At 37.1% G+C, this 72,089-nt stretch overlaps 1 protein-coding gene and 1 long non-coding RNA gene across 2 annotated transcripts; one reads left to right on the top strand and one right to left on the bottom strand.

The window, feature by feature from the left end:
• Positions 1–22,326: 22,326 nt before the first annotated feature.
• LOC149187728 (uncharacterized) lies at positions 22,327–23,469 on the bottom strand. Its single transcript, XR_016256211.1, has 2 exons — positions 23,369–23,469; positions 22,327–23,216 (listed from the first exon to the last, which is right to left on the bottom strand). It is a non-coding gene; the product is annotated as an uncharacterized LOC149187728 (long non-coding RNA).
• Positions 23,470–23,530: 61 nt separating this feature from the next.
• On the top strand, positions 23,531–38,026 carry LOC149187727 (uncharacterized). The gene is made up of 2 exons (XM_089409744.1): positions 23,531–23,657; positions 37,575–38,026. Exons 1-2 carry the CDS (start codon positions 23,531–23,533, stop codon positions 38,024–38,026), a joined length of 579 nt encoding a protein of 192 aa, XP_089265870.1.
• Positions 38,027–72,089: the final 34,063 nt, after the last annotated feature.

The raw sequence follows: 72,089 nt of genomic DNA, 5'->3' as shown, positions 1-72,089 counted from the left end.
AGACAAAAGAACAAGCTGAGAAGGTTCCCTCTCCTGATTCTGACTATGAGTACATACAAGGAGTAGCCGAATGGTACAGAACATATGGCCTTGCCTCAATTTCAATTTTGTATGGGGATGATGAGGAGGGCCAAGCAACAACTCCCCAAGAAACTTCACCACCAGAATTGACAACTACACCACCATAATTGACAATTGCACCACCAGAATTGAGAAATGCACCAAAGTCGACAACTGCACAACCAAAATTGACAACTACACCACCAAAATTGATAAAGAAGCATGTTGAAACAGTAAGTACCCCTTCAAATCTTCCTCTATATATTTCATTGTTAAGTATGAATAGGATTCTCTAGATCAAAAACGAACAACTACAAAACAAAGTGAAAACCCTAACAGATGAGCTCAGACAAAAAGAAAGTTTTGAAAGATTAAATTGCTTGTCCCAATTTACAGAGTATCTACCCATTGGTTTCATAGATATACCTTCTCTAGGGGTCCAAGAAAATATACCCCTTGGAAAAAAATAGATTGATGAAATTGTTGTGAAAATAGAGGACCAGAAACTAGAGATGAAATTGGCTAAAGGAATAGTTGTGCAAACAAAGGAACAAGAATAAGAGATGAAACTGAAAAAGAAACAACTGTACAAACAGAGGAACATGAACCAAAGATGAAACTGACAACAGAAACATTTTTCCAAACAGAGGATCAGGAACCATAGATGAAACTGACCATAGACATTGTTGTTCAAACAGAGAATTAGGATCTAGAGATCAAACTATCCAAAGACATTGTTGTCCAGACAAAGGACGAGGAACCAAAGGATAAATTAGCCATGTATACACCCTCTTACGAGGGAAAACTAATACCTTTCCATTTGCACGAAAACTTAATTCGTGACCTTTGCAAGACTTGGGAAGCATATATTAACAAAGTTGATGGAAAACATAAAAACACAGTGGATGAGCTCCAAAGCAAGTTGTCCAAGATGGAGAATGATAAGAAACAACTCGGACAGATAATGGATGGTGTGCTTAGTTGCAGGGATCCTTCAACTAATTATAACATGTACTTGGCAGAAAGATTGTTGATGTTTAAAAAGAATGTTATCATAAAAAATAAGCCTTTCCAGGTTGAATACATAAATGGTTTCATAAAAGCATACAGGGTCTGTATGAATCTAGAAAAAGACTTGCTATGTGAATTGTACCAACATAATTTTTTGTTGTCTTATGACAAAAAATGGAATCCCAACCCTTATGTAGGGGATGTCCAATTGAGAGCCTTTATATCATATTTGAGAAATCAGGCTAGTTGGGTGAAAGCTCTTAACATTTTTAAACATAATTCCGAGAGCATTCTGTTGGTTAGAGGAGAATATGAAATACTTGAAGAGGTGATAAAAGAACATAAAAAATTGGCCAGTTTGTCAGAGGAAGTAGAGAATATCATCAGGAAAAAGCAGCATACCATTACATATTGCGCAACCCAGGTTCAAATATTGGAGACTCCCGCATAAGAAGGATGTAAAGAAAGGTGGGATGCCTAAGGAAAACAAACCCGAAATAAAGATCCATTTAACTACGTAAACTTAAAGATAGACTTAACAAGGGATGATCAATATATTATTTCCATGGAACAATGTGGGAATAATTGGATCAGTCATAGATTTCACTATCCAATGATCTAGCTACCAACAAGGATATATAAAAAGTCCTCTACCCTGAGAAAAAAAGAAGAGTTTGAATGCTGAAATGTTATTATGGAAAGAAGAGGGTATCTTCATCCTGGTGAAGTAGGATATAATGATTATTGCATCAACAGTATTCATGAAAATCCCCCTTCATCCTCATATTCAGAGTGACCTCTGTCTTCTTGCTGATATTCACTCGCTCACTGTAGCTGACACTCTCCCACTCACCATCGCTGACACACTGACTCACTATTGCTGAAACATTGGATCACCATTGTTGACACAATGATTCACTATTGTTGACACATTGGGTCATTGTTGCTCACACACTGACTCACCGTTTCTGGCACTCATTGCCATTGGTGCGAGAAATCATAGTCAGCAAACACATAATCTTTGATGTTGTATCACTTGATAATGGGGACCCTTGCTTGGTTGAGAGAGGGGAATGCCAACCACTCTGGGTATGAGTGACACTGGGAAGGGAGAAGTGAGAAGCACACTAGGATAAGGAGATTGGCTTCATCTTCCGACCGGGTTGTCACCTAACCTACATCTTGCTCGGACAATAATTGGGCTAGGAAAAGGATTAAGGATAACCTCGACAATGAGATTCAAAGCCAGAGGTTAATACCTTGTTCCTGTGAACAGGTATTGTGCAAAATGGAGATGGCTCGTCCTACGAGAGGAAGAGGTCGCGACAGATGTGGGAGGGAGCCTGCGAGGACCAAAGATCCGAGCACTTCGGAATCGCATAGAAGACATAAGTCTATTGAACACCTCATTAGTGAAGATGCTGCGGCTTACAAGGAGGGAACGGATGCAGGCATCATAATCACCTGGAAGAATGTTAGGAAGAAATTAAGCAACACAACGAGACTGAGGAGATAGAGAACTAGAGGACCTTAATCCCGGATCCCGGGAATACCAGAGGTATAATAACTCAGTTTAAGCAGACCCTTTATCTTTATTGGATTATGAAAATCCTATTGGGGAAGGCCATGGAACAAATATCAGTGGGGATGACTCTGTCCCTCCAAGACATGCCCAATTACAAACATGATTTGCAATGAATCCAATTCCAGCTCCATAAGAAAGACATCTGTCTGGATAGAATCCAAAGGCACATCCCATGCATCATCGAATTAACTAAGATGCCCGGTGAAATTGTCAAGGATCCGACACCAGTCGAATTGGCATCGGAAGAGCAACAAGAATAGTTAGTTAATCTGTTCTCTTTTTATTTTATGCGGGTAGCAATTACTTTACATTATGCATGCTTATGATAGATAGGCATATAACGTCTTGCCATGAAACTGAGACATATTTAGCTTGGTTAAAAAGTCCGATACTTTACTGTTTTGGATGGCTTATAACGAGGATAGGTGGCCAACAGACTTGGTTTCCCATCGGGCAAGTTGAGGCCACCTATCTCACATAAGTGGTGTAAATTTGTTGTTTATAAATAGAAAATGAAGAATCCTGCCAAGCTTAACAAAAAAAACTTATATAACTAATATAAACTTTCCTCAATTACAATAATTTTTTGTAAACTATGGTAGTTAATAATTCATATCACTATGTGAATATTCTGTTATACTTTTTATATAATAAAAAGAAATATAATGCAAAAGAAAATTTAAGATAGATGTGTGGCATTATGGTTAATTATTTTTAACATTACCTTGTTTGTTTAAAATTATAGTTATAAACTTTGAATTAGAATTGAAATTTGTATTTAATTTTTTAAAAACGAATGCTCAAAAAATTTGGAAATATTTGTTTTCTATATATATATATATATATATATTTTCCGGGGAAAATAGAGTTCATAATTTCTATTAAGAGGTATAATAGAGATTACATGTTGTAGATGCCAATGGCATATGCGGAATCGTGGTATTACCACTGTTCAGTAGTTACAAAAGATCTGTCCCATAAGTGTCGCTATGGATACGATGGGGCTGTATCCATTTACAAAAATTTCAGATATACATAATGTACTGTAATATGCAAAAATTGAGGTTTTACCTCTGTTCAAAAATTATACAATATTGTCTGAAAGAGCCATGCCATTATATACAGAGCATAATCTAGTGAATCAAAAATTCAAAATCAGTAGGGGAGGTTGTCCCCTTGTAGCAGTCCATCTATGTAGGGGCGATGGTAGAAAACGTGCATCCCGTCTGGACTGTATTCCTCGATCATCCAGTCGCCTAGAGGCCGATCCGCCGCTTCTTTCGAGAGCCGGTCAGCAGTTGTATTTCTTTCCCTGTAGATATGAGAAACAGTGATCCGGTCAAAATGTGTTTTGAAAAAAACAATTTCTTCCAAGATATGTCTCAAAGAATATGTGTGACAAATGGAATTATTGTTTGCCCAATCAATCACTATCTTAGAATCACCAAAGATTTGTATTTGTCTGCAGTTTTTAGATAGAGCGAAATAAAGAAGATGTCTCAATGTGATGAGTTCGGCATGATTGTTGGTACCCAGACCAAGACCCAGTCTCAGATGAAAATAATGAGTTTCTGTTATGTGGAATAGGATACCCCCTCCACACCCTTGAGCTGATGCGGCCCCATCAAAATATGCCCACGGCATATTCCTGTTTATAATTTCGGGAGTGATATGCCTGGGAGTAATAGCTTTAATGTCAAAAGGAATTTCTGTGTAGGCAGCACATATGGTAGGCGGAAGAAGCTGCCAGTTACGCCTGCCTTCCGCAAAAATGATATCATTGCATTTGTACCAAATGTACATGGACACCACTAATGGCAAATTTCTTGCTTTCTCCGAGGACACAACAGTCCACCAATGATCCCAGGTAGTGGGAATGTCATCTGCATGCCAGGCGGATGTAATGTTGAGGGCTTGATTGACCTGCTGCCAAATTTCAATGGTAACTTCGCAAGAGAGAAATAGATGGAGTGTAGATTCCTCCGCCTTGTTGCATAGAACACACCAGGTAGGTCCAGCAAATGCTCGTCTTTTTAGATTTTCCCCAGTTGGAATTTTATTCGCCAGTATGCTCCACATTAAGAGTCTGGATCTGGGCTGAGCTTGTAGCTGCCAGATTTTCGACCACCAATTTATGAGTAATTCAGGCTTCTTGTCCTCAATGAGCTTTAAATATCCCAGCTTAGGTGTATATATGCCTGATTTAGCAGGTGCCCAAATGAGTTCATCATCCTGCTCATGTAGCTTAATATGAGTTTCAGTGAGTGCCTGTATGTATCGCTGCCATAGGTCCGCCCACTCATCTGTTAATTGCCACTGTTGATCTGTTATCCAAGCCTGCGAGAATATAGTAGATCGGATTGGGTCACCGACCTGTGCTAAGTGTTTGATGCCCTTATAATTGAGATGTCGGATCATGTCTGCAGGTAGGAGGTGAGCGTTCCCAGACCCAGGCCATGGATCCAGTCCAATGCGTACCTGAGTTCCATTACCAATTTTCCATAGAAGGTTTTCCTTGATGAGGGGCAGTGCTTTAAGGGTAGCTTTCCAGATTACAGATACACCTTGGTGATTCCAAGAAGGTCTACGAATCCAGTCAATGATATTTGTAGGCCAAATGTATTTTTTGTGAATAACTTCTGCCCATAAGCTGTCCATCTTGAGGAGTGACCATCCCTGCTTAGCTGTTAGGGCAAGTGCAAATTCTGAGAGGGATTTAAGTCCCCACCCACCCCAGTTCTTGGGCATAGATACCAGGGAACATCTTGTCCATGCAAAGGTCTTTCCCTTTTTGTTCCCATTCCACAGGAACCTGTTGCAGATCTGTTGAATTTTTTGTAGTATGCTCCTCGGAATCCAGGTGAGGGACATCCAGTACACTGGTGTGGCCTCAAGTACAAATTTGATTAGCTGTAATCTGCCCGCTTTTGATAGTAAGCGATGGTGCTAGCAAGTTATCCTCTTTTCAATTTTGTTAACGAGCCACCCCCAGTGTTCAGTTTTGTAACCATCCGGCCTTAATCTGAATCCCAAGTATTTGATTCCATCCAGTAGATTATTTTCCAGAAAGGGAAAGAACTGGGCAGCCAACTGAGTTTCTTGTTGAGTACATCTCGTCACTGATCTGGTGGATTTGTCCCTGTTTATTTCCATACCCGTGGCTTTGCAGAATAGTTGAAGGATACTATTGAGTGCAGTGCTATCTCTGACACTGCCATTGAGGAATATGAGTATATCATCCACGAACAAAAGGTGTGTAATGGAGAGCTGTTCGGTAATTTTGAGGCCACTTATCTCCCCATTCCTTTTTGCATCCGCGATAAGCCTACTCAACCCTTCCATAACAATGAGAAAGAGTAGTGGAGAGAGTGGGCATCCTTGCCTGATACCCCTGTTGATGTAAAAACGATCTGAGGCTGCACCATTGATGAGAATGGCAAAAGAGACAGATGTAACACATCCCATGATCCAGTTAATAAATGGCTGAGGAAAGCCCAGGTGTATAAGGATCATTTTAAGATATAGCCAATTCACCTTGTCAAAAGCCTTTGTAAGATCAATTTTCAAGGATACCCCTTTCAGTTTCTTCAGCTTGATGGAATGTAAGGTTTCCTGGGCAGTGCCAATAGCCTCTTGAATATGACGATTTCGGAGAAAAGCAAATTGTTCAGCAGATATATGGGAGGATAGAATCGGCTTAATACGGTTGGCTATAATCTTGGCAATGATTTTGTAGAGGCAGTTACAGAGAGATATGGGCCGAAAATCATTGAAGGAAGTGGGTTCATCGGCTTTGGGGATCAAGGCAATATAGGTCTGATTCATAGGAGGGTGGATGTGCCCCGAGATCCGGCTTTCCTCAACAACAGCTAATAGATCCTCTCCCATCTGTTCATAAAATGCCAGATAGAATTCCACCGGCCATCCATCTGGTCCCGGGCTCTTATCTTTCTTGAACCATTTTAGTGTACTTTCAAGCTCCAGAGATGTGACTGGTACTGTAAGATCTTCCAAGTCCTCCTGGCTAACAAACCGAGGGAACTTTTCTGCAGTTCTAATAATATCAGGAAGATTGACTTCAGGTGGTGCTGTGAAAAGACCCTTGAAATGAGACACCCCAAGTCTAGCCAATTGCTGATGAGTGGTAGCCCATCCGTCTGGCTCCCTTGGAAGTCTCCATATGGTGTTCGAAGCCTTCCTGCCGTTGGCTAAGTTATGAAAGAATTTAGTGTTACAGTCCCCCGCTTTGAGCCAAATGGCTCTACTTTTAAGCCTCCATTGCTCCTCCTTGTCATGTAGAATTTTTGCTTTTTGACCGTGCAGACGATTGAGTAGTTCTTTGGATTCGTCAGAGAGGTATCCAGATCCTTTGTCATCTGTCAATGAAGCAATCTGTGCTTCAGTATCCTTCAGAATCTGTTCATCTCTATTCCTTTTGGATGTCGCCCAATTCTCAGTCAATGCTTTGAGTTTATTGAGTCTTTCACAGAAATCATAGGCCTTCCTCTGCTCCCGCAGAGGAGGCTGTGTTGCCCAGAAATCCGTGACCAAATTGATATAATCCGGATCCTTAAGAAAGCCAGCAAAAAATTTGTATGGAGATCTCGGCTTGGGCTTGTTGTCACTAATCTGAAGAAAAATTGGATGATGATCAGATAGACCCCCTGTACCAACCCATTGTCTGTATAGTGGGCATAACTGGATTAGATCCTGGTGCATCATAAACCTGTCTAATCGCCTCCCCAGTGCAGCCTCCCCTGTGCGCTGATTGTGCCATGTAGGTAGTTTCTTATTCATAGGAATGTCCACCAGGTGATGAGAGTCTAGAAGTAATTGCATTTGATCCGCAATGGTATCCCACTGGGCATTATGTCCCTAGGATTCTCCAACTCCCATTGAGAAGTTGAAATCCCCTCCGATCACTGTATGCTGTGTGATATGGTTACCGGATAGAAATTCTTGCCAGAAGGGAAGTCGATGCTGGTTGGGACCATATATATTGATAATTCTGATCGGGAAACCCAGTTCACCAACCATAATATCCATTCCGAGGAAGCCTCTGCCCCCCCAGGCGGAGAAAGATCTACACTTCCTTGGATTGATGCCGATGAGTAAACCACCTGATCGCCCACATGCGTCCAGTCCATGCAGAGTCCATCCCGGGAGTAATCCTTGCAGGCATCCCACCGCCACCTCAGCTGTGCATAGAGTCTCTTGGAGAAAAATAATATCACACCTCGATACTAGAAGGAGTCTTTTCAGAGCCAGTCGTTTTTTGGGGTTGGCTAGTCCCCTGCAGTTGAAGGAGAGCCAGATCATGGGTCACCACAGTTCATGGGCTCGATAGCTCTAAGTGCCCTTTCAATGGTAGTCTGTCGCCCCATGGCGACGTCAGCCACAGCATTTAACTTAGCCGATGAGATATGTGAAGGTCTGCCGCGTTTCTGTTTATGGAGACGACCAGGGGATGAGCCCAGACCTAATATACGAGTCCGAGCTCTAGGTCTCAGGTGATAGTGATGTGAGCCGGACAAATCCGGAGAAGATGGGTGGTCCGCATCCCCCAAGATCAGGTTGTGCGTGGGAGGGGTGGTAGATATGGATGGCGGAGGAGGGGCAATGGTGCAGAGTATGGAGGGGATGGTAACAGGCTCAGAACGGGGTGCTTGAATAGATGAATGCACATTAGACAGCATATCAATAGAGCATGATTGTGAGAGAGGGGGGAGGGAGTCATTACCCGGTCGAGTAGGTACAGTCGCGGCCGGTTTAGCAGTCTTCCCAGCAGTCCTCGAGCGGGTCCGCGGCGGTCCAGGTGCATCCAAGTCCTTGCTGCGAGCAGATTTTGTAGCGCTGTCCCCCTTCTTCATGGTAGGGATCTCCTGTTGATTCTGTACCCCCTCCGATGGCAGGTGCTCGCCATCATTTTGATTCACCGTAGTCTGTTGACGAGGGCCCTTAGAGTCCTCAGAATTCCCCTTCGCTAGCAGTGGGCAGTCCTTGAAGAGGTGCCCAACTTTGTGGCATCTCCTGCATCGATATGGCACTCCCTCATAATCAAGGGGCTGTTTGCGCGAGACGTGATTATGGTGCAGGGTGATCTTTTCCACCAGCCCGGGCCTGATATCCATATTAACCAGTATTCGTGCCATAGTCCTGATGCCTGTTTTTTCATATGATCTATCATGCTCCAGATAGGTGCCTAAAGTGTCCCCAATTTTTTTGAAGGTGAATTGATTCCAGAATTGCCAAGGTAGCCCAGGAAGGCGTACCCAAATGGGGCCTTCCCCGAGTTGTTCGCGCTCTGGATCGAAAAGGGGATCCCACCGTTTGAGCAGGACCAGAGCGAGCTCTATATGCCAGTATTGGGTGAGAACCCACTGTGTGTATTCGGGCCTCTGAAAGTGTAGGGCAAACCAACCCCTTGTTAGCACCATAATCTCCGGGAGTTCTTTGAAGAAAGACCCCCAAATCTCGTTCACCCAAAGCTTGAGTCTCTCCGCAGAGTATGTTCGACCCCTGACTCTGCCCACCAGAACTTTTCGAGCCGCATCCATAACGTCCGGAAGTGGATCTTCAGGCCCCAAATTGATGTTGTAGTCAGGATCAATGGACCGGAGGCAGCGTCCCTTGGTCACCTTCTCAGAGCGTTTTCCAAATGGTATACCCTTCAGCAGGTTGCGGCACGGGTCAGATGAACTGTGCTGTGCTGATGCAGCGGAACGCACCGGAAGTGGCGGGGTGGTGAAACAGCCAGAGTGAATCGGTGTGCGAGGGGTTGAAAAGCTAGAACCAGGGAGACCGGATGCAGGGATGCTGGTGTATCTGAGGCATAAATGATACAGAGGGGGAGTGGGAGCTCGAAAGGGGCGGAGGCGGAGGAGGCGGGGGGAGCGCAGGGCGGTTGTGGTCCTGAAGTGAGGCATCCAGGAAAGGGGAACTAAGGAAGCATGTGCCCAGTAACTGTGCCGTAGCCGGGGAGAGAGGAGGGCAGTCAATAGGCAGGGTGTCCGCTGTAGAGATAGCCGGCCCTTTGTTTTTTCCAGCAGAAGACAAATGTGGATGTAGGTTCGGGGCACCTGTCGCAAAACCCAACGAAACGCTCCGCGGAAGCATAATAGGCCTGCTAGTATGTGCCCATATATCTTGATGCGGCATGGGGTCCGCCTCGTAATCAACCAAATCCTCGTCACCCATGATAATCTGTCGGTTATGAGGCGCGAACGGGGTTCGAACAGTGGTCCGTCTGCACCGTGATAGGGAAAGTCAGAGCGGCAGTGAGAGCAGCAGTGGGTGCCCAGGGGGACCGCAGGAAGACCCAAGAAACTTCGCGCAAAACAATTATATATATATATATATATATATATATATATATATATATATATATCTAGAGTAAAATTTAATATTATGAATTTTTTAATATTGATTTTTTGTTGTTGAAAATGTTATAGACTTTTCCTTTAAAAAATAATAAAAAACAAAATGTATCAAATTTATTAATATTACAAAAGGGGAAAAATGTGAAATAAACCTCAATAATTTTAATTTAATTATCAATAATTATTAAATAGTTAGTAGGGATTTAACTTCCATAGAATATTTTAGGATATTCTTAGTTATACAAAAAGTTGACATTTATTTCTATAGCAGTTATTTTACTAGATATGTAGTATTAATAAGCCATGATATTAGCCATTGGTATTGTAATAAACACTGACTACACATTAAAAAACTCCATAATAAAATAGAGGTGAATTTCCATTGTTACATTTTCAAATATATATATATATATATATATATATATATATATATATCTATATCTATCTATATATATATATATATATATATATATATATATATATATATATATATAACTTTTTCAAAGGAAAAAACCGACATGGATTATATTAAGGAAATATAAAAATCAAGATACATAGATCTGGATTGGTGCATCTGGAAAACCAGGCAACCGGAACAGTAACCGAATGCATCTAAAACAGACGCAGATAAATTTCAACCGAAACAGTAACCGAATGCACCTAAAACAGAAGCAGATAAAGTTCTAATGCGTCGCCATGGAAAACCAAAACGTGGAAGCTGGGACCATCCACCCGAAAAACATGGGCTCTACACAGCAGAGCAGACCTGTCCAATAAACAGAGCGCGATACCAGAGAAAAACATAAGAAACCACATATAAAGAGCGCTTCGTGGAAGAAGCGGTACCGCCGCGGAGAGAGTATGAAAAGAAACATATAGACAGAAAAGAGGGCCATATCCTGTAGAATATGACCGGAGAAAGAGCATGTTAATCCGAGAGAGGCAGGAGGCCCGTGATAGAGATCAGAATGGAGTGAATGGGCAACTTGGAATTCTGGAAAATGCACGCATTTCGCCATTTCCATAGGAACCAGCAAGTGAGAATAAACAGAGAGCGCCAGCACGAATTCTTTGTGCACCACCAGGAGAAAGCATCCTGAATAGAAGAGAAAGCCTGGTAAGGAAAACCATAAATCAATGATAAAGCATACCAGATTTTAGCTGATGAGGCGCAGGCGAAGAACATGTGAGAATTTGATTCTGCTTCCGAAAGGCACATTTGGCATCTACCCGGGCCCTGCCAGCCCTTCCTTTGAAGAACCTCCCATGTGAGGTTTCTGTCCGAGAAGAGTAGCCAGGAGAAGAGAATCGATTTGAGCGGGCAAGGAGCTTTCCACAGCTTGAGAGGAAAGATGGGGGATGGAGGCTGCAGGTCTGTAAGGACTGCTTCATAAATATCCCTGACGCAGATAGGCTGTGAAGAGTTCTGAGGAGACCATATAAGCGCATCTTTTGCTCCCGCTTGTGTGAAACCTTTGCTCGAGAACCAGAGAGTGGCCGCAGACCATAAAGGATGAAGAGGGGGGGGCATCGAAAGTTCCACCGCATCCTTCCAAAGGGGGTCTGTGAGGACCAGGATTTAATCACTTTATCCCATGTAAACAAGCCTCTCGAGAAGAGAAAAGAAATGAGAGCAGGGGATAGCCTCGATTCCAGATTGAAGACAGTGGGATCGATGCCTATAAAAATGCAAGCACCAGAACCAAATTTCCATCTTAAATGCCTGAAAAAAAGTGACTGAATCTTTCTGAACGATTTCCAAATAGGCGAACCCGATCTGATGCCCATAGCTCGCCTTCTGAACCAGAAAACAATGCTTTTTCCCTTGAGATATCTTTGGTTGATGAATGTGCTCCACTGACGTTTTCCATAGATGCCTCTGAGGAGGGATTTACATAGAAGCGCTTTTCCGAAAGAAGGCATATGCAGAAGACCCCATCCACCCAACTTCTTCGGCCTGGCAATGGACTCCCACTTTACCAGATGGATTTTTGACTGGTAAGATCTGCCACCCCATAGAAAGGTAGCAGCCAGAGAGGCCATTTTGCTCAAAATGGATGCAGGAAGAAGGAAAAGATGGCTCCAATAGACCGCTAGTTGGGAGAGAACTGACTGAACCAAAATGAATCTACCCGCCAAAGACAAAAAGCGCATCTCCCAGCAAGAAATTTTGTTATAAAAACGCTCGATCAGCCACTGCCAGTCCCGAGCACAGTAACCTTTTGCTTTTAGGTGAAAACCAAGGTATTTTAACCCATCTTTGATCAGAGCGATATTTATGCCAAAAAGATCAGCGATCCATCGGGCCAAGTCCAAATTTGATTCATTGTGATATAACGTGGACTTTTCTTTGTTGATAGAGAGGCCAGTAGCAGAATGAAATTTCTGAAAAATCTCATGAAGGCATAACCAAGAAGATTTGCATAACATGGCGAAGAGGAGAATATCATCTACAAAAAGGTTATGTGAAAGAGAAATGTCTTTGCATAACTTGATCGGCCTGCACCTGCCTTCCTGAACGGCCAGATTGATCTGAGAGCTGAGGGCGTCCATCACGAGAATAAAAAGAAGAGGAGAAAGAGGGCATCCCTGGCGGAGGCCTCTTTCTGCAGGGAAGAAGGGCGATGGGATGCCGTTAATAAGAACAGAGTAATTAACGTTTTCAACACACGCCATAATCCATTTAATAGCCTGTGCTCTTAATCCGATTTTGGCAAGAAGGATTCTGAGAAAGCCCCAGTCTACGCAATCGTAGGCTTTTTTGAGGTCGATCTTTAGGACAGCAGCATCAGTGTTTTTTGTTGAGATTGAAAAAAGGCATTCCTGCGTCATTGCAACAGCATCCATAATGAGCCTGTCTTTTAAAAAGGCATGTTGTTCCTTTGAAATGAAAGAATTTAATACAGCCTTCAGCCTTTCCGCAATAATCTTAGATGAGATTTTATATAGGGAATTGCATAGGGCAATCGGCCGATAGTCATAGAAGGAATCCGATTTGCTCTTCTTTGGAATAAGAGCGATAAAAGTGGCAGAGAGTGAACTGTGAATGTGCCCCGACATGCGGGAAGCGTCCACCATGCCCAAAAGACCCTCTTTGAACAGATCATAGAAGTGACTGAAGAACTCGATAGGCAGACCATCGGGCCCCGGAGATTTGTCCCTTTTGAGCTTTTTAATGGTGTCAAGGAGCTCGTCTTCCGTAATAGGCTTAATGAATTGTTCATTGGCGGCCTCATCAAACATTTCAGGCAGCTGCTCCACAGCCCAAAGAGAGTGAAGCGCATCGCTGTCCGACCTTTTATATAGATTTTGAAAAAATCTAGAGGCTTCTACAGAAATGTCCTGTTGAGAGTGGAAAAAACCCCCCGCGCCATCCTCAATCTTCCAAATGGAGTTCTTTGCCCGACGAGCATTTGCAAAGTTATGAAAAAACTTAGAGTTTCGATCACCCTCCCTGAGCCATGTTGCTCTGCTCTTTTGTCTCCAAAATGCTTCCTCCTTTAGAAGCAACTCTTGTTTCTTTTTTTCCAGGGACGAGATGCGGATTTTCTGCACGAAAGACAGACCATTGAAAAGGGCCGAATCCGTTAGAAAAACTAATTCTTTTTTGATGTCGATTAACTCACGTTTGTCGGCCATCCGCTTCTTTATCTACCAGTCTTTGGCTGCAGACCGCAGCATTTGGATTTTCTCTCGGAAAGTGTATAGAAAAGCCTCGTCCGAATGATGAATGTCCCGCCAAGAGCTAACCATGAGCTCGTTGAAAGATTTATCGCCAAGGAGGGAGCCGTTAAATTTGAACGGGTAGCCGAGCTTACAATTGATGTTCAACCATTCCAATATGATGGGCCTATGATCCGAGGCGGGCTCCAACCCCGTTCTTGCCGTGGGCATGCCCCATCTTTCAATGAGGCTGGCGCTTATAATGAAACGATCTAATCGTTTGGCAATATAAGCAGGGCCTGTCCTGCCATTATCCCAAGTAGGGACCATTTTCTCAGGAATGATGTCGATGAGATTTCTGTTTAGAAGCTCCCAACGCATTTTATCAGCCATGCGATCCTGCTTTCTGCAACAACCCCAACATTCAGCAGAGTTGAGGGTCAAGTTTAGATCACCAGCAATTAATAAAGATTTTATATCAAGAATCTCAGAGCCAAACAGCATGTCCCAGAATGGAGCTCTGTCCCTATAGGGTGCATATATATTTAATATATTGATGATCTGTGGCCTTCCTCTGATAGAGGCCGAGAGGAGGATCCCAGCACAACATTTATAAGGCTTTGCTCTGACGAAGACCGGGTTCCACAAAGCTACCAGACCACCTGACATGCCTTCCGCTCCAGTAGCAACCATATACCATGAGGGGAACATTCTTCTGAAGAAAGCCAACGAGTCTGAACAAGAGTGCATAGTTTCCTGTATAAAAATGATGAGAGGATGAACAGAAACAAGAGTCTCTTTGAGCGCCAGGAATTTTGGGGCGGCACCCAAACCCCGAATGTTAAAGGATACTAAAAATGTCATTTGGAAGGTTGACCAGCCTGACATGCTCTAAGAGGCTGCGAAACAGTGGGCTCCATGATTGGGACTTCCACTAGAGACAAATTAGTAACCCCCAGGTCAGAAGCGATAGTCCTGCCACGGAAATGGCGACTTCCTCCTTTTTGTTTTTTCCGGACGGTGATATTTTTTGCTGAGTTGGGACTAATAGATGGGAAAGACGGCTTATGAATAGTGAGGGGTTCAAGAATGGATGGATTCTGCTGAAGGAGAAAGTCAATGTCACTATCAAGATTGTTGACAGGAGACTGCGATGGGGAGTTAAAAGGGGTAGGGGATAACAACGGTTCCTTACCCTTTTGCGGTGCAGGGACATGCCTATTTGGAGAGGGCGATGAGGAAGAGATCGTGATTGGATGAGATCCCACCACAAAGTCCGCTTTGTTCTTTACCTGAGGAGAGGGCACGGGGAACTCGGGGAGCGGCTCAGGGATGGGCGGACATTGAAAATCCGCAAGATTTGGAGACTCTGATTGGAGTTGTGATTGAGCTGTGAACATCGCAGATCCGTTGACTGAAAAGAGAATCGATTTTCCGAGTTACACACATCTTCAGAAAGAGAGTCTGGCCCCGAAACCTCTTTCTTATCGGATGGATACCTGTTCGCCCTGAATATTGATCGGTGCCTGCAGTTCCTGACAAGGTGACCCGTTCGATGACATAATATTAATTATTATTTTAAATAAAATTATAATTTTTTTTAATGAATTTTGTAATTTTAATAATCTGAAAAATATGATAAATTACGTATTTTAATGATTATTATAAATTAATGATTATTTAAATTTAATTATTATTTTAAATAAGATTATAATTTTGTTTTTTTTTTTTTTATGATTTTTGTAATTTTAATAATTTAAAAAATATAATAAATTATGTGTTTGGATGATTATTATAAATTAGTGATTATTTAAGTTTACTGATTATTTAATTTATATGATTATCACTCTTGCCTAAAAACTTAAATCTTATAATTTTATATAATATTATTTTATATCTTTAATAATTTAAAATGTATCGTAAAGCTTATCATAAATTTTGCGTTTGATTTAATTAAAAAAAAAGAATTGAATTCTCACATTGGACATTTAAATGTTTGAATCACTAGTCAAAATTACAGTGTTTTACCATGCATAATCGCCCAGCTTAATTTTACTTCTATTTCATTTTTTGAACTTTTTAAAGAATTTTACTTCATTAAATATTTGATGAAATAATTAAGAATATTGTATTGAAATTTAAAATCTAAAATATTTACATTATTCGAAGTTCACATTTTAAATTTATAATTTTAACAAACTCAAATTAAATAAAGAATATTAAAAATAAAACCTCCTTCAAATATGCTGCGGCATCACGAGACAAGCTCTTAAAAGCACGTTCTTTGGTGCAGACTGACTGTCCATGAATAATGCTGCATATAATTTTGTTGAAGAATTGATGCCTCATTCTATATCGTACAACAACTTTCCCTGTTTTCATCTGACGCCGACCTCTCACAGACAGCAATTCCTATTTCCAACCCCATTGAAACATAAATGCAGCCTGACATGCAAGGGGATAACAGTTGCTTTCTTGCTAAAATGCCAAAGTCAACCCCATTGAAACATAAATACAAGAGAACTGCTATATGCCTTGCATGTCAGGCTGCATTTATGTTTCAATGGGGTTGGAAATAGGAATTGCCCTCACAGACCTTGCTGCGTTTAATGTAATTGTCCTTACTGCATTTAACACTAGCACAGGTATTTAATGTTCTTAAGTACATCTTCTGCATCTCTCCGTAAAGACCAAACACATGGATTCTTGCATGACTTCCATGAGCATACATGTGACTTCATTACCGTATTTCCCATCACTCAAACTTTCCGAGCAGTGGTGCCCTCGTTTTCCGGTGAGAGCTAACGACCCTGCCATAGGGCATTAAATGCCCGTATGGAGGCCCCACTTACCATGCATGCCCATGCCCTTCCATCCTGCATCATGCATTTCTCCGAGAGCCCTGACCCATCGCGTCAAACTTTCTCCGGTAGCGGGTGACCCACCCCCTCCGCGCTGGCACCCGTCATGCTGGCGCATTTTCAAACCAAGAGATCGCGCCAAAAACTCATTTTCGTTGCTCTATTGCTCCATTCGCGCTCCCGTTGCAGGTCCTCTGCAACCCTCGATTAGCTCTTGCCCTGAGGAATGCATCTGTTGGATTTCGCTCGAAGACTTTTTGGGAGGTTGCGGGATCGTAACGGTGAGAAGCCTTGCCATATAAGATTCCATTGTTGAACAACATTTTGATAAATTTATTTTGCGCTTGCTCCATCGCTTGCCCTGTTTGTTCGTCTGAACCAAAAGAATCAGTTTTCTGACTGCAAAATAGTGATTTTACTAGCGATTGTGCAGCAGCAGATTCGAGTTCGAAGCTCCGGAAGAGGTATCTGTTTGTAATTTTGGGGGAGGGGCGAGGGCTAGCTGAGAAAATTATGTGTGAATCGCAGCCTCGGGAAGTCTGGAGATCGTCCCGGGATTTGATCTCCATACCTTCTGACAAGGAGGATCCGAGCTCTAGAGTATCAAAGAAAATTAACAATACTGGCGCCCCGTAGTATTTGCATTCCCAAGATGCAGGGGAAGACGGGAGGGAGTGCATGAGGTGTTCATCGGTGGTTGTCCAGTGAGTCGAGGCGCCGGTGAGCATTGTCTGGTCGCTGGTTCGACGCTTCGATGAACCCCAAATTTACAAGCACTTTGTCCACAAGTGCTCCATATGAGGTGAGGGGGATCTGAAGGTAAAGGTTGGCTGCCTCAGAGAGGTTCAAGTCGTCTCTGGTCTCCCTGCGGCCACCAACACTGAGAGGCTCGACATTCTGGATGAGGAGCAGCATATTCTGAGCTTCAGCATCATTGGGGGAGATCACAGGACTGAGAAATTATCGATCCATTACCAATCTGCAAGAAATGGTCATAAATGGAAAACATGGAACCAGTGCCGCATGGGAATACCAATGAGAGGACATGTTTATTCGTGGACACCATCGTTAAATCCAATCTAGCTCACGTCTCCAAGCACTGGAGCGCACAGCGTTGCTGAGCGCAAAATCGAATCTCATGCCGCAATGATCAAGCTTCGTTTTTTCCCTTTTTTTGTGTTTATGCTTTTGTTGGCTATGCAGTTTGAGAATTTGTACAAAGGCAGTACCGATTGAAACTTGTAGAGGCATTCGTGATATTTATTAATATCTGATTCTTTTGACAGATTTTGGTGGGTTTTTCAAGCTTCGAGATTCAGTTTTTGTAAGGGTTTGGAAAAAAATAACTTCAATACTAACACTAGAAACTCTTATGAAATATATCAATAGCCTCATAAAAATGATGTGGAAATTTCAAATGGGGAGATTTTATGAAATTCTATATGGTATTGAAGCTTATTATGTTGAAATTCCCTTCTTACGAAAGAGGAAGTTCAATATTTCAATGACAAGGAGTTGTATTTGTTGCCTTATTTGCTCTAGAGATTGGAGTTATATTTTTCATTGGGGATACGTTCTAATTTACTCTGCTTGTTCCTTGACATGTTGATTGAGGTGTTCTTCAAGATTTGCAAGGATGATGTCTCAATCTTGGAGAGTGTAATAGGTAGAATATGCTTCCAACTTTTCTCCTTAAAAATATACACCGCAAATGCTAATTAAGGAGGTCGAGCTTTGGTTGTTTGTTAAAAAAAAGTTTAATGTCTCTACTAATCTTATTCAAATTGGTTGATTACAAGAATGAGGTGGCCAAGGAAAAGTGAACCATTCTTGATTCAATGAAAAACCTTTTTGTCCCTCACATTAGAAAGAATACGATTAAAGAGATATATGATGTTTTGATAGCTTTGTACAATAGTGTGAACATTTCTTATTAAATATGTTAAGAAATAAGGTCTATGTGATTTGCATGACTAACACAAACATTGTGGCAAGTTCCATGATGAACATCACAAAGTTGGGAGCTCAATTTGTTGCCATAAGGGTGAATGAAGATGGAGAGTTGGTGTTTGTTACACCAAATGGTTTATAGCATCACGGGAACTCTTTCTCTAGGGTATCCATGCTGATGATAATTTTCCCACCTTTGTAAGGCTTTGAGATTATGTTGTGTAATAAGAAACAAAGCCAAAGACTATTTCAATGAAGTAGATCAAATTAAAATATCTTTCCTCGTTAGGAGGATGTGTAATGGAGGCAACAAAGGAATGCTCAAGAAAGGGAAACATGAATTAATTTATTTGAACTAAGATAAGAAGGATTTAACTCATGTGAAATATTTCAAGTTCCAACATAAAGGAAATCATGCCAACAAATGTATAGAAAGAAAGGGAGGCAAAGAACCAACATAAACTAATTACCACTGAGTGTAGATGTTATATATGGAAATTAGACAAGTTTGAAAAGAATCAATTATCTGTGTGTGAAATCAATTCAAATTCATATTTACAATGGATCATGGTCACAAGATTAATACATGTAGAATTAAGAGTCATGACTCTTCATGAGTGTTGCTCCTCATAAAGATCGACTTGTTACAAAAGGATATAACATCTAACTATGTTAAATTAAATGCCAACATTAGCATGTATCCTAATCTAAGTATGGTGCAAGGCATCGCTTCTTAAGATGATCCAACCTCAAAGCATTAGTAAGGATGAGTGTCGCGTCGATCCAAACTCCCAAATAGCTTCATCTTCCAATAGGTTCCTCCACTTAACTTACATTTTTATTTCTTTTTACTTTTGTAAGTAAGGTTTGACTATTATTTTTTCTAATGATTGATTTCATTTTCTTTATCTAATAATATATTCGCAAAATGTTTCACTGCGTATATCTTTTCTTATGATTCTCTGCCACAATTTGTTACAGCGTCTTGTCAAGTCAGTTCCTAATCCCTCCCAAACTTATCAAGCAAGTTGCATTATTTATTGTCACTATTAGAATCACCTTCCTTGAATATGCTCTTTTTTTCTTCTTCTTTTTAGAGCTCTATTCTCTAGACATTTCTTTAAGTAATCCATGTGAACCACTCTCATAATTTCTAGTTATAAATCTTATTTGGACTTTCTTCTTTTTATGTTTGACCAATCCCATCTTCTCAATCCTTCAATCCAAATATATTAATGATGTCATGCCCCAAAGTTTGACCATGAGTATCTATGACTTTAGAAAAATATTTGACAATGGTTGGAGACGACCCTATAGCAATTCAACGTCAAGCTTTCGTTTCTATTCATACTAACAAATACATTTTGTTCACTTCTTTCCTCCAACATAGTCAAACTATTATCTGCAACATATTGTCTTGAATTACCTAGTCCACTCCTTTTCTCTACATTTTGTAGTCTTCTGTCATTTTCCATCAACTCTAGTTGATTATTTGAGTTATCACATTCTCAAGGTTCTTTTATGATAGCATTAAACTTTGCTAAACCGGAATGCATTTCCCTACATACATCTAGTATCTTTGATGCAAATAAATAATTTTGATTGCCTTCCTCCATATAGTTTTTCATCTTAGAAATATGTCATTTTGTAACTTCCACTTCTCCATACTTGATTTCATTATTTATGACCAAACAACCTTCTAAATCATAATATATGAAGAAGACCTCACAACTATTAGAGAATTTTGAGATCTAACATGGGCCTCTTAAAAAAAATAATAAAAGAGTTGTAAATTTTCAAAAAGAAAGAAGTACATATTATCATGCTTTCAACTTATGTCTGTGATATGTGAAAAAATCCCCCATGACCATCTAAAATAGATATATTAAAGAAAAATAATAAAATAGTAATAAATTTTTAGAAAGGAAAGAAACAAATCTACTTTTTATCACATTTTCAACCTATGTCCATCATAAGTGAAAAAAATCCTCACTATTATTGGAGAAATTTTGAGATCTAAAATAGCACTTTTAAAGAAAATAATAAAAAATATATAAATTTTAAAGAAAAAGAATAAAAACTACTTCTTATCATATTTTCAACTTATGTATAAAGTCTAAAATAATCCTCTTATGAAAATAATAAAAAAATTATAATATTAAAAAAAATGCAAATTATTTCAAATGTAAACATTTATCAAACATGTGAAAATTAAATTTTGCATTCATTAACTATTCACTTTACATTATTTTAATAAACCAATCAAATAAATTAAAAAAAAATTACCAACTCCCTACCACATACAACATTCATTTTCATAATGTCATGTTCATCAACCAAACATTGTCATTCAACAAACATCATCATTCTTCCCAACAATGTCACATTTGATGGTTAATCAAACAAAAATCACCCACATGAAATAATCATCACCATTCCACCCATTCATGTAATGTTAATCAAACAAGATCACCAACATTACTTGTGAATATGTTATATTCATTTTTCAGATCGCCAACATTACTTATGAATATGTTATGTTCTTTTTCCAGTGACTACTATCATAGACAACTCAAAATATCACATTAAAATAATCGTTGCAAAATGTTATTCCAATTTGTTCTTTTTAATTTTATATCTTGATATTTCTTACCCTTGTCCTCCAAAATACTTTGGAAGCACAACGACTGTGGATCCTGAATCTATTAAGTTTATTCATCCTATTTGGTGGTGAGATTGGGTATAATAGGTCCAATGTTTTGTTAGATCCAACTAACAATTGTTTCTGTTATTCTTTCACCAATAGCCTTCTTGTCTACTCCTCCGATGAAAAACAAGATGGTAGGAAACCCTTAAACTTTTTGTGTCATCTTCTTTATACTGATTGTCAATTTTGTCAGCTTGTTTTATTCAGTTATTTTTATTTTGATGGTTAATTTTAAAAATATTTTAACATTGAACTAATAAGAATGAGATGAATTTTAGAACTGTTAAATTGTAATTAATGAGATCTGATTTTAACGGGATTAAAAGACTTCTTACTTCAACTTAATCACAAGACTGACATAGTGCAAAACTAAGCACTTCTTACTTCAACTTAATCACAAGACTCACATAGTGCAAAACTAAGCATTGACAATCCCTGTATCATTACCCATAAAACTTGATCGGTGGAGACTAACACTGCAAAATTCATAATTAAACATTGACAATTACTACATCACTACCCATAAAACTTTACTGCAAAATTCATAATTAAACATTGACAATTCCTACATCACTACCCATAAAACTTAAACTTTACTGGCCGATAACGACTAATCTAATCCAATTTTAAAATAGTCTCAAAATCAACCATCCAATTTAATTCAATATCTACTACTAGTAATTTCTAAACCACCATTTGAGGCTTTTTTATATATTTACATTCAACATTTTTCTTTTACACAATTCAATTCTAAAAAATTCCTCTGTCACAAAGTTCTTATTAAATTTAAAAAACAAAAACATAAAGTTCTTATTAAATTTAAAATTTAAATAATCATTTAAAGACAAAATTTATTTCTCAACATCTAACCATATTCATACTTTGAATTTGAAAAAATTAACCAAAGAGATCAATCTCAATGAAATCAGATCCATCTGAATTCCCTTCACGCTGTTAAAAATTCAGATCCAACCTCAAACCCTTTTAACACTGAAATTCTTTAGCACAAGCCTACGCATCTTGAGCAAACACAATGACCCATTTGACCGCTGTAAATTTTGTAGCACAAAACTCAGATACCTGATTAAACACAATGAACCATTTGAAATGGAAAACCAAAATAAAATTGGAGGAATTGTATAAGAGTTGATAAAGTGTGCAACCACAACAGAGCAGCCATGAGATCGATTTCCATACAATAAAATTCCAAGAAGTGTCTGTTTGGGAAAATCACACTCAAAAAAGTTTCCATCCTGCAATATTGTCTAGAAAGAAAAGATTGCAAGCCCAATCCTACATATGACATATGGACATTGTGATGATGAAACTATGGTGTTTGCCGGCGAGCGGAGATAGTTGCATCCCTCTTTTGTCTTTCACAGCCTCAAAGCCTCGGGCACAGAAAAACCTGGTACTGCATCAATTCCTGAAGAAATTTAATCTCGAAGCTTGAAAAATCCGTCAAAAGAATCAGATATTAATAAACATCACGAATGCCTCTGCAAGTTTCAATCGGTACTGCCTTTGTACAAATTCTCAAACTGTATAGCCAACAAAAGCAGAAACACAAACAAGAGGGAAAAAACGAAGCTTGATCATTGCGGCATGAGATTCGATCCTGCGCTCAGCAACGCTGTGCGCTCAAGTGCTTGGAGACGTGAGCCAGGGACTGCAGATTGGATTTAACGATGGTGTCCACGAATAAACATGTCTCCTCATTGGTATTCCCATGCGGCACTGGTTCAAGGTTTTCCATTTATGACCGTTTCTTGCAGATTGGTAATGGATCGATAATTGCTTAGCCCTGTGATCTCCCCCAACGATGCTGAAGCTCAGAATATGCTGCTCCTGATCCAGAATGTCGAGCCTCTCAGTGCTCCCGGGACGATCTCCAGACTTCCCGAGGCTGCGATTCACACATAATTTCTCAGCTAGCCCTCGCCCCTCCCCCAAAATTACAGACAGATACCTCTTCCGGAGTTTCGAACTCGAATCTGCCGCTGCACAATCGCTAGTAAAATCACTATTTTGCAGTCAGAAAACTGATTCTTTTGGTTCAGACGAACAAACAGGGCAAGCGATGGAGCAAGCGCAGGATAAATTTATCAAAATGTTGTTCAACAATGGAATCTTATATGGCAAGGCTTCTCACCGTTACGATCCCGCAACCTCCCGAAAAGTCTCCGAGCGAAATCCAACAGATGTGTTCCTCAGGGCAAGAGCTAATCGAGGGTTGCAGAGGACCTGCGACGGAGCGCGAATGGAGCAATAGAGCAACGAAAATGAGTTTTTGGCGCGATCTCTTGGTTTGAAAATGCGCCAGCATGGCGGGTGCCAGCGCGGAGGGGGTGGGTCACCCGCTACCGGAGAAAGTTTGACGCGATGGGTCGGGGCTCCCGGAGAAATGCATGATGCGGGATGGAAGGGCATGGGCATGCATGGTAAGTGGGGCCTCCATACGGGCATTTAATACTCTATGGCAGGCTGGTTAGCTCTTGCCTCGTTTTCCAGCTGACGACGTCAGTGTCAGGTGCTGGCACAGCCATAACTAATAGTTAATAACTAGATATGCGCAATTATTGAAGGAGTTGTCTATAATGCGACTTTTTGGAGATTCCGGTGACGGAATCCGGCGGAAGAAATTGAGGTTAAATCTTGATTTGTTGCAGTTAAAATGGTTTTTTAACTGCATATTTGGATTCAACACCCTGAAAAACCCTTGGGACGCTTTCATTGTGCAGAAACTAGCTATCAAACTTGCGATTCCAATAAATTCTTGCCGGATTTAGACCGGAAAAACCCGTCGGAAAAGCTTTCAAAAAGTCGCGTTATAGACAACTGCATTATTGAAAGCGTGGGTGCAATTAATAAAAGCTCAAAAGGCGTGTGGAGATAATGGTTTAATAACTGGAACATGGTACACTTAATTATTTAGACTTAATTAAAACACGCAGTTGTCTATAATGAGACTTTTTGGAAGCTTTTCCGGTGGGTTTTTCCGGTCAAAATCCGGCAGCAATTTATTGGAATCGCAAGTTTGATAACTAGTTTATGCACAATCAAGGCGTCCCAGGGGTTTTTCAGGGTGCTGAATCCAAATATGCAGTTAAAAAACCATTTTAACTGCAACAAATCAAGATTTAACCTCAATTTCTTCCGCCGGATTCCGTCACCGAAATCTCCAAAAAGTCGCATTATAGACAACTCCTTAAAACACACCCCTTGACTTCAGAGATTACGTTAAAAATATAATATTTTTAAATATTTTATATTGAATATGAGAAAACTAATAAAATATAAATAACGAAAATATTAAATATTTGTTAATAACTTATGGGTGGGAAGGATATATTCAAGGGTTATGCTAAAATATAATTTTTTAAAATATTTTATACAGAAAAGTAGAAAACTAATAAAATATAAATACTGAAAATATTAGATATTAGTTAATAACTTATGTGTGGGAAGGATATATTGAAAGATATAAGTAAAGAAGAAATAGTTTAAAAGTTTTTTTTTTTTTTTTTTTTTTTTTTTTTTTTTAATTTCATAAAATTATATTAATGAAGTTTGCAAGGGGTAAAAATTGTGAGGATAAATTTATTTATAACACATGAGAGAAACAAATGTATTATAATTAATTTAGATTTTATTATTTATGTAAAATGAGAGTGTTTTTTTTTTTTTCATAACATAAATTTGAATTTCACATTTTTGAAAAAAATCAAGTTATATGGATATAAATAGTTCTCTAAATATCATTTTGTTTGTCTAATATTAATTTCTCCTTAAATATCCATTGTTTAAGATTTTTAATGAAAATAAGATTAATATATAAAAATGGTGGTGTATGGTTTAATCCCATGAAAATAACAACTAGATTCATAATAATTATTTGAGTAAATAAATATTAGGGGAATTTTGAGATCAACAATAAACCTCAAAACAAAAAAATGTATTAACAAAATAAAATTTAAAAGAACAAATAATATTCAAAATGATAATAGAGTCTTTAGGAAATAAGATTAATATATATAAAAAAATGTGTTGTATGGTCTAATCCCATGAAAATAGCAACTAAATTTATAATAATTATTTGAGTAAATAAATATTAGGGGAATTTTGAGATCAACAATAAACCTAAAAAAAAATGTATTAACAAAATGAAATTTAAAAGAACAAATAATATTCAAAATGATAATAGAGTCTTTCAAAAAATAAGATTAATATATACAAATTGTGTTGTATGGTTTAATCCTTGAAAATAACAACTAAATTTATAATAATTATTTGAGTAAATAAATATTAGGGGAATTTTGAGATCAACAATGGACCTTAAAACAAAAAAATGTATTAACAAAATGACTCAAATGGAGTTGGCACTTCTTGGATGCAAAATTCAATTCCTGATCTAGTGTGCCCACTTGATGTCTAAAAATTCAATTCCTCATCTACGAGGTGCCCACTTGATATTTGAGTAAACCTACACTTGATATTTGACTAAACATACATAAAAAAAAATACTATAAAAAAGTTTTCTTTCTTTTCATTTATAAATTCATAATTCTTATTTTATTGTTTTAACTATTATTTTGTTATTTTCCTTTTAAAAACCCATTTTAAACCTCAAATTTCTCTTAATAAAAAAATCGTGTTAGAGTATCATTAAATAATGATTTTTTTAGAAAAATATTGTGATAAACTGAATATGGATGATTACAATTGGATATTGTTTCCATTTCATATTACTTAGCAATCAATAATATGATTCTATATGTATTCTCAAAATAGAATAAAGAGCCACATTTTACAATAATACTCAAAAATACCAACATGATGATATCTAAAATCCTTTCATAAAGTGTCCTCCCATTTGCTACTAAATTTTTGGATAGAATGGGGTGAATCAAAGAACTGGTAATGATTTCATTCCAATCCTTTTATGCTCCACCAAGAGCCAAACAAAGAGTGTCCATCCATTTAACATGGCCCACATACTTATTGTATTTACACCAATTTGACATATATTAAGGCATCCTTATTCTTAGGCAAATAATTAATTGAATTTTTAACCCATTTTTTTTTTAATTTATCTATGAAACAATCAAATATTTTAAGCATCAACTTTATTGGGAGAAGAAAAAAAATACAAAATTTATATCCATTTTTTTATGAGAAGAAGAAATATTTAGAAATACATTCAATGATATTGTTTAGATAAGCCTCCATTATCTCTTGATCATAAAATTTAACTAATGTGAGTAGTCATTGTCCTTTCTCAAATAGAATCCTTCAAAGGTTATTTATGTGTTTTATTTCCTATGTTCCCTTCTATGGTTATTTATGTGTTTGATTTCTTATGTTCCAATTATCTACGGATCAAGGCCTATTTGATTTTCTTTCAATTCATAATTATTCATCTTACAATACCATAAACCTAAGGGTAGCAAGCATTCTAAAGTTTATAAAATATTGATAAGTTAATCTATTGTTCATTCTTTTAAATATATATCAGTTATTCATATTTATTCTATGACCTTTCTCTAATAATCATCATTAGTTATTGGCCTCCATAGGCTCTTGGTTGTAAGATATTTTCCAAATAAGAAAGAGTTCTTGAACCATGAAGCTCTACTAAACCACCAATGTCATCCATTTACCAATATTTTCTCTTTAAAAAAAGCTAAAATCCTCATCATATTACTTATTGACTTTGGAACAAATGCATATAAACATAGCATACAAGAATGCACCCAAGAACAACTTTGAATTATCTTTTCTCTCATAACAAAAACTAAAAAATATCCTCATTGTATTAATTATTGTCTTTGAAACAAATGCTAGAAAAATATAGTATACAATATTGTAGTTAATGTGCAACAACCATGCATAACACCCATGCGCTGATTTTGAACACACTAAAAAGACTTCGCAAAATATATATGCTTTTTTGAACACATTGAAAAGACTTCGCAGAATATATATATGTTTTTCTGAACACACTAAAAAGACTTCGCAGAATATATACGCTTTTCTGAACACACTGAAAAGACTTTGCAAAATATATACGCTTTTCTGAACACACTAAAAAGACTTCGTAGAATATATATACATTTTTCTAAACACACTAAAAAGACTTCGTAGAATATATACACTTTTCAGTGTGTTCAGAATTTGTACATGGGTGTTATGCATGGTTGTTTCATACATACATTGATATGTTTTATGGAAGTCGCGTATGTCTTCTAGGGTTTTGCAATATGGCTTGTTGATGACATTTCATCTGTTATGCTATGTTTGTTGTTGTCTATCAATGATGTCTCTATCATGATAATCTGTGTTTGACCATACTAGTTGAGTTGAGTTGGTTATGGAATGAAATGTTGATTAGTAAATATGTTACTGTGTTGTGATATGTAATTAGATTAATGATCTATGATTGATGTAGTAATTGGTTCAGTGGTTATTTCAGTATTACAGTGATTCATATTCAGCTGTCAATATATTGATATTTGTACGCAGGTCATCTTTAGAGGAATCGTGTACATACACAGGTGTGCTTCATAGAAGTAGCATATACATTCTGACATGTGTTTGATCAGGGTTTACAGTGACAACATTTGGTTTCTATGATGAATAGTACATGGTCTAGTATACTTATGAGTGGTTATGCATTGATATGAATTTCTTTGATCTAGTTGCATTGGTTGACAAAGATTTAGTGATTGATTTGATGATTCAGCTGGTTCAATGGTTGGGTGATTTGATTCGGTGATTGATTTGATGATTCAGTCATTTCAATGATTGGGTGATTTCCATCAGTGATTGTTTTTACAATTGTTACTTGGTTTGAGCTTAATGATAGAAGTGGGTCCAATATGAAAATATGATGAAAGGTGGCCTACATTTTTGATGTGTTGAGTCAAGTGGATCTAGTATGAAACATTATGAAACATGGTAAGCAAGAGGTGTTGATGGTTGGAGCCTTCATTGAGGGAGTCGAAGCTTCCTTCGAGTAGTAGTTGGAGAATTTGTGCAGGGGGTAGGAGCTCCCTTCTGTAGGAGTCGATAAACTCGATCAAGGGGTTGGAGCTCCCTTCCATTGCTTGCTGGAGAATGAGAGAAGGTTGTAGCCTTCTACAGGTGGGTCCCTGTATACTGGTATGAGTCTGCGCCAATACAAGATTGTAATATGTTTTCCTTTGTAATAAAAGAAGAAGACAAAGACGACGACAATGATGGTTTTGTCCCACATTGGGTTTCCACATAAAACCTCAGTGTTCTATGTGTGTTGCTTATGTTTTGTGTTAGCTTCTCTTTACTTCTCATGGTTTCTTCTTAATAAATGAATAATGACATAATGATGCACTAGTTAAAGATGAATATTTGATGGAACATACGAAAAGTTAGTTAATTGAATATATGTGGCTTTACTTCATAGAAGTCGCGTATATACGTGGTTTGCATAAATGACAGTAGCGTACAAATTGAAGAATATTAAATGAAAAGTTTAAAGTGAGTTTAAAATAGTAACTCACCAAACCCCACCCGCCCAACCCCCCCCCCCCCCCCCCAAGTATTTTCCCAACACTAAGAGATCTGAGGGAGGTCAAATTGCTTGGGGAAAGAGGTGCCTTGCTTGTCCAAGGAAGGAAAATTAGAATTTGTATGACAACCATTAAAGTGTGGTCGGTGTGCCTTTAATAGGTAGGTCTGTTGAAGAGTCATTGGGCTGAAGAGTCTAGTGAATGTGATTGTTTTGCATGCATGTTAGTTTTTAATGTGTTGGTTGTGCATGCATTGTGATTATTATGTTTATCATGCATAGTAGGTTAGACATGCATTGTGGTGGTCATTATTGCAATTGTTTCATCATGATGCTGTTGGTGTCATTATGTATATTATGCTAATACCAATTGATGTTGCATACAGGATAGCCTCCCATGAAACACACTAAGGTATGATTTGATTATGTCTATATTTGGTTTATCTAACATGGCATGTTTGCAGGCGATAAAAGATTAGATATGACGAGCAGAATGGTGGATTACAATTCATGTGACTCTCCTTACAGATCATCCAAGTAGAAAGGAGATGAGTATTCTCCTGATTTAGCAGATACACTGAGAAGTTTGAAGCAAAAGATCAGAAGTTGCAAGGCAGACAATAACAAGTTGATTGAGTCACAGGAAAGACTTGTCAAAGCTCAGGAAAATCAAGTAGAAGGTAATGCAGTAATCCTTCATATCCTATCAAATTTGCATTGACAAGAACAATTGAGGATCATCCATGGGCAAGAGGAAAGGACTAATGAGGAATATGATATCAGGTCTCAATCATGATACATGTTGGACATGGATGATACGTTGAGAGGTGGTAGATGGTTGGATACACCTGACAGGATGCATTAGAGGCCCTCCATCAATCCAAATAGTGACACCAACACTCCTTGCTACTCCGATAGTGGATGAGATGCCTCAAGCCATTTACTATGTATTTGAGTAAGAAGCACCATGAGAAGTTCACCCATGTGCTTTTTGTCACCATACCTCTCACCCTACGTCAGTCTCTAGCAAGAAAGAGAAACAAATGAAAAAAACTACCCCAAACTCAACCCATTTCAATGTTAGAAGCTATATGTATATGCAAGTACTTTTGTAAATGCATATAGATATGCAATAAAATATAGAGAAATCCACTTTCATAAATGTGCTTTCATTCCTGCATATGAAACTGTCAATATATTTAAACTCTTTTTGATATTTAAGCATAGTTTCATTTCTAAGTTAAGGTCCCACCTACAATGGTCATGTCGGCTCCCAATTTTTATATACACACATATATTAAAGTGCACGTATATGAAAGAAATATTTTGTATATGTGTGAATTTTGTAATTGCACACAAATATAACAACATCCATATCTAACAACCACACATGTATATGCGAAAGTGCATATAGGAAAATATTTATAAAATAGTATTGTCATATTTGTTCTTCTCCTAATACTTCAAATTTTTATAGGTACTCGATAAATGGGATCTCATGAAAAATGATGCCATGCATGTCCGCCACTTGTCATTGGTGAATGATTTAGTTAAATGATGTGTCAAAAACATTAACATCTTTTCATAAAATAAAAAAACAAATTCTTTTTCAAAAATTTGAATTTCCTATATGCACTTTCATATAACACTTCATTTCTAAGGGCTTTAATGGAATCCATATGACCAAGTGCGGACAAGAAATTTAATAGGTATTTCACCTATTCATTTATGTTCATATCTAAGCTTAAAATTTTATACACTATATTTCTTTATACTCGAAGGCCCAAATAACCAAATAACCTGTTACGTGAGAAATAAAGACCATTTTTGGAACCTCAACCAAATTATTTTGCTTTTGATGAATTCAGATCATGACTTCAATCTCATGTCCATGCTGCCTACAACCCTAGACAATAGGATTCTTGCATGGCATGGTATGGTTCTACTTGAGAAAATTAAATAAAAAGAAAAAGTCTACCAAACAAATTCCAATGCAAGTCTTGAGACTTCGAGAGTTCTCATGTGAAAATTTTGAGAACCAATCAAAACTTTCCACTAGGTTCTCTTGCCATGTCATATATTCCATGTCACTGCCACATCATCTCTTCCATGTCACTACCATGTCATCACTTTGATGTCACTAAAACATGATTTTCAAGAAAAAACTCTTTGACCATGAAAAATTCTAGAAAGGGGTTGCACCTTCATACAAAGAAGAGAAGGAGGTATATCTAGTGTTACCATAAGGGGAGTCATGGAAGGGAATTGTGAACTGGCCACCTTCAAGGTTTGAGGTTCCCGAGGGAAGAACTGGTCCAACAACATGCTCAATTAGGTCTTTTGAGTTTGTTCTTGTCACAAAATGACCATCCAAAATGCTACCTTGGAGAGGAAAGTGTTCCATCAGTGAATCCATTGTTTCCTAGCCAATAAGGGAGTTGTTTCTCACCTCGAGGACTGGTTGTCAATGAGATGAAAATGGTTTTACCCTCTAGTGGGTCCTCTGAGTAATCGACTAGTGTTTCTTCCATAGTAAAAATATTTACCATAACATGCATGTAACATTGACACATGTATTGTGTGGCCATTACGGGGGAGCTTGAACTTTGTTTATTAATCATACAATGTGTTTAGCTCTAGTGAATTCTTCATTGATTGGTAGGGTTATACTTAACCCATTCTTCCCTCAAAACAAAAACCAAAACGTGGATGTATGTCAAGTAGGGGCTTACATTGAAACATGGAAGAAAGTGGCAATATTGAGACCTATCAGATCAAGTTAGTGGGTGCCATCAGAGGTCGTTGTTGGAGTAGAAGCCACCTACTAGGCCTCCACTCCTATTGTTCTTCATTTATATAATAAATTATTTACTGAATAAAGGCATAACTTAATTATTTGTTAAATGAAGTTAGTGTTCTTCGTCAAAATCCTATGAGATAGCTCACTAGCTAAAAATATTAACATGGTAAATAATAAAAAATTGCAAAACTCATCAATTATATCAGTGAAAAGAGCTCGTAAAATCTAACTATAAGTTGAAACACTTAATTTTTAGTTTTTTAAGAATTCATTTTCTACATTTAACCTCCATGCCTCAAATGATATTTTATTTTAAAAGTTATTACAAATTTTTCTCTTATGTGTTGGCTTCATCAATTTGATATGAATTATATTAGTAGACTTGTTTATTTTGGAATAGGGATTCCATAATTTCATTTTAATTATCAATAATTGCTAGGTAAATGATAATTATTTAACCTCCATGAAACATTCTAGAATATTCTTAATGATATTCACAAATCAAAAGTTGAAATTGATCTTCATAGTAGTTATTCCATTTTTGTCATTTTAATTGAATTGATTAATTAAATAAAAATGTCATTGGAACAAGTGTCATGAAATGAGTTATGGTTTTTGGGATATGATATTGATGAACCATGGTATTGGTCCATAGTATTCTAACAAAATCTATTTACAAATTAAAAATCTTCATGATAAAGTGACGTTTAATCCTTGAAAATTTTTGTTACATGTTTATTTAAATGCATACATATTTAAGTTATATGTTAATTCCTTTTATGGTTAATAATAATAATAATAAAAATAATTTAATTTTTTTCTCATAAAATAAAATATACAACTAATCATTGTAACTTTAGTTGAGAATTTTTTAGACGTTTTTTGTTTTTTTTTGCGATTGAGCTCGAAGTAGCCATGGAACCCTAGCTACGTCTCGGCGCCTTCACGCCCTTGCTGCTCTGCGGCTCGTGGCTTTGGGCCCTCTTCCCTCCTCCTCTGCACTCCTCTTTGATTTTCTGCAGATTTAGAGCGCACATCTTCTGCTGGGAGGGACGATTAAGCCTAGCTCACCCTCATGGAGGCCCCGAGCTCGCCCTAGGCAGGCCTGCCTTCATCTGCCGAATCTTTCTCTCGGCTCTTGGCCGGCTTGCCACAAAAGAAGAAGAGCGAAGCAGCCAAGTTTTTCAAGAGGTTGGAAGACATTCCTAAAATCTCCCTATCGCCAGAGACCTCGATTCAAGTTTCCCTTTCCTTAGCTGAGCGGGCTCTCGTGGGCCAATTCATAGGTCTTTGGCCTTCTCCTAAGACCACAGAGTCTTGGGTGAATAGGAACTGGGCTCCTCTAATCAAGTATAGCGTCACTTCTTACTTCTTAGGACGAGGGTTTTTCCTCTTCGAATTCACCTCAAAGGAAGACAAGGATCTAATCTTTCAGAATGACCCCTATTTCATGGGCCCTCAGGGATTGTACCTCAACAGATGGATGCTAGATTTCGACCCTGCAGTCGATGTCCCCTCGGCTGTCCTTATATGGGTCAAACTCCCTAATCTCCCAGTCCATTGCTGGAACTGGGACTCACTGAAACACATGGGAAACGCCCTTGGGAAATTCATAGACAGGGCAAACAACAAAGATCAATATGACTGTGCTCGTATCTGCGTAGAAGTAGACCTAGAGGTTGGTCTCTCGGAAGCCATCAAAGTCAAAGTAGGAAACTAGACCCATTTGCAGAAGCTATATTACAAGCAACTGCCTTTCAAATGCCGAAAATGTCATGTCTACGGCCACTTTGCTAGAGGACGCCCAACCAATGTGGAATCAGATAAGGGTAAAGAAGAAGGTTGGAACCAGATCAAGTGCACCAGGAAAATCCAAAAGCAGGTTGGTCCAAATGGAAGAGGTCCTCAAACCCCCCCCCCCCCCCTCAGCAACCCCCTCCCAGAATAGATCAAGAAAATAAATTCGCCCCTCTAAGCTCGCAAATAGAGGAATCTTAGGAACCAGAAAATAAAAAATAAACCCCTCCCTCTAAAGGTACTCCCAAAGGTCCTGGAAACGGAGTTGAGCAAGCTGGAAGTGGTGTTCCAGCAATAGATATGGCAATGGCTGAGAGCTCCAAAGGAAACACTGTCGAAGTAGAGGAAGATGAACATGAATCAGAGTGCTCAGAGGAAGAAGGGGAAATAGGAGAATCCCAAGCTTTGATAAGGAGATCCACAAGAGGCCGCAAATTAGATCGGGAAAAAAGAAAACAAGAAACGTTCAAGGATAAGCTTCAAGGCAGCCAGCCAATCATTGAGAAGCTATTAGCATCAAAAGCAAAGATGGCGAGAAACCAGTCCCAAGGCTCCAAAGGAGCCAATCAAAAATACAAATGATGAAGATAGTCTCCTGGAACTATAGAGGTATGGGGAGCAGAATCAAAGAAGAAGCCATCAGAAGTTTAATAAGAACAGAAACTCTTGACATACTTCTTATCCAGGAGACCAAACTGGAAGACACTGTCTTCCTTTAGGCAAGTAAGAAACTCTGGAACAAATGTGAGGCTAAAGCAATCTCAGCCCGAGGGGCTTCCGAAGGGTTGGGCACTCTTTGGAACGCTAGCAAATTTACATACGTCTTTGAAACCCTCAATACTCACTGGCTGCTCTTAAAATTGCAGCACATAGATTCAAAAGAGGTAATCAGTCTCTTCAACTTGTATACCCCCGTGAACGTTGTGGAAAACAAGGCCTGCTAGGACTCCATAAGAAACCAAGCAGATCTAGTTAATCTTGAGAATATCATCATAGCAGGAGATCTCAATCTCACTCTCTTATCATCAGACAAGAGAGGAGGCATCGTTGTTCGAGATCTAGCAAGGGAATGGGCAGAGGACCTTATGCAGGACTGGGACCTGCTGGCCAATCTCGGGTAAGTACACTTGGACTAATAAAAGAATTGTTCCTGGCCACATTGCTGCTAGATTGGATAGATTCTTAATTCAAAGCTCTTTTCTTCTGCTTGGATTAGAGGCTAGAATGCATATTCTGCCATGCAACACTTCGGATCATAAATCCATCAAGATGGAACTCATGTTTTAGCTTGACCTTGGACCTATACCTTTTAGATTTAGCACGCTCTGGGCTAAGGAATCGGACTTCATGCAATTAGTTAAGGACACTTGGTTGCAGCCGGTCAAAGGCTCCCCCTTTTTTGTTTGGGAAGAAAAGCTCAGAAGAGTGAAAAGGGCTTTGAGAAGTTGGGCCAAATCTCTGCCAAATCTAGCCAATGAAAGGAAAAAAATCCAACACATACTGGAAATCCATCAGCTCTAAGCCGAAACAGCTGACATAACAAAAGAGATTCTAGATAAAGAATCCCTGTTTTAGCAAAACTATCATAAGGCATATCTAGCTGAGGAAGAATATTGGAGACTTAAGTCTCACAGTCTTTGGCTTAAAGCAGGGGACAAGAACTCTTCCTTCTTTCACAAACAAGCTCAAGCAAGGAAATGTACCAATTCCATTTCCGAAATCAAATATGGTACCGTCATTCACAAGGATAATGCAAACATAAAAAAATCAGCTTCTCTTCATTTTAAAAGTCTATATAGCGAAGATATAAATCTGGATCAAAGTTCAGAGATGATGGACGGGATCCCCTCCCTGATTTCTGCTTAAATGAATCACCTCCTTGAAGCAAAAGTCACCAAGAATGAAGTCAAGGCTGCCTTATTTGCCATGAACCCAGACAAAGCCCCTGGGCCAGATGGATTCTCAGCCAGATTCCTCCAAATTTGCTAGTCCATTGTGGAAAAGGATCTTTACAAAATGGTTCTAAAATCCCAAGCTTGCCAGAAATTTGGAGGAAGCACGAACTATGCTTTTCTTGCTCTCATCCCCAAAGAGAAGGGAGCCAAATCCTTCAACAGGTTTCATCCTATTTCGCTTTGTAATATAGGTTACAAATTGATCACCAAAGTCATCGCTAACAGAATGAAGCCCATCCTCCCCAAAATCATTCTGGAAAGCCAAGGAGGTTTCATTCAAGGTAGAAAGATTGTGGACAACTTCATTTTGGTCCAGGAGGCAATCCATTCAAGCCTGAGTCGCAATGAAAAAGGTATGGTTGTCAAACTTGATTTAGCAAATGATTTTAATAGATTTAGGCATAGTTTTTTGCTGAAAGTCTTACATAAGCTTGGATTTGGTGAGAAATTTATAAACTGGATTCAAGCTTGCATCTCGGAGCCTTGGATTGCCCCATTAATAAATGGCAGAGCTACCGATTTTTTCAAAGCCTCAAGAGGGCTCAGGCAGGGGTGCCCTCTCTCACCTCTTTTATTTGTTCTTCAAGCCTCTGTTCTCAGTTTTTACCTAGACAAAAAAAGAGCAGATCAGGATATTGCTAGGCTCTGTATTGCAAGAGGTGTGAAAACCATTAATCATGCCCTATTCGTGGATGACTCACTGCTATTGCGAGTAGCTTCTGGGCTTATTGCCTCCAGATTTAAAAAAGCTTTGGATGAGTTTTGTATTTGGGCCTCCCGTTTTTTCTCAAAAAAGCTTACAACAGAGATTGGCTCCCCCAATTGAAGAAATTCAAGAACAAGCTGCTTGCCTGGGGTTATGCCTGGCTTAACATTGCTGGTAAGTCTGTCCTTATTAAATCTATTCTTTCCACCCTTCCCTTGTTTCAATTTTCTGTCCTTCTCGCTCCAACTGGCTTTCTCAGAAAAATGGAGGATACCATTCGAAAATTCTTTTGGAAGGGGGGCAAGCAGAATGAGAAAAAGATTCTGCTGGTCAACTCGGAATGTATCTCCAAACCACGGTTGGAAGGAGGCTTGAATTTCAAGAATCTTGGCTACCAAAATGTAGCAATGGGAGATAAATTAATCTGGAGAATTATTGCCCCTAAACCTGGTTGGGCGCAATTAGCTCTTTGGAAAAAATACTTCAAAGGCCAGAATTCTCGTTGGCTAGATCACCCTAAGATGCATCCAAATACACCCTTTCTAAAGCTTTGCAGCAAAGCCTGCTCTCTCATCAAAGATCATGCCTTCTGGATTCTTGGTAATGGAAAAAGGATCAACCTCTAGACAGATAAAATTTTGAATAACGAGCCATTGGGAGACTGTCGCTCACTCCAAACACTGCGTAGATGGATGAATGAGGTTGGAATGCGAACTCTGTGGGACATTTCAGCTTGGCAGAACTCACGCCGGGCTGGTTGGAATCTTCAAACACCCCCAAATCTATCTATGGAGCACTAAATTCTGATTTCCAAGCTCCACGACTTGTCTCCATCGCTGGCTCGAAAAAGGGACACAAGAGGATGGGGTATGCAAACTGGTGGATACACGGTTGCTCAAGGTTATGCCAAGCTGTGTGAGCGCCCCCATGTGGCCACAAACCCTGAGCCTTGGAAAGGGATATGGCATTATCCCACCTTGCCTAAAATTGACTTCTTCAACTGGCTACTATGTCACTCAAAAATCTTGACAGACGGTAATCTCCAGAAACGTGGCTTTCACGGTCCTTCAAGGTGAAGTCTTTGTAAGGTAAACCAGGAAAGCGTAATTCATCTGATGCTTGAATGCACCTTTACTTTGCAGATTTGGACAGAATTATTGGGAACTCTAAGTTCCAGCATCGTGTTTCCTTCCTCCATCCCCGATATTTTTACTAAATGGCTACAAAGGTATCCCGGGACTCCCCCAAAAAACAAAATTATCAAAGTTGCTTGGACTGCTCTCCCTAAAATAATCTATTGGCAGGTTTGGCTTGAGAGAAATACAAGGATTTTTAGAAGCTACGAATAGGAGGCCAAGCTTGTGGCAGTTAAGAATAAAAGTCAACTTAAAGAGAGTCTGAGAGATATTCAAGATGACTTAAATCTCAGCCAGCAAGATATAAATTGGGGCTCCTCTCTCAAACTCCAGTTTCAGAATAGTGAAAATAGTATCTCCCTCCCCAAATATTGGCAAATAAGACTTTCAACAAATGACTTCAATGATTGGGCCACAGATCAGCAGAGATTCTCCCTCTTTTTTGATGGGGCTGCAAAGGCCAATCCTAGAAGAGCTGGTGCTGGAGGAGTAATTTTGAATCCCGATGGTATAAGGATACACAGTTTCGCTTGGAGCCTGGGCATAGCTTCTAGCATTCAAGCTGAGGCTTTGGCTCTTTTCCAAGGACTCAAGATTATGAAAATGCTGAACATCAGGGAGGCAAATGTAATTGGGGACTCCCAGGTAATAATTAACATTATGGTGACTCATTCTAAGCCAACGGATCTAAGGCTTGCAAGGCTGATTTTCAGAGTAACAGATCTTAGAGACTCTTTCCAGAAGTTGAATTTCTATCATGTGTTGAGAGCTAATAATAAGGAGGCAGACATCGAAGCCAACAAAGCAGCCCTCCTTACGGCTAGAGCCTTACTCAGAGGAGGACAGGAATCATGGGAACCAATTCCTTAATTTAGATAGCTATCATGTTTTACTGCCTTTTGTTAAATCAGTTTGTATGTATCCATAAAGTTGGGAAAATCTCTGAAATAGATTACATAGTAGCAGGCAAAAAGAGATGTGAGCTAAGCATAAACGCCATGGCCTTGCATGGTTGTGCGGGACTTGTGGAATTAGACTCACCTTTTGTAATCCGTTTTTTGGCATTAAGGCCAAGTATCTAGTATATCCTCTATCCTTTTCTGTAAAAAAAAAATAAAAAATAAAAATAAAAATAAAAAATAATTATTTTTACAATTTTTGCACCAAGAACAACTGTATAATTCCCTTAGTGCTCAACAAGTTGACATGTATTCCTTTTTAAAAAAAAAAAAAAATATTCTCTAAATGAAAGAACATATAGAAAAAACAAAAATGAAAATACATATTTGATTAATTTTAATTAAAAGTATTATAAAACATCAATGTTGGGTTGATATTACAATGTAGTGTGAATTCCAACAAAGATTTATTGGAACTGCATGTTTAAATTGGGTACCCTAAAAGAAGTTTGAGCCTCATGAGATTTGATACTTCTAGCCTACTTACTAGATCTTTAGTTAAAATGAATTTATACCATGAGATGTATTATAAAATATTTAAATACTTATTATGGATTGATGTTTATTAATACTTATCAATCATTTAATTTATAAAACTATAATAGTATATGTTTTTAACAAAATTTGATAGTTTATCCAAATACACCGTAAAAACTACAATTTCATTTGGGCTAAATGTCATTTACGATCTTTCAGATTTAAATGGAATCGTCAAATACAATAATAGAGTCCTGTTCGACCCCAAACTTCAAATCTAAAATATATACATTTCATTTATATATTCCTTTCCTGATATATAAATATATTTCCACATTCTTATTTTCATTATTAAAATATGAGAATTTAATCTAAAATCACTAAGTAAAATAATAAATCTAAAAAATATGAAAGAATTTAATTAATGATATTTATTTTTTACTTTTAATTATAAATATATTTCTTTCTCTTTCTTTTTTCACATTTTTATTTACATTATTAAAAAATTAAATTTAATCTAAAATTACCACGTAAAATAATAAATTCCAAAAATAGAAAAGAATCCCATCAATAATATTTATAAGATAATAATTCATTTTGCAAAAAAACCAAGGAATATGAATATGAAGTGAAGTTAATGCCAAAAATCTCAAATTGCTTATTAACTCTAAGATACAAAAAGTCCAAAAGTCCAAATTGCGAGTTATCCTACATATTTCCAAAAATAGAAAAGAATCCCATCAATAATATTTATAAGATAATAATTCATTTTGCAAAAAAACCAAGGAATATGAATATGAAGTGAAGTTAATGCCAAAAATCTCAAATTGCTTATTAACTCTAAGATACAAAATGTCCAAAAGTCCAGATTGCGAGTTATCCTAAATATAGATTATGTTGCTAGTGGGTGTACTTCGATGGTGTTTGTTAAGAATATGCAATTTTTAAGCAAAATTCGTTTAATCCATATGAGAGATCTTCATGGCAAAGGAACTATCTTTGGTCATTACTGGAAGTAGTGAAAGAAAAAATATTAGGTAAATCTGGATTTTTGGTGACTCCCAACTAATAACCAAATGGACTATCTTTCAAATTAGTATTGAGAGCATTTGACTTAGACTTCTTTTACAAATCTTTAATCTATGCAGTGTTTTGATTGACCGTCCTTTAAATCCATTGTCAAAGAACACAACATACAACAATTAAACTATCAAATCTAAATTATATACATTTCATTTTTATTTCTTTCACTCTTAAATATAAATATCTTCCTTTCCTGATATATAAATATATTTCCATATTCTTATTTACATTATTAAAAGATGAAAATTTAATCTAAAATCACTAAGAAAAATAATAAATCTGAAAAATAGAAAAGAACCCGATTAATGATATTCTTTTTACTCTTAGTTATAAATAAATATCTTTCTTTTCTTATCTAAAATTTTAAACTATCAAAATTTAATCTAAAATTAGCACGTAAAATAATAAATTTGAAAAATAGAAAAGAATCCCATCAATAATATTTAACTGTAAGATAATAATTCCTTTTGAAAATTTCCAAGGAATATGAAGTAAAACACATTAGTTGGTTCGAAATGTCACCAAATAACATTGATGTGATTAATCCGAAAGACATGTTTATTACAATATGAAGTGAAGTTAAAGGCCAAAAAGATGAAATTGCTTATTAACTCTATGATATAGAAAGTCTAGATTGCGAGTTATCCTGAATATAGATTATGCTGTTCGATGGGTGTACTTCGATGGTGTTTGTTAATGAGATGTCATTTTTAAAGCAAAATTCGTTTAATCTAGATTAGAGATCTTCATGGCAAAAAAATTAACAACTAACTGTGAATTTTTTATTTATTAAGTCTAGATTTTTGGTGACTCTCAACTAGTAACCAAATAAACTATCTTTCAAATTAGTATTGAGAGAATTTGACTTAAACTATTTATACAAATCATTCAAAATCTATGCAGTGTTTTGATTTATTGTCCTTTAAATCCATTGTCAAAGAACTCAACCCACAATAATTAAACTATCCAAGGAAGTTTTGGAGTTCTCTTGAAACATTCATTTATTGAGAAATTTGTGATGGTTCCATAACGATGGAGTCCATTTGAATGCATGAGGATGAGCGCATTGAGAACATATTCAAACACACTAATGCATGCCTCCCTTGCCTGGTCTGATGCAAGTCATGCATTAATTCCTTCATTTTCATCCACCATCTGATGCCGGAAATTTTTTAACTTCCCTGCTGCCATGGCCATATTTAGTACGTTGTCGGGCATGGTGCTATGAATAGCCTCCATAAGTTTCTCACTAGAAGGAACGAAGCCTCTCAACATTGTGGATAGGAGGTATGCAACAAAAATGATGCACGAATCCAGAGCTTCTCTTCTCCCATTTTCATAACATGAGAGCTCTGGATGATCTCTTCTTTTGGGAAAGGCTTCGCAAATTTTGCCTGTTCCAAAAGATCTATATGGTTAAAAAATTGATGAGACATTCCTGCAATCAATTCATTTTCTATCATACAATTGTTCAACCCTTACTGTAACTATAGGGTCCAGATATTTCCTTAAAGAGTGCTCCAGAATGCATCTCTTACACTTGCCCTTAAAAGCCCAGTTCTTTCACTTGGCTTGGTGCTGTAACAAGAGAAGGAGGTATCAAAGTAAGAAATAGTGATCTCTTCTCTCTCGATGGGCTTGGAAACATGTATAAACATGGCATTTCCGACTACTAGCCAGCTCAAGTTCCGCACGCAAGAATCATTAATGAGGGACGGAAACAACTAGAGTCTCGTATATTTCAGTTTTCGCAAACCAAGTCTGGCTTCCTTTATTTTGGATTTTGAAACAAAAGTCTCTACGTCTTCACCCAATGAGTTCAGTCTTACAATTTCCCAAATACAATTAACATCCACTTGCAAAATTTCATTTTTTACTTCTTGGCCAGCAAGGATTTGGCAGGAACCTAACAGTTGGTGGGCGTAGAGGAATAGAATAAAGTATAAATTTGACGGAGCAATCTCTGCGATTTCCTGGCAGCATAGACTGCCACAGCCACAAGATCTTCCTGAGATGATTTGTTCATTTTACGCCTGTTGTCCACTTGAAACATGGCCATAGAAACACTCTTATAAGAAACTGCGATGGTGTTTCTTACTAGCAAGAGCTGCCTGGTCCTTATTTTTTGGGTGGCGTAGAGTCCTTGGTAGCGGCTGTCTTCGGTCGTCTTGATCTCCACAGAACCCAAAAAATCCACAGAACCCACAAAATCGGTCACTCTCGGAGGAGAAGATGCACGTCTGAGCAGGTAGTCTGAGATGTCATACTCGCCATTCAGCCTCTGGGCCTACAGATTCTTGGCCTGGTAAAGGGCATTTTTGTATTTCCTTCGTCTCGATTACTTTTCTCCACCAAATTATCTCAAATATAAACAACAACATGAGAATGAGAGAGAAAATGAACAGAAGTTAATCCACCAACTAGATGATGTAGACTATTTCAGCAAGACGCAGAAAATTCCACTGGGGGAGTTCCTGATGAAACTTCTAGGTATGGATTGGCTTAGCGCCTCGGACAGGTTGCTATATGAGCGGATACCAGAGGAGGGATAACAAAATATTTGCATGCCAATTTGAAATCGAAATAAATTAATTTCAAAAAAATTGGGCGCCATTGCCAATTTGAAATAGTGAACGGGGAGGTTTGAAATGGTAAACAATGGCATTGAGATTAAAACTGCATTAACCAACTAATGTGATTGAAGTACGAATTATGGAGCTATGTGGGTCAGAGCAATTAATCTAGCCACTGAAGTTGAAACCGTAAACGTTGCCGAAAAGACGATGGCCATGTATGGGTATGCATATTAAGAAGGCCATACACCAAGCATTAAATACCCTATACAAAGCATAAGGTACTGGCAACCAATAAATCCTATGCATTAATGGCCCAATAGCATAGGATTTATTGGTTGCCTTCAGTGACCCTCCGCAATGTGGGTCACATCTGTCCCCAAAGTAAACAAAACAGGGGTTACCATCTGCGGAGTTTTGTTTGCAAGCTCTTCGTCTGGGTCACCGTCGTCATCACTGTGTTGTTCACTTACATTTCCCAACCGCTCAAAGTGACAGCTCCCATCAATGGCCACTTGCTGGAAGGATACGGAGTAAGGGAGACGTCCATTTGAAATTTGAATACCAAATTTATGGAAAAATCTGCCCCGCGTATAGTCGAATTTTGGAAAAATCTGCCCCACATGGGAGGACATAGCTTCTCCGCTTTTGCCACTGAGTCCTTCCATTTTCATTTTGATTCTGTAAAAAAAAATTCAGTGACTCCTCTTCTCATTCTATCGAGCGCTATTCAGGAACTTCGCTTCTCATTCCGTCGAGCGCCATTTCCTGAATCCTTAATCCATTTTCCATTTATAGGGACTCCTAACTGCAACTTCACCCTGCTACCATCACCATTTTAGGACACACAATTCTTTGAGGCAAGATTTTCAGGAAATTGTCGAAGCTGCCATTTTGAGAGGGAGAGGAAACCACACCCCGGATGCCTCGAAAGCCACCGACTGCTTTTATCCTTTATGGAGCAAGACAAGGTTACCATTTTGCAAATAGGGTTACCGTTTGCATAGGTAAATTTTCTGTTTTTTTAAAGATTATCTGCAATTATATGAACTATTTCTACAAATTGTTTGCAATTATCTACATTATTTTTGCTCCAGAATGTTGTTCAAACAAGTTTCCACAACGGTGACAAGTGAGTTTCTGCAACAGTGACCAACGAGTTTCATAATGGTGACCAGTGAGTTTCCACAACGACACTTATCTAGGTAGCTATTGTGGCAACTCACTATTCACTGTTGCGGCAACTCGTTTGTCACCGTTGTTTGTAATTTGTTCGACACCGTTCGTTTGTCACTCATTTTATTTATGTTAATTGAGCCAAGTAAATGTTTGCAAACACACACTTACACCATTACAACATTGCCCCCTCAAAAAGGGGCATATTTTTAAATGGCTCATTCATCAAGCAAAAAATTATGTATACAGGGATAAAGAATGGTGGGCTTCATGAATTTTTTGGTATTGCTTCCAAGTTTGTTTCATCTAGTTTACTTTAACTTGGTTTATTCCTTTTCATTGTCTTGTCATTTAGTTTGGCTCAACATCAAACTTGGGTAGGAAAATTCAAACTACAATTAGGGAAATTCATGTGTCAATCTAGGAGGCATCTTTCAATTTTTTCTCTCTAATTGGGTAGCTATCATCTTGTCTCCACGCCATACCCCAAGCATTATGTTTGTCCCTCATTATCACCTCCCCTCTGTAGCTCCTATCTAATGTCCTCAAATTGAAATGTTGAACTCTAGCAAAGAACTATGATCCCAACAAATGCAAGCCCAAACAAGTGACTAAAAAAGCTCCCAATGATCCCCTACAGTAGAATATCCTTCATTGCATCATGTATGATTATGATGCCATGAATGGGACATGTAATTAATACTATTATTTCTATATTGCTATCAAGGAAGAAATTTCCCATACTGAAAATCCGGTTAGGTATAAAATGAGTAATTTCTCCAGTGAGTGTGTTGAAGTAGAATTGGGTGACTCGATTTTGAAAATCGGGTTCCCTCAATCCAAGGTTACTATTATTTCGATACCGCTATCAAGAAAGACATTTCCCATACTGAAAACTTGGTTAGGTATAAAATGAGTAATTTCTCCAGTTAGCTTGTTGAAGTAGAATTGAGGGACTTGATTTTGAACATCGAGTTCCCTCAATCCAAGTTTACCAAAATTTTCAATCTCACAAAGCTTTTTTGTTGAACAAATTGTTCATAACACATACTATGGAGGAAGTAGATCATCAATAACGAGAAATTCTTCATAAATTGTTTCTAATGAATAAAAAGTTTGAAATAGTTTGTACAATTTATATGTCAATTATATATATATATATATATATATATATATATATATATATTTATGTCAATCATATTTATGTTTCTTTTAAAAATATATATACACAATATTACTAATAAGATTATAGATGTAAATGACACTACCTGGTAAACATGCAAGATAAACATTACTTTTTTACTCTTTTTGGTCTTTGTTTCTCTCAAGGAAGGTCACACTTCATCTTCACTGTATTCAACTTTACCAATATAAATATCATCAAGCTTAGAATGAAAAAATGAGGTTGTTGTTTTTTTTTTAGCTTTGATTTATTGATAAAGTGATAATGGTGTTGTTCTATTACTCATTGTTACATTAGCTATTATCCTAATGTGCATGGGTAACAGGGAGACTCACTATTACAGTGGCTGCAACTCACTGTTACAGTGGTGACAACTAACTATTACAGTGAGTTGCAACCACCGTAACAGGGAGTTTCTATAACTATAACAGGGAGTTGCATCCACTGTTACATTGAGTTGCCACCACTGTAACAGTGAGTTGTTGCCATTGCAACAATGAGTTGTTGCAGCCTTGTTTTAACAATTTAACATTATTTTATTATTTTTTTTTCATTTAATTTATTTCTTCTTTTGCAGATGGTCCAAAAGTGGACATTGATCATCCAGTTTTGGTGCCATCCTAACCCAGGCCAGGCATGGACTAGATTTGTGCTTCAAAATGAAGCACTAAGCCAAGTGTATCCAAATAGTAGAGAAATTCCTAGGACAACCACAAACAACGAAGCCTATTATATTTCCCTGGTTGATGGGCTAAGAGCAACAAGGAATTATGGTGCAAGTGACATTGTCACTTACACCAATTCAAAATTGATAACCAATAAAATGATTGGAATATACCAAGTCAGATTTTTTTTTTGGAACCCCTACACAAGTAAGAAAATAACATTGCTGCACAATTTCAAAGCTTTAACATAGCTTACCGATCAGATGTCCAAAGGGTTGCTGATGATATGCTCATTCAAGAAACATCAAATGGACGCGGATGTGCAAGATATGTGGGGGAGCCAACATGTGCTCCACCAATTGTCATTAACAAGCATCGATATATGTGGCCTGTTAATGAATGGATTGTTCTTGTAATTGCTATTGGGGTTATTATGTTGGGAGTCCTATTATGGTGTTCTTATTTCTTGTGATATATTGTAGCAACATAAACAACCATTATGTCCATCATTTTTGACGTATTTATATGAGCTCTGTTTTTTGTAGATAGGATCACTTTATTTTTTGTACTTTTTCTATATCTCAACACAAAGTGTATGTAAAGAGTGTATTTTTCAATCAATTTTATCTGTTGGAAATATTGACAGTTCATCTCATTTCAATTCAATTGTGTCTAACAGTTCATTTCATTTCAATAAATTTGTGTCTAAGAGTTCATTTTAGTTCAGTTGTGTAATTTTCATTACATTTCAGTTTTATCTATTCGTTGGAAATACTGAAAAGGGTTGGGGGAGAATCAATATTTCCTTTTACAAATGTTATTTTGTCAGTTAAGATCATTTTAAACAAATCCCAAATATGAATAACAAAATAAATATTTTTATTATCAAATAGCAAAGACTCCAAAAGATGTTACAGAAAGAGACCTTAGAATGCCTTCAATAACTCTTCACATTTCCAACTTCAAGGAACATTCATTCATTCATTATCCACGAGCAGCACATGAAAAATGTATGCAAGTCTCTAATAAAAGTCTAATGAGTTCGAATTCTTAATGAAGCCCCTAACATAACAAATTATGTAAGATACCCTTGGTTACAAGCCAACAAAGATAGCTTATATATCAATCATTATTTTCCCTTTTTACATGGTTAGATACAAAATGAAATTGTGATATATTGCATTTTTCCCATTCATATATCCAACCTCATATAAGGGAAAAAATTGTATAAATATCCAAATAAATCATTCAATTGCTGTGAATTTCTCCATTATCAACATCTTCAGCCACACAATCATGTGATTTGAATTGAAGCACATTCTGACATGCATGACAACAACAACTAAGCCTGCGAAACAGTGAAAATAATATGAACAACCTATAAATAAATGAAGGATAACTAATAAACTGTAACCAATACGTTTTAAGGAAAGTAATTTAAGGAGTGGGTGTAATGGTGCATGGGCCCACAAAGTTGCACATAATCAAACTTTAAATTTTTATGATGGAAAATCAGGGCTGCCCCAAATCAATTGCATCTGTTGCGGAAACTCCTGACTACATACAAGGGGAATCTCCCCTGATAATGACAATAAGCAACGATGTATGCAAAATGGCTAACAACTCACCTTCCCATTCTAATGGTCACCGTTGCAACAACCTCTGACTGCGTATCGCCCGTGATCATGACAACAACCAATGATTGGTGCCAAATGGTTGTTAACTGTCCCTCCCATTCCAATGGTCAACATTGTGGCAACACATTACTATGTATAATGGGAATATACTGTGTTCACAGCAATAATGAATGGTTGATGCAAAATGGTTGCCGCAATAGACAATGCCACGTGATTACATCATTACTAGACTGATTATTACATGGTTACCCTTAACTCTTCCATTGTTTGTTGTTTTCTAACATTCAAAATGTTTCACTTTCCGAACAAAACCATAGCCACTTTGAAATCTGAATAAACATGGGAGGCCTAAGAGTTCGCAAAGAACCCACCGAAACATTGCTAAATGAATTTCGACGTGTTAGACCATTTTTTGAACATGTCAGCTCGGTGGAATATATTCGTAGGTTGCAGGGGTATGACGAAGACATAGCTCTAGAATTTTCCATGCATTACAGGGAGGGTAGATCTAAGGTAGCAAGGATAGTGGTGCGCACAACATAAGAAGATATTGTGGAAGTGAAAGGGTTACCCCAGACGAGAGAACAATGGTTTGTGTCCCAAAAACCCCAACCTGATGTTGTGCGCCAATCACTTGAGGCAGGTAAACAATTGTAGAAGATACGCACAAGGCTTGACAGGAGGGAATTACCACAACCCTGGAAAGTTGTTGCATTCCTTATCTGGAGATATTTCACATGTGAAGGAAGGTATGTCGTTAATTATTACTAGCACCTCCAGTTGTTATACCACTTGTGTCATGGCAGGTTGGTTAACATGCCTTTCTTTCTTGCAAAAACACTAGAGCGTATGGCCCGATTAGTGCAGAAATCAAAGCAGCCATTTGAAATCGATTCCCACCATTGCCTCATTAAAATTTTGGTAGTTAGTGCATTGCAAGGGGTAGGGAAAACTTGGGATGAACTAGTTGGAAGGCCACTGCATGCTGAAGTTGCTACCCTGCCAGAGGATGCCCTAGTAGCTGCTACCATGCCAGAGGATGTCCTAGCAGCTGCAACTCCTCCCCTTGACATCCTAGATGTAGAAATTCGCTAGAACCTTTCCCTATGGCAACTGAGCCATCAAGTGTTCAAACTACGAGGGTTTCTAAGGCTTTTGCTGGTAAACCCCCACAAAAAGGAGACAAATAAGATAATGATGATGGAGTAGAAATATTGGGTAGTAAACCTGCTACCGGAAGATTGAGAGGATACAAGAAGTGCCTGGTAGTGGTGCCAAAAGCCAAGTAAAAGAGGACAAAGCGATGTTTTCCTGCTCCAGTTCCTGAAACCCTCCCCATTGTTAGAGAAGAAACAACAGAAGAGAAAGACAAAGAGAAAGAGAATCCACATGATATATTTATGGAAGAAGGAGTCATGGAGAAAGGAAGCCTGCAACAAGGATTCTTGGAACAAGGATTAGGCCACCTTGCTGAGACAAAAGAACAAGCTGAGAAGGTTCCCTCTCCTGATTCCGACTATGAGTAGATACAAGGAGTAGCCTAATGGTACAAAACATATGGCCTTGCCTCAATTTCAATTTTGTATGGGGATGATGAGGAGGGCCAAGCAATAACTCCCTAAGAAACTTCACCACCAGAATTGACAACTACACCACCATAATTGACCACTGCACCAAAATTGACAATTGCACCACCAGAATTGAGAAATGCACCAAAGTCGAAAACTGCACAACTAGAATAGACAATTACACCACCAGAATTGATAAAGAAGCATGTTGAAATAGTAACTACCCCTTCAAATCTTCCTCTATATATTTCATTTGTTAAGTAAGAATAGGATTCTCTAGATTAGAAACAAACAACTACAAAACAAAGTGAAAACCCTAACAGATGAGCTCAGACAAAAATAAAGTTTTTAAAGATTAAATTGCTTGTCCCAAGTTACAGAATATCTACCCATTGGTTTCATAGATATACCTTCTCTAGGGGTCCAAGAAAATATACTTCTTGGAAAAAAACAAATTGATGAAATTGTTGTGAAAACGGAGGACCAGAAACTAGAGATGAAATTGGCAAAAGGAATAGTTGTGCAAACAAAGGAACAAGAATAAGAGATGAAACAGAAAAAGAAACAAGTGTACAAACAGAGGAACATGAACCAAAGATGAAACCAAAAAAAGAAACAATTGTCCATGTTATCACTGAAAATATTTCAAAGGAAAAGGAGAGCAGAAATCTTCATCAAATTCAAGCAAGGCAGCTCCTCAATTAAGCAAGGTATTTTCTTCCAAGTTGTTTTGTCTAAAGAAATTTCAAAGGAGAAAATGTCAAAAGAAAGGAAAATATCATCATCAGTACAACCATCACCAATGTACAAGAATGACAGAAACAAGGCAGCCAGCAGTCAAGAAGAAAGACAGAGCTTTGAGGAGGATAAGGAGAAATTTTGAAACTAGCTACGAATCCACGTTTTCGTAGCGCAGACAGTGTAAAAATCCTGTTTTGCGCTACGAAATCAGTGTTTTCGCAGCGCGCTGCGAAACCCCTGTAGCAGCCTGTTTCAGCTGAAGAAACTTTGTTTTCTGCTTTTACTAGTCAATTTCTAAAAGCTTTCCTGAGCAGCTGAGAACTTAATTTTGAAAACTGAAAGAGGCTTTTCTTCCTAACATGCTGCACTACAAAAACCTCTTTCCGTTTCTTCAAATTCGTTCTGAGGTGGGAGTAATTTATGGTTAAACTTGCGCTACGAAACTGCAGAAAGTCAAGCTTTGTCTACTGGTTTTAGTAGTGTTTTTCAAAATCAGTTTCTGGTCACATGAAAGGCTATCTTGGAATTCTGAAGGAGGTTTCTCTTCATAACATGTCCATCTACAATAACCTATCTCACTTTATTCGTATGTGTTTTCATTTGGGAGATAAGAAGCTTTCATTGAGACCCTAATTTCAGAAAACGGATTTTTCCCTGTTTGCCACGTGTTTTTCAAGGACAGGTTCTGGACAGCTGGAGAAATATTTTAAAAACCCAGGAGAGGTTTTTGTTCTAGACATCATGGGCTACAAAAACCTCCTTCAGTTTCGTAAAATGTGTCATGGATGAAGATATAAAGGCTCTGCAATTTTCAAGGATCTAACCCTAAAAACAGGGAAACATGTTCCCTAAATTCTAGGGTTTGTCATCAGCAGTTGGGTGACCACGTGGGAGGCTTCATCAAATTCGACTTCATGGAGTGTTAGGTGTCAAAGAATGCTTCAAATGTCTAGATAAGGTTGTTTTAGTCATAATAAGGAGTTACACTCCTAGTTGTATTAGGTCTCTAGGACTACTAGTTAGGTGTCAAATACATTTAATGGTTTGTTTTATGGTTAGAATAGGTGTCACTGATGGCAAATTCGAATTCTCTTGAGGAGGGATGATGGAATCCTAATTGTAAATGCTTTATATAGAGCAAGAGGTTGAATTAGCAAAGGGTTGGAGACTTTTTGGCTCAATTGCTGCTCTATGTGCAGACTGTGTATATTTTTAACCTAATGCAGAATTTCTACTTAGACAACTCAAGATTCATGAAGAGTTCTTGTATGTTCTTGTTTTGATGGCATCTTCCAATACTTACATTGCAGTGAGGTTTACTTATGATACTCAGAATTCATCAATGATGCTCTGACTTCCTTCATAGATAAACTAATTGTGTTTCACTGTTTTATATTTGCATTTCTGCACTTGAACTCTATAATGCCTTGACTTCCATGCTAGGTAGAATGTTTTGGCTTCATTACTCAGGATTCAAAGAGGGTTTTTAATGTCCTATTGTCTCATGGCTTTCCTCTTTCACTTAATTGCAGTGGTATGAATACATGTTACTTAGAATTCATCAATGGTGCTCTAACTTCCTTCATGTATTTATAAACTGTGTTTCCTTGCATTGTATCTTTGTTTTGTTGATGTATAAAAACTCTCTATGCCCTGACTTCATGTTAAAGCTGATCTTGCTGTGGTACTGAACATACTTTGACTCCATAGCCCAATGGTAGCCAACCTTCATCTTTCAACCTATAAACATATACAACCACAAACCATAGAGTTAGCCATCTATCTTATTCTTTAATCAAAATCTTTAACCCTTTGAGAGAGCCCTCTCAGGCTGAGGAGGCTAAGCCTCAGCCAAAAGTTTGGTTTGAAATAGTTACTCAAAGTCTTCCTGATCAGCAGCCTATCAGGGACATGATTTTGTGATAACATTTTGGTGCGTCTGCCGGGAGCCTGAAGTCTATTCATTCCCGAAATCAATGGTTGAACTTCTGAAGGTAGCAGGAGCTCAGACATCTTTGAGGCTGCAAAACTACCTTGGCAACTCCACACATTGAATAAGAAATTGTAAGGTGACTCCACTGCTAGAAGATTAGTAGCTTGATGAAGTTTCAAAATGAGTTCCACTACAAGAATGAATGCCAGGTATGCTCCTATGAATCGGTCTCATATCCCTGGTTTTCCAAATCCTATGCCAAAGGTTGATTGGTTAGAGGATCTTCCGATATTCAAAGATGAAAAGAAAGACAATGCTGCTCTTCATTTGGTTAGGTTTCATATGCATGTACGCAGTCTTAAGGTTCACTTTCCTGAGGATTGTCTCATGAGGATGTTTATGGCCACTTTAGAAGGAAAAGCATGGTCTTGGTATAAAAGTTTGGAAAATGGTTCATTATCTTCTCTTGCTGATTTCCATGATGTCTTCTATGACATGTATAAGGAGTGTCATCCTTCCTTATTGTTGCTCAAAGATTGTTGTAGACATTCTTTAAGTCTTATTCAGTACTTGGAGGATTGTTATGATGATGATGAATTTATGGATGAAGAAATTTTAGAGGCTCTTCATAACAATGCATTTCAGCACCAAGAAGAAAGTACAACATCTCATGAAATGCAGCATGAAGATCAGCAGGGGTTTACTTATGAAAATCATATTACATCCTCTGAGATTGATGTAGAGATGCAGCAGACTTCTCAGTCTTTGAATCATAATGAAGATGAAAATGATTACACACAGCAAGAAGAAATGTTGGAAGAAATTTTTTATGACCCTCAGGCAGAGGAAAAGGTTGTTCATTTTTGTGATTCCTTGCAGCAGCTTGCATCAAAGAATGATCTTTATAATGAGGAAAATTCCATTGTTTGTGGGCATCATGCAGAAAGGCAGTTGGATAGCACATCAAAGGAATTTTGTGTGGTTGAGGATAAGTTGTTAGAAGATATAAAATGTTATGAGAATCATCAAACTAACCATGTGTTTTTTGACCCTATAGCTGAATACATGGAAAAGATTTACTGTTCAGGCTTCCAATTATATGTTCATCTTGAAGAACAGTTTCACCTCATGCTTCCTTGGTTAGTTCAGTATCTGGTTTATTTATGCTTCAAGCACAGTAAGGAGATCCAAGTTTCAGATCAGATTGATGACTGGATTTATTGGAAGTTTCATGTTCCTTGAGCTACAAGTGGAGCTTGCAGCTGATAGGGTAGGTAGGTAGGAAAGTGAAAATAAGCTCAAGGTGACTGAGCATTTTTATTTTTCAGTAGATATAGACTTCTTTCTCCTACAGTGATCATCAAGCTTAAACCTGAGGTAAAGGCCCAAGGAACTTAAAGAAGATGTTTGTCAAATAAATTTTTGTTCATGATAAGAGGATAAGGCATTGGAACTGCAGGTTCTTAGTGTACCACAAGGGCACACTATCCCAAGTGGAGCCACTGTTATCACTGAAAATATTTCAAAGGAAAAGGAGAGTAGAAATCTTCATCAAATTCAAGCAAGGCAGCTCCTCAATTAAGCAAGGTATTTTCTTCCAAGTTGTTTTGTCTAAAGAAATTTCAAAGGAGAAAATGTCAAAAGAAAGGAAAATATCATCATCAGTACAACCATCACCAATGTACAAGAATGACAGAAACAAGGCAGCCAGCAGTCAAGAAGAAAGACAGAGCTTTGAGGAGGATAAGGAGAAATTTTGAAACTAGCTACGAATCCACATTTTCGTAGCGCAGACAGTGTAAAAATCCTGTTTTGCGCTACGAAATCAGTGTTTTCGCAGCGCGCTGCGAAACCCCTGTAGCAGCCTGTTTCAGCTGAAGAAACTCTGTTTTCTGCTTTTACTAGTCAATTTCTAAAAGCTTTCTTGAGCAGCTGAGAACTTAATTTTGTAAACTGAAAGAGGCTTTTCTTCCTAACATGCTGCACTACAAAAACCTCTTTCCGTTTCTTCAAATTCGTTCTGAGGTGGGAGTAATTTATGGTTAAACTTGCGCTACGAAACTGCAGAAAGTCAAGCTTTGTCTACTAGTTTTAGTAGTGTTTTTCAAAATCAGTTTCTGGTCACATGAAAGGCTATCTTGGAATTATGAAGGAGGTTTCTCTTCATAATATGTCCCGCTACAATAACCTATCTCACTTTATTCGTATGTGTTTTCAGTTGGGAGATAAGAAGCTTTCATTGAGACCCTAATTTCAGAAAACGGATTTTTCCCTGTTTGCCACGTGTTTTTCAAGGACAGGTTCTGGACAGCTGGAGAAATATTTTAAAAAACCAGGAGAGGTTTTTGTTCTAGACATCATGGGCTACAAAAACCTCCTTCAGTTTCGTAAAATGTGTCATGGATGAAGATATAAAGGCTCTGCAATTTTCAAGGATCTAACCCTAAAAACAGGGAAACATGTTCCCTAAATTCTAGGGTTTGTCATCAGCAGTTGGGTGACCACGTGGGAGGCTTCATCAAATTCGACTTCATGGAGTGTTAGGTGTCAAAGAATGCTTCAAATGTCTAGATAAGGTTGTTTTAGTCATAATAAGGAGTTACACTCCTAGTTGTATTAGGTCTCTAGGACTACTAGTTAGGTGTCAAATACATTTAATGGTTTGTTTTATGGTTAGAATAGGTGTCACTGATGGCAAATTCGAATTCTCTTGAGGAGGGATGATGGAATCCTAATTGTAAATGCTTTATATAGAGCAAGAGGTTGAATTAGCAAAGGGTTGGAGACTTTTTGGCTCAATTGCTGCTCTATGTGCAGACTGTGTATATTTTTAACCTAATGCAGAATTTCTACTTAGACAACTCAAGATTCATGAAGAGTTCTTGTATGTTCTTGTTTTGATGGCATCTTCCAATACTTACATTGCAGTGAGGTTTACTTATGATACTCAGAATTCATCAATGATGCTCTGACTTCCTTCATAGATAAACTAATTGTGTTTCACTGTTTTATATTTGCATTTCTGCACTTGAACTCTATAATGCCTTGACTTCCATGCTAGGTAGAATGTTTTGGCTTCATTACTCAGGATTCAAAGAGGGTTTTTAATGTCCTATTGTCTCATGGCTTTCCTCTTTCACTTACTTGCAGTGGTATGAATACATGTTACTTAGAATTCATCAATGATGCTCTAACTTCCTTCATGTATTTATAAACTGTGTTTCCTTGCATTGTATCTTTGTTTTGTTGATGTATAAAAACTCTCTATGCCCTGACTTCATGTTAAAGCTGATCTTGCTGTGGTACTGAACATACTTTGACTCCATAGCCCAATGGTAGCCAACCTTCATCTTTCAACCTATAAACATATACAACCACAAACCATAGAGTTAGCCATCTATCTTATTCTTTAATCAAAATCTTTAACCCTTTGAGAGAGCCCTCTCAGGCTGAGGAGGCTAAGCCTCAGCCAAAAGTTTAGTTTGAAATAGTTACTCAAAGTCTTCCTGATCAGCAGCCTATCAGGGACATGATTTTGTGATAACAGTCCAAACAGAGGATTAGGAACCATAGATGAAACTGACCATAAACATTGTTGTTCAAACAGAGAATTAGGATCTAGAGATCAAACTATCCAAAGACATTATTGTCCAGACAAAGGACGAGGAACCAAAGGATAAATTAGCCATGTGTACACCCTCTTACAAGGGAAAACTAATACCTTTCCATTTGCACAAAAACTTAATTCGTGACCTTTGTAAGACTTGGGAAGCATATATTAACAAAGTTGATGGAAAACATAAAAACATAGTGGATGAGCTCCAAAGCAAGTTGTCCAAGATGGAGAATGATAAGAAACAACTCGGATAGATAATGGATGGTGTGCTTAGTTGTAGGGATCCTTCAACCAATTACAACATGTACTTGGCAAAAAGATTGTTGATGTTTAAAAAGAATGTTATCATCAACAATAAGCCTTTCCAGGTTGAATACATAAATGGTTTCATAGAAGCATACAGGGCCTGTATGAATCTAGAAAAAGACTTGCTCTGTGAATTGTACCAACATAATTTTTTGTTGTCTTTTGACAAAAAATGGAATCCCAACCCTTATGTAGGGGATGTCCAATTGAGAGCCTTTATATCGTATTTGAGAAATTAGGCCAGTTGGGTGGAAGCTCTTAAAATTTTTAAACATAATTCCGAGAGCATTCTGTGGGTTAGAGGAGAATATGAAATACCTAAAGAGGTGATAAAAGAACATCAAAAATTGGCCAGTTTGTTAGAGGAAGCAGAGAATATCACCCGGAAAAAACAACATACCATTACATATTGCGCAACCCAGGTTCAAATATTGGAGACTACCGCATAAGAAGGATGTAAAGAAAGGTGGGATGCCTGAGGAAAACAAACCCGAAATAAAGTCTATCCATTTAACTACCTAAACTTAAAGATAGAAGGGATGATCAATATATTATTTCCATGGAACATTGTGGCAATAATTGGATCAGTCGTAGATTTCACTATCCAATGATCTAGCTACCAACAAGGATATATAAAAAGTCCTCTACCCTAAGAAAAAAAGAAGAGTTTGAATGCTGAAATGTTATTATGGAAACAAGAGGGTATCTTCATCCTGGTGAAGTAGGATATAATGATTATTGCATCAGCAATATTCATGAAAATTCCCCTTCATCTTCATATTCAGAGTACCTCTGTCTTCTTGCTGATATTCATTCCCTCACTGTAGCTGACACTCTCCTGCTCACCATTACTGACACATTGACTCACTGTTGCTGAAACATTGGATCACCATTGTTGACACAATGATTCACTATTGCTGACACATTGGGTCATTGTTGCTGACACATTGACTCACCGTTGCTGACATTCATTGCCATTGGCGTGAGAAATCATAGTCAACAAACACATAATCTTTGATGTTGTATCATATATTATTTTCAAATAATATATCACCAATAGCATTGAGAAGTTATAAAAAACTTGTAAAATTGTGTTTACATGTTTTGTTATAATTTCGTTGCATTTCCGTTACAAATTTTTTTACATTTCCGTTGATTTAATTCCAATTTATATATCAAATTCATGATTAGACACCAATGTATGCAAACATAATGCAAGTATGGAACAACCACATGAAAGCTATCTTCCATAACATACAAAATAATTGATGTATTAAAAGACTGAGTGTAAATGCATGGAGTTATTTACTAACCTTAAATGACAATTCAGACAAATTTCCCAAATCAATAAACTTATCCTCACAACCTATCAAACATACATGAACATATTCAACAAAACAAAAATACATTAAACACATGTAATACACTAATAAATATTAAAATCAAATTGAAAACAAATGTATCACAACAAACCTGGAATACGATGCATTGTTGGAGCGAGGACAACCTCGCTTGTTGAGTTGTTCAAACTCAAATGGTTTGTTAGCAGTATGGTACATGTGTTGTCCTTGATGGCAAGTGAAATGGTTTTTCATGAATACTTCTATCTGAAGTATATTTTGTGTTGTAAGGGCTATGGTTATGATATAGATCTGAAACGTCTTGTGCACCCTTAGGTACAATTTGGATCAGGATCATGAGACCTGAAATGACTTATCATTCTATGATCTAATAATGAATCGGCTAGATCTAAGTGCTAACACATGTTTTATCCTTTAAATGCTATGATCTAGGTGTATATGAAGTCTTGAAAAGATACAAAGTTATAAGTCATTATTTGCAGATTTATACGTCAGTTCACCTTGGTGAAGGCGCGTATACACGCGGATTTGACACGTCCAAGTAGCGTATGCAGAGGAAGGGCTTATTTTTCAAAAATGACTGATCTATTTGATCAATGCTGCTGTTTTACTATTGTTTTTCAATGATGTCTTCGTTAGATCTGACGTTAAACTGATTATATAAGGAGATTGGGTCTGGTTGACTGATTGATTGAGTAAGAAGGGTGATCTTTGCTGCTATGACAAAATGTATTTGGTTAGTATATTTTTTGGTTCAAAAGTCTTATGATTCAATATATTTAGAGGTATACGCAGGTTGGGTTACAGAAAGTAACGTATACACATAGGTTGTCCTCATTGAAGTAGTGTATAGATTTTGACATATGATTTTTGAGGTTGTAGTTGGTTTTGGTTGTTGATGCAGTGTTCTAGTTTCAGCACCGTGTTCTAGTGACAATGATCTTACTGTTCAAATTGATTAATTATATTTTGCTTCAAAGTTGATGGATTTTAGTGATTGGTTGATGCAATTGTATTTAATGGTTGTACTGCAGTGGTGATTGATTTTGAGCTTCAATGTTACTAATGGGTCTAGTCTGAAAATTTGATGAAACATGGCCTACATATTGTGTTGATGTGTACCATGAGTATCTAGTATGAAAATTTATGAAACGTGGTCCCTGGAGAAAAAGTGAAGGTGGTAGCCTTCTATAGGCTGGCACCAATGTACTAGTAAACATATCAACCCCCTGCAACCTGCGAATATACTCATGGTTCTCAAGCTAGACTAATGCACATTTCAATGCTCACATAACTCTCAATGCCTTGCAGTCGCTCCACAGGTTGTCAATATAGAAAACTTACACCTCCATGATACACAATTCCACTACACAAAGGCCTTCTCTCTATAGGCTCTTGCGCATGCACAAGCACTCTATAATATAATGTCAGGCTCTCTCCTCCTACACCCCAACTTTGGATCTCTAATGTTGGCCACATAACACATGCAAATGGGTATCTGTGTTGAAGAGATCAAGAAATCTACAAAGGCAATGAACAATTTGTGGCTCTTTTCTATGTAGATTCAAGACCTAAAATGAAAAGAAAATAGTGAGAAAATTTCTCACATGTTATCATCACACCGTAAATTACTCCTTTTGAAAGAAATTTTCCTAATCGAGAATACAACTTCTCTATTATGCACGAGATATCGAGCTCCTTTATGCCCTTGTCCTCCACGCGAGACAATTTCTGGATGGCCTCAACTGCTCACAATTCACAGCTTCACTATGCAACAGATTTATGCACCATATGCTCGACATGTAGCCAAGCCTAAGTAAAAACTTCTCCTTGCAAAGCAATGCATATGCAAACAAAACTATAGCTTTCTCTAGCATGATGAAATCAATATTATTGAGCACCACTTCCACACTTCCGAAGGCTTTGATACCAATTTAAAAACAAAATACATGATTTCTAGAAGCTTTGTGTCCACAACATTTGCCCAATTCAGCGCCAAGGAGTGTAGAACAATCTCAGATTCTTTAGGCAGGCTTCATGTATGCAGGCTTTGCCCATTAGATGTACAACATTCATGCATTCCATAAAATCCATGGGATTCGATCACGATAAAGGGAACATCCAATCTATATAATTAAAGATTAAATTCCACAAGAAAAAAATGTCATACAAAGATTATACAATTAAATATTAGATTCCACAAGCAAAAAAATATGAAAATGGTATACAACGATTATGAAACATAGAATAGGAAGAATGTTGCTGAGTGCTAAACGACTTCCCTGTTATTTTATGAGGAGCATGTTGGCAAGACAGATTAAAAATTTACTCAATTCCTGGAGGACACCATGATGGGCGGTTATAAATGAAAGGCAACATTGTTCTGCTAAGGCCAAATCCCCCGGAAGCAATGAAAGCGAAGAAGGAACAAAGGAAGGGTTGTATACAAATTTTTCTCTAACTGATTGTATACAATTTCTTGTCATAACTATTATTATTTTTAAGCACTTAATTATTAGCTTTTGTCTTAATTATTAATTATTAATCAGATGGTGTACATTATTTTTAAGCCCTTAACTATTAGTTTTTGTCTTAATTACTAATTATTAATATGATGATATACAAATTTTCAATCGTCTAACATTTGATCCAATGGTGCATACAGGTATAGAGTGGTAGCTGAAGAAGTTGTTTTTAAAGGGGAACACCTTACAACATAAAGATTCGAAGACAAAAAATTTATCCAAAACAAATACTAAAAAAGAAATGAAACCAACATACATAAAATTTCCTTATGTAGTTCCACTAGAATATATTAATTCAACAAACTTGTGTCCCTTTCCTCAACATGAAAATTTCCTTGTCCATTTTACCCTTGACACAAATGATAATTCACAAATAGTAAGGTCATTGACCTTTTTCTCCCTAAAAAAACCAATATCCTTATGAAACTTCCCTGATGTGCATTAGCCCAAATTAAATTAAATTTCCATTCGGAAGGAGTTCCATTGCTCCACATCCCAAGACTTTCACATCTCTAAATAGCTACTATCATATCTTAATAAATACTTGTCCCTTCATTAATAATAAATTAAAATAATGTTATTTTAAAAATTTTAATTTTAATTTTAATTTTTAATAAGTAAATAAGATTAGTTAATTAGTAAAAAGAATTGAAATAATAATAATTTATTATTGAACAAAAATTTATTGAAAAGAAATTCAATATTAAAATTTTCATCAACCCAATAAAACTATAATTTTAGTCCAATTTCTAAAATTTTGAGAAAATTTTCCACTATAGAGATTAAGTTCACTACTATCTAATCTAATCGAGATTGTACATCTAAATAACTTACTTTGGATGCAATAAAGGATACTTCATGTTATGATAACCGATTACGTTTTCACATAAGAGCAATGATGTTGGTAGTTAGTACATGAATATTAAGATGACTCTATCGTAATAATACTAGTATAAAGAAACGCTTCATTCAAAGTGGACTCCTTTTGCAGTGGCTTTACAATGAGAACATGTTGTGATTTTTGACGTTTTCATTTCATCGATAAACAATTTACCCAACGAATCATTACACATCTTCGATCGCCAATCTAATCTGATTTGGCTTGGCCATCCATTTTATTTATCATACATCCAAATGGAAAAAGGCTCGGAATGACAGAGCGGTTAGAGTGGTCCAAGATCAAATTCCTCCTCACCATCCCATGGTAATGTACCTCATCCGAATGAGCGTTCTTTGATAATCAAATGGAAGAAATTTATGGTGGGACAGAAGATACTGTAGTAGAGGATGCATTACCTTTGCCCCTGAGAATCAGGTGGCTAGAGTAGAAGCTACTGAGACAAGAAATTTTACACAATTACATTGCAGTTGAAAAAGAAAGTAACCGTGAGCTATGAGATTTAATTGGGAGACTTACAAGATTTGAATACGCAATTCAAACATTTTGATATTCACATGGCCGAGCGCCGATGGAGAGGAGGCTATTAACCTAGCGAATGATTATGAGATAGAAAATGATGATGATGGGATAAAAGTAGTCAATGACGCTGAGATATAGGTCGTCAATGATGATGAGATAGACAATGGTTACATGTTTACCAGAAGTTTCCATCATTATTAATGTTATATGAATCATGTTACGAAGATAGACTAGTCCGACTCTTTATGTATGCACATCCAGTGCTGTATGCATTTAGCATAATTTCATGCCTTTTTTATATTGTTATTTAATATCTATGGACATACATCTTTATATCATTATTTAATATATATTATATATGGATATACATCTTTGAACCATTTCATCTCTTGCATTTTTATCATGACTATGGTACTATTCATCATTGTATGACCATTTCTCAAAACATTCAAGAAAATTGTTAAACCGGGTAAGAAGTATGTTCATATATATATATAGATATATATTTTATAGTTATGGCAATATCACTTGGCCATAAACTTTTAGAATTATGTTGCATGGCTCTAGGGAAGTTAGTGAATATGGTGCATATTTATCTTGTATGTTTATTTGTTGCACATAAGTACACATGTATGCATAAATAGTAATTTAAAACTTAAATTCCCAATGCTGAATTTTAGAAATATATCACTTGTAACATAGTATTAGAGCTCCAATTTCATTTGTTGTTGAGCCCATCAAAGTATAATGTTGTACATGCTATGATAACGCTTTTACACAACCATTTTCATCAATAACTTACGGAGGTTACAAGGTATCCAAAATTTCCTTTTTTTTTTTAATTAGCTTGAAAATAAGCTTTGATATCACTTTATCACATATCCCTACTAAATTTATCCTAACCACACTTGCAAAAATTTGATTATCTTTCATATATTTTACCAAACACTTTACATGTAATTTTTTCAAATACTTTGTATACAACAAATTAAGTAGTATGTTTCTTGTAGGCATTTTGTCAAACATTTTATATGAATTTAGATAATAAAAAAAACATTACTTTAATTCCACTTATAATATACTAACTGAAATATACCACTTAATCATGCAACTTTTGATTTAGGTCTTTGACGTATTTTATCATATAGTTTGTATGCAAATTGTAATAGCACTTTTAACACATTCATATAAATGCTTTGCATGTAAATAGTCACATATTAGCTACAATAGTATTGTCACACAACAATACTATCCTCACCCACAAAAAACATTTTCATAGGCTCATTTCATCAAATAGTTTGTATGCAATAAATCATTAAACTATTTATGCATTTCTTAAAGCATTTTGCATGCAAACAAATATAGAAAATTTCTCATGAAATATCTTCTAAATAGTAGTCCAAGTTCTAAAACCTAAATTAGATTATCGATGGGAGTTCCCCTCACTATGGTCCACGTTTCAACTTTTGAAACTTACTAGATGAAAAGTTATAGAAGAAATGCCAATATGACCTATTTGATGCAAGATTTAGGAGCATTTAGGAAGTTTGAATTCCTATGATCATATCTCTTAAAATATCGAAACCCAAGATTTGAAAGTTGGACCAAATGATTAGTCAAATTTCCCCTCAATATGGTCAAAGTTTTAGCTTCTAAAATTTCTTAGAAGACACATTATAGAAGAAATGGCACCATGACTTGTTTAAAGAAAAAATTAAGAAGCCTATCTTCCTCAACTAGAGTTGTTACAAATTTTATTACATATAAAAAAACTACAGCGAATGAGTATAACAACTACAACCATGATAAGTTTACTAAAAGATAAATGCATGCACATATAAATTTGTTGAAAACATAAATTAAATAATCATGCATGTTACTAAACAATATGTGCTAGAAATATCATTAACACGCAAATAAATATTTATGCATGCAAAAACAAATACTAGAAATTAAAGTAAGGTGAGTCATGTTTATCCTAACCATAGGCTCATTTATGTTGCAATTTTTCTCATAGCTAGCTACCCTTGTGCCAAATGTTGATGCCTTAAGGAGAGATTAACTCAAGAGTCTTTCACACATTTAGATTTAGATCAAATTTTAACATAAGAAGTGAAGGTCGTTTTCTTTTACACACACACAAAGAAAAACATAGTGATCAACCTTTCCATCTCTGACCAGGTTCATATTCACAAAAATATGAGGCAAGTCTACATAGCATAAGGGAGTCTTTCTCTAATATTTACAGTCACTCATCCCTCTCCTCTCCAGTGTCTTATGTGCCACACACAACCAAGACCATTCCTAGTCTTTAGAACCATCTAATCCAAAGAAAAAGTGTTGCAACACATTCATTTCCTGTCATATAAATTTCCAGTCATAGCTCTTAACTAGTCATAAAGCAAGAATCTCTCTAAGTTTTGTCACCAATCATTTTTGCAATTCGAATTTTCTAAGAGAGAGAGAGAGGGGCTAGGAAAACTAGAAGAACCAAGAAGGAGAACCCTTTGATTGCTCCTCCCTCTTATTTTTATAATCACAACCCAACCTTTCAGCTTCTTGTAATGACTAATCATCACATCAAAGGAAAATATTCACCAAAGGTATATTTTTCATCTTAAGTCAAGTTTTCCCCCTCTTTAAAGCATCATAATGTGATGGTTGTCCCTTTTTTCAAATCTATTATTATTATTATTAAATAAATAAATATTACATCATATATTAGAATTTAACGTCATAATATCAATATTAGCCTTCAAACATTATATATTCTTAATTATATTGAATATTGAAAAAAATATCGCAAACACCTTAAAAATAACTACTACTACTATTTGTTGGTCCAAAAATTATGACACTTCCTTTTCAAAGCTAATATTTTACTTCAAACACGGAAGAATGTTTTCTTCCATATGTTTGAAAAGCTCGAAAGACCAAAAAGAAAGCCAGCCAAAAATAGCAATGTAACCAAGATACATGTAGTTTCCTTACGAGGTTCCATTGAAAAATACCAATTCACTAGACTTGTGCCCCTTTCCTTGACACATAAGTTTCCTTGTCTTGTGTACCTCTTGTACAATTATGATCCATAAATGATAAAATTGTCGATCTTTTTCTCTGTGCTAAAATCAACTTCCTTATGAAACTATTCTCGTATGCATCACCGCAAGTCAAATTCAATCACCACGTGGGAGGAGGTGCGTTCCTCCACCTTGCACAACTATCACCTTTCTTTCTTAATAATGGCTTACCTTTCATTGATGATAACCAAAGTGGGATTATTTTGAGTTTTTTATTTTTAAAATTAATTTTCAAGTTAAATTTATTGATAACGAGTTCATGTAAATAAATTAATAATATAATAAAAAATTAATTAGTTTCTTAATAAACCAAAATCTATATAGAAAAAATGTATCATATGAAAATTTCAGTTAGCCAAATAAATAGAAGTATAATTTCTTTTTAATCCAAAGAAATTTTCCACACTGGAGCTTAAATTAAGCTCCATCCAACGGAGAATGTAAATATACGTAACTTTGGATGCAATAAAGGATACTTCATGTTATAATCATCGGTAACGTTTTCATATGACGAGGATAATGTCGGCACATTAAGATGATACTATGGTAACAATACTAGTATAAATGAAACGCATCTTCTAAGTGAGAATATCTTGGGTTGTTTTCTGTTTGCTTTTCGGGGAGCCAAAGATTTATCGAACGAATTATTATACATCTGTGATAGCCAATCTAATCCGATTCGGTTTGACCATCGATACTAGTTTTGAGAAATCGAAATGGAAAGAGGCTTAGAACGAGAGAGCAGAAGTGAGAATGGTGCAACATCCAATTCCTCCCCACCACCACCCAATGGCAATGTAACTCATCCAGAAGAGCACCACATGGAACAAATTCGTGGCGAGAGGACATATTGTAGTAGAGGATGCATTGCCTCTTGTTCCACAGGATCAGGTGACTATAGACGAAGTTATTGAGACCCAACAAATTCTACGCTCTTACATTGCAGTGGAGCAAGAAATTAACCGTGAGCTACGAGATTTCATTGGAAGTATTCGAAGATTTGACCACGCAATTCAAGCCTTTGAAAATTCGCATGGCAGAGCCCACACTCGAGAAGAGGTAATTGAGATGGCCAATGATGGTGAGATAGAAGAATTTGACGATAGTCTGCCCACATAAGAAGCGGGGGACGAACAAAACATAGAAGAATTATCACGCGCTCATCGTGAGTTACGGACGACGAACGAGGCTCTTCGCGATGAGCTACAAGTTCTCCGGGAGATAGGCAGAATATTTGATTACGTAACGTATTGGCCATGCCCTCCCAGTCCAGCATTGCTCTCCCCTCCAACATTGCGTAGCATAAGGATTTCGGCAGATCAGATAAATAATAATAATTGTATCACTTCAACCTGCCCTGTTTGATAGGTCGATTTTGAATTGAACATGGATACGAGGCGCTAGGGGTCCGTCTACTAGCATTCACCAAGTGGTTGGTTTACCATGGTTGTGAAGTGATATTCAACAAAGGAAAAGTGATCTTGAGATACATAGCCACGGAGCAGGTGACACAGATCAGGGTTCATGTGAAGAACCTGTTTAAGCTAGATCTGCAACACTGTGCTGCATTCAACACTAAGGCGGAGAAAGTGCAGGTTGTGATGTTTGAACTTTGGCACAAAATACTTGGTCATTTGCATCCTAGTACCTCGAATATTATACAAAAAATAACCACTGGCCTCCCTAAAGGAGCACTTAAGTAGTAAGATATATGTAAAGGATGTACGTTATGGAAGTACATAAAATCTGCATTCCATGATCGAGACAACAAAGCACATGTAGTCCTAGAAAGGATCCACTATGATGTTTATATGTACGTTGCGGAAGTACATAAAATATGCATCCCATGATCAGGACAACAAAGCATATGTAGTGTTAGAAAAGATCCACTATGATGTTTATGGACCTTTTTGGACAACCTACACTGTGAGATACAAATATTTTGTCATTTTTATTGATGAATTCTCATAGAAGTGTTGGATCTTCTTAATGTGGAAGAATGATGAGACATTCTCCAAGTTTGTAGAATTCAAGACACTGGTTGAAAAAGAAGCTAGCAAGAAGGTGAAGGCTTTGTTGTAGCGAGTGCAACACCCTCCAAAATTTTGGCCTGCACTTAAATTTCGGAGCCTATTATGGATATTGTGATTGATCGTTCCTTATTCACTTATTGGTAAGGTGATGATCTCAAGCTCCCCTTTTCGATTTTACGAGTCGTTCATGCTTTAATCTTTTCATAGAATGTGTCATCTTTGCGCATGGGGGTTATCGCTTATCATGAAAAGGGAGGTTTGTTTTGCTTCAAGGGGAAATATTTATGAGAATGGGTTGTCCTCACCACATAGACATGTTTCACACTCATTTCACACACTCTTACACAAGTGTCGCCTTTATTCTCCCAAAGTCTATCATCGGAGCTGCACTTGCCGTAAGTTGCCATAAAGGTTGTTGCATTAAGCGAAATATGTGTTATCTATTCTGGATGGTTTATGTTGTATCGCTAAGTTTTCAAGTGTGTGATTGTAGTTAAGTTTTATCAATGTTCACATCAGTTCCACTGATCCCACACTTAGCTAAATTGCGGAGTTTCTTTAGCAACCTAGCCTCATCCAACTTTCCTAAACTACGCACTTGACATATGTAACCCTCAAGCTTTTCTCTTACCTGTTGGAACTGTGCATTGCACAGAAATACCAACCTCCCTTAGCATTCGAAACCGCGCAGTGGTTTCCTCCAATGTCCTTCCCTCAGTCGGAACCCACTGTCTCTAGAAATTGTGTAGTTTTGTCCCTTAACTACCTAGTTTGCCTTGCATCCTGAAATTGCGTAGATGTGTCATCCCAGGGCCTCTTCCCATAGCAGTGCCTTGCATCCTAAAACTGTGTAAATGTGTCCTCCCAGGGCCTCATCCTACGACAGGTCGCTGAAACTACAAAATTATGTCTCTCAAGGGCCACGAAGAAAGATGACATGATAGATGACTCTCAAGGAGTTGAGGAGAAAAATAAGAAGACCAAGGAACCCAAGGTATGATAGAATATTGAGACCACATGAAGACTCCATCTGATGCATAACCCTTTGGAGGCTAGGTATGGAAAACAAAGCACATCTTTTGAAATACATGTCTTACTATAGCTTAAAATTTTTCTTATCATTGTCGTATCATTCCGTCTTCAATGACATGCATGGTTGCAAGAACTGAAAGTCATTCCATGTGTTTCCTCTACGTGTCTTGTTCCCTTTCACTTGTTTATTACATATCTTGGAAGATGAAGAGTATTACCAAATGTTTTTTTAAGCTACAGAGGTTGTGACCAACATGATCTCATGACTAACCAGACATGATGCAAGGCATCCTAAGTGGGATGAAAGATGTTTTATGATATGTATATATTCAATACACTCCTTTGCATTAATCCTTGCTTTGTATCTTGCATGTACCCTCACTACTTGTCAGATTTGGCTACTTGCGGCCAATAGTCTCTTAGCTCTTTCCTGACAAAGCAGGGGAAGGAATTTCCTTCAACCTGATTTCTTCAAGGCTCTTCATAGAAAGTATAGAGCTAAGAGAACGAGATGTGGAATATCATTATTAAACTCTTGAAAAGACTTTGCATGTTCGAATTTATCCAAATGATTACGCTGCCACTCAACAACATTGTCAATCTTGGAAAGGTCCATAAACATCATAGTGGATCCTTTCTAGGACTGCATGTGCTTTGTTGTCCCGATCATGGAAAGTGGATTTTATGTACTTCCACAACGTACATCCTTTACATATCTCCTACTGATTAAGTGCTCCTTTAGGGAGGCCATTGGTTATTTGTTGTATAATATTCGAGGTACCATGATGCAAATGACCAAGTATTTTGTGCCAAAGTTCATCGACATTGCGACCTGCACTTTCTTTGCCTTAGTGTTTAATGCAGCACAATCTTTGACATCTAGCTTATACAAGTTCTTCACACGAACCCTGATCTGCTTTACCTGCCCCATGGCTATGTGTCTCAGGATCACTTTTCCTTTGCTGAATATCACTTCACAACCATGGTAAACCAACCACTTGGTGAATGCTAGTAGACGGACCCCTATTCTTTTAACTTTACCTTTTTTTACTATCGCCTCGTATTGAAAATTTAAAGACAAAATATTTCTTTTCTCTTAAAATATTGTCTTGAAATCCCCCACCGTGTCTCTAATAGAAAAGTTGTCTCTAATAGGATCACTAGATATGAAAGGGACAAAAGAGGAATTGATGTCCGAGAAATCTTGTCAATAAAAGTTATCACATTATTCTTAGTCGACTACCCCCACAAAATAAACAATCCCATTCTTGGAGAGACAGGTAAAAGAATTGAAAGTCATTCCATGTGTTTCCTCTATGTGTCTTGTTCCCTTTCACTTGTTTATTAGATATCTTAGAAGATGAAGAGAATTACCACTTTTTTATTTAAGCTACGGAGGTTGTGATCAACATGATCTTATGACTAACTAGGCAGGATGAAAGGCATCCTAAGTGGGATGAAAGATGTTTGATGATATGTATATAGTCAGTACACTCCTTTGCATTAATTCTTGCTTTGTACCTTGCATGTACCCTCACTTCTTGTTAGATTTGGCTACTTGCTACAGCAGACTCTTAGCTCTTTCGTGACAAAGTAGGGCAAGGAATTTCCTTCAACATGATTTATTCAAGGCTCTTCATAGAAAGTATAGAGCTAAGAGAAGGAGATGTGGAATATCATTATAATCTTGAAAATACTTTGCATGTTCGAATCTATCAAAATGATTAAGCTGCCACTCAACAACATTGTCAATCTTGGAAGATTCAAGAAAGATCACATCTCTAGATATTATAAACTTCTTATTCACTTCATCATAGAGATGGTATGCTTTGGAGGGGTGAGTACCCAAAGAAGATACATTTGTGACTCCTTGCACTAGGTTTTTTTATCTGTTCCTTAGGTATGAAGGCATAACAGGAGGAACCAAAAACCAACTATGATCATGAACCCTTTACCTTTACATTCAAGCATATATTTTACTTGTGGAGGACTGTTAAGCTTCCCATCTCTATTTCAACTCCCTCTCCTACCCTCATGAACCTGATAAGCTGAATTTAATCAATCTCACTGTATCTGAGATAAACAACCCATCCAACTCGGTAGATTGAGTTGAGACCCATTTAGAAACTAAATCCATCCCTCCACAATGATATTTACCTCTCCAAACAACATCATCATGTTGTGTTTGAGATCTATCATTCCCATGATCACCATAAATTTCCCAGTCCTACACTTACATCTTTGGTAATGTCATCATTCAGATCACTTATACTTTGTTGTATTATTGCTTGTGTTATTATTTCCTTTAATGGAAATATCTCCCTGGTATGCATGAGTAACCAAATTCAAGTTCTTATTGAACTCTTGTGTTAACATGCTTAATTTTCATTTTGACCTGTTCGTTTCAAATTCTAGTGTGGTTGGTTTACTAGTTGACTACTAGCATTCACCAAGTGGTTATTGATGATCATAGTTAGTTTAGAGTGAACATTGGACTTTGCCTTGAAAACCAAGCCACAAGAATATGCAATTATCATTGAACATTTCAGAGCTCATACTTTTCTACAAAGGAATACACTATTTTCATTCATCAAGAAAAGTTATATAAAAAAGAACCAAGTGGGTATGGATGGGAATATTTAATTCATGATACTAAAAATGGGATCACAAATTATCTTAAGTTTACACACAATATATTGACAATGTATCTGTGTGAGAAGTAATAGAGTAGAGGGATTGGATCAACCAAGCCTTTTCAATATATGAAGATATTAGGCTTCAAGAGTTCATGTGTTGTAGTGATGGATGCATTAAAGAGGGACAATCAAATTAACTCAAACTACTAGAATGGGATATTGATGGGTGGAGATTAAGTTCTACTTATTATGGGAGCCTCATCTTTAGTATCTCCTTCGTCTATATGTTCTGCTTAGGTGATGGAAATTTTTCACAAAACTATTTTGAGCATTAACATTTGTTGATTACATAGTCATCGTGTTTCATTAATAGAATTATATTTCTTGATAAAAACAAGTAGCAAAAATCCTATTGGTGTGTTAGGATTCAAAGTAATTTTTCCTTCCCCTAATATTATTTTTTAACTTGAGGAGGTGGAGGATTTTGAGGATGGCATATTATGTTCTTCTAAGCAATGTGAGCAAGCCTCAACGAAATTTAAGGCCTCAATCAAGAAGCCTGGTGAAAGAGAGTTGTTCAGTAAAATATGTTGATATTTTTGTCAGGATCTTAGATGGTGCCTCCTACCTAACCTATTCACACCTAACCTGTTCACTACAAAACAAATTAAAATTTTATGTTCCAGTTTAATTCTTCCTGCTAAGTTTTTACCACAACCTTAAGGGACCTTGGTAAAATAAGTCCGCTGATGATTAGTCATGACATTCTGGTGTAATAATACTTGTACATACCATAGAGTACATAACTCCATATCAATAAATAACCTTTTGGTTTAGCTTCTCTCTTGTGCTTACACTCTAGTCTTTTCGCAGCTTTAGAATGGCGAATCTTAAACACAGTCTCATGATGTGCATTCAGGGATGCATAATTTACCCTTTCTTTGCATCAAATTACCCGCCTAGCATTCCCTTTACCTTTACATGCAAGCATATATTTTACTTGTGGAGGATTGTTAAGCTTCCCATCTCTATTTCGCCTCCCTCTCCTACCCTCATGAACCTGATAAGCTGAATTTAATCAATCTCACTGTATCTGAGATAAACAACCCATCCAACTCGGTAGATTGAGTTGAGACCCATTTAGAAACTAAATCCATCCCTCCACAATGATATTTACCTCTCTAAACAACATCATCATGTTGTGTTTGAGATCTATCATTCCCATGATCACCATAAAGTTCCCAGTCCTTCACTTACATCTTTGGTAACGTCATCATTCAGATCACTTATACTTTGTTGTATTATTGCTTGTGTTATGATTTCCTTTAATGGAAATATCTCCCTAGTATGCATGAGTAACCAAATTCAAGTTCTTATTGAACTCTTGTGTTAACATACTTAATTTTCATTTTGACTTGTTCGTTTCAAATTCTAGTGTGGTTGGTTTACTAGTTGACTACTAGCATTCACTAAGTGGTTATTGATGATCATAGTAAGTTTAGAGTGAACATTGGACTTTGCCTTGAAAACCAAGCCACAAGAATATGCAATTATCATTGAATATTTCAGAGCTCATACTTTTATACAAAGGAATACACTATTTTCATTCATCAAGAAAAGTTATATAAAAAAGAACCAAGTGGGTATGGATGGGAATATTTAATTCATGATACTAAAAATGGGATCACAAATTATCTTAAATTTACACACAATATATTGACAATGTATCTGTGTGAGAAGTACTAGAGTAGAGGGATTGGATCAACCAAGCCTTTTCAATATATGAAGATATTAGGCATCAAGAGTTCATGTGTTGTAGTGATGGATGCATTAAAGAGGGACAATCAAATTAACTCAAACTACTAGAATGGGATATTGATGGGTGGAGATTAAGTTGTACCTATTATGGGAGCCTCATATTTAGTATCTCCTTCGTCTATATGTTCTGCTTAGGTGATGGAAAATTTTCACAAAACTATTTTGAGTATTAACATTTGTAGATTACATAGTCATTATGTTTCATTAATAGAATTATATTTCTTGATAAAACAAGTAGCAAAAATCCTATTGGTGTGTTAGGATTCAAAGAAATTTTTCCTTCCCCTAATATTATTTTTTAACTTGAGTAGGTGTAGGATTTTGAGGATGGCATATTATGTTCTTCTAAGCAATGTGAGCAAGCCTCAATGAAATTTAGGGCCTCAATCAAGAAACCTGGTGAAAGAGAGTTGTTGAGTAAAATATGTTGATATTTTTGTCAAGATCTTAGATGGTGCCTCCTACCTAACCTATTCACACCTAACCTGTTCACTGCAAAACAAATTAAACTTTTATGTTCCAGTTTAATTCTTCCTGCTAAATTTTTACCACAACCTTAAGAGACCTTGGTTAAATAAGTCTGTTGATGATTAGTCATGAAATTCTGGTGTAATAATACTTGTACATACCATAGAGTACATAACTCCATATCAATAAATAACCTTTTGTATCTATGTGGATGATATTTTGGTTATGGATGACATAATATCTTGGTGGAAAGATGTTTGGATCCATATGACCATGGTGATAATATTTAACAAAATCCTCATGTCTATTCATCAATTTCATGTGTGATTAGTCGGGACCCAACATGCACACTTGTACCTAGGATATAAGATTATGTAATCCTTTCTTGGATGACTTCATTGTCAACATTGAAGGAAACATTTATACTTGATAGTTGGATTTTTGGATGCATTGCTTGGATGACTTCATTCTTAGTGTGGAGTGTAGTACTTGTACATGGGACCTTGGTTTATGGATGATCCCTTTATGGACACACTTCTTGGACTACTTCACTCTTAGGGTTGGGGGCAATGCCCATACACAGGAAGTTGGCTTATGGAGATACATCATAGATATAAAATTTGAGAGAAATGTGTTTCAAAGG

The sequence above is a fragment of the Pinus tabuliformis genome, chromosome 3_1, assembly GCF_031772625.1.
Source record: "Pinus tabuliformis cultivar Carrire ecotype Pingquan chromosome 3_1, CPIR1, whole genome shotgun sequence".
NCBI lineage: Eukaryota > Viridiplantae > Streptophyta > Pinopsida > Pinales > Pinaceae > Pinus > Pinus tabuliformis.
Note: the sequence above shows the minus strand (reverse complement) of the source record. Positions and strands in the feature narration are given on the sequence as shown.

What these genes read in the sequence shown, in the direction of transcription:
- LOC149187727 (XM_089409744.1), top strand. Translation starts at nt 23,531, where the DNA reads ATGCGCCAGCATGGCGGGTGCCAGCGCGGAGGGGGTGGGTCACCCGCT. An exon ending in GAAGGGCATGGGCATGCATG is followed by an intron (nt 23,658 to 37,574) that starts GTAAGTGGGGCC and finishes ATTGGGCCACAG; the next exon opens with ATCAGCAGAGATTCTCCCTC.